Source organism: Miscanthus floridulus, chromosome 19, assembly GCF_019320115.1.
Source record: "Miscanthus floridulus cultivar M001 chromosome 19, ASM1932011v1, whole genome shotgun sequence".
Taxonomy (NCBI): domain Eukaryota; kingdom Viridiplantae; phylum Streptophyta; class Magnoliopsida; order Poales; family Poaceae; genus Miscanthus; species Miscanthus floridulus.
Window position 1 is genome coordinate 93729079 of NC_089598.1, and position 71354 is coordinate 93800432.

The 71354-nt window shown below is 47.9% G+C and overlaps 3 protein-coding genes and 2 pseudogenes across 4 annotated transcripts; 2 read left to right on the forward strand and 3 right to left on the reverse strand.

Annotated features, from left to right (window-relative positions):
• The first annotated feature begins 19035 nt into the window (after window positions 1-19035).
• On the forward strand, window positions 19036-20473 carry LOC136526389 (cyanidin 3-O-rutinoside 5-O-glucosyltransferase-like; annotated as a pseudogene).
• A 241-nt stretch (window positions 20474-20714) lies between these two features.
• Window positions 20715-24754, forward strand: LOC136526995 (ALA-interacting subunit 3-like). Of its 2 annotated transcripts, none has more exons than XM_066519589.1 (9): window positions 20715-20867; window positions 20957-21197; window positions 21918-21976; window positions 22084-22158; window positions 22258-22374; window positions 22568-22638; window positions 22873-23173; window positions 23372-23661; window positions 24250-24754. In XM_066519589.1, the coding sequence occupies exons 2-9, from the start codon at window positions 21107-21109 to the stop codon at window positions 24302-24304; spliced, it is 1059 nt and encodes a 352-aa protein (XP_066375686.1). In that variant the 5' UTR covers window positions 20715-20867; window positions 20957-21106; the 3' UTR covers window positions 24305-24754. The 2 variants fall into 2 exon arrangements, with proteins under 2 accessions (XP_066375686.1, XP_066375684.1); XM_066519587.1 differs by having other exon boundaries at window positions 20719-20867; window positions 20939-21197.
• A 175-nt stretch (window positions 24755-24929) lies between these two features.
• Window positions 24930-28580, reverse strand: LOC136526996 (uncharacterized; annotated as a pseudogene).
• Window positions 28581-39878: 11298 nt separating this feature from the next.
• On the reverse strand, window positions 39879-40304 carry LOC136526390 (uncharacterized). The gene has a single exon (XM_066519069.1). The coding sequence runs from the start codon at window positions 40302-40304 to the stop codon at window positions 39879-39881; it is 426 nt and encodes a 141-aa protein (XP_066375166.1).
• Window positions 40305-46504: 6200 nt separating this feature from the next.
• On the reverse strand, window positions 46505-47720 carry LOC136527682 (major pollen allergen Ole e 10-like). Its single transcript, XM_066520475.1, has 3 exons — window positions 47643-47720; window positions 46889-47449; window positions 46505-46622 (listed from the first exon to the last, which is right to left on the reverse strand). The coding sequence occupies exons 1-3, from the start codon at window positions 47707-47709 to the stop codon at window positions 46591-46593; spliced, it is 660 nt and encodes a 219-aa protein (XP_066376572.1). The 5' UTR covers window positions 47710-47720; the 3' UTR covers window positions 46505-46590.
• Window positions 47721-71354: the final 23634 nt, after the last annotated feature.

Genomic DNA, 71354 nt, shown 5'->3' on the forward strand with positions numbered 1-71354 from the left:
GGCCAAGAAAACTCTATGCATTGGATCAGCGTCTTGGACTAGATCAGCTATATTCTTTTCAAACATTGGCAGGACATCACTTAGCTGGTTTCTGGTCTCTTCTGGCAAGGTTTCCTTGGAGGAAGTGGCTGATGAACTAATTTCATCTTCCTTAAAATACTCCTCAAGATTGAAAGAGTAACTCAGGGCTAGAAGATTGAGTGCCTATATATAAAGAAATCTTGATTAAGAGGCTTAAATTAGTTTATAACAAATGGATGGCAAAAAGGATACAATACCTTCTCTGCAGTAGCCTCTATCTGAAAAGAAGGAACAACTGATGATGCACCAATAACATCTAGTTGAATCGGCTCTGAGCTTTTAACATTGGTATCTACAATGTCAAATTTTAGTTCATAATTATTACAGAAGAATAAAGGGGGGTTTAACTACCTTACCATCAGTTGCATGCTGAGTTGGGGAATCAACAGGATCACATTCGATGCTGGCAGGATCCTTAAGTGGACTGTCAGGCTCATACTTTTGCATGGGTGTTTCCTCAGGAAGTATCTGGCATGGTAAAAAGCCAGATAAGGAATGGGAGCCTAATAGATCAAAAGTTAAAGAAAATGCTCTGACAAGCATCAAGGATAAAACTCACATTTTCTACTGATATGGAAGCATCGGTTATTTCAACCAAAATTGGCTCCTCTTGAGGATCAACCGATTGGGGTTTAGTTGGTGCTGAATCAAATGCCTAGGATAGTAGTCCTGCACCTAGAGCAGGTTGGGACGCAATGCTCGATAGCTGTGAAAGAACAGGATTAGCAGTTGAATAACATTTTTAAGAAGAAGATAAATTATTTACCTGAGCAGCTGATGGTCTCATTCTGTGGAGTCTCTTCCTAGTAGTAGTTTTCTGGGTTGTTCCTTGAGCTGCCTGGCGCTTTGAAGATTGATATGTCACGATAGTGGAGGCAGCATGAGTTTTCATCAACTTCTTTAGTGAGGGTGCAGCCAATCCCATTCTTGAAACTAGACATGGTGGTTGGTAATCTATAGGACGCCCCTTCCTATCCAAGCTTGGAGGATCAAATTTAGCATCCTGAAAAGGGTCGGTTAGAATAGTTGGCAAAAGAATTCATCGGACAATCTGCTTAAAAGAAATGGCGGGTTACCTCACTATCAGAAGCAAATTCCCCGTCCAAAGATATGCACAAAGAATGAACCAACCCACAGAAGAGGTAGGAGCACCATTCTTGCCACTAGGAGTCAAAAAGAGTGGAAGAGAAGCTGACCCTGATCCAGTCATGCAAGCAAAGGGAAGGAAGATCTTATCCTGGTTTAAAAACTCTAGAGGCTTCCAGTACTTCACCAATGTCTTCTCTTGGCTTCAGTATGTCCTTGAAGAAAAGTTGAGGAGGCAATTGGCCGAGACCAAACTGACGGGCTACAAATGAAGGGTTGTAAAATTCATAAGTTGGGAGGTTGCCTAGAACAAAGGAGCCTATAGCCATTTTGCCACGACCATGATGAAATTCGGCTGGAAGAACATAGGGTTTGATAAAGGAGTTAAAGATCGCAGCTGCTGGCTCGTCCAAACAGCTTGATTCAAATCAAAATTTGAATGGGAAGATTAGTTCATTGTTCTCATCTCCATCATAAGGTAGCTAAATCAGGACATCTGCACCAAACCCTCTATAAATTTTTTTGAAGAGATGATCAACATCAAAATCAATTACTATGGTCGATGCAGCCTTGCCGTAGCTCGTGCACTAGCAGGTTCTTCCTTCTTCACCCTTATATTCCTCATCAAAATTAGAGGAATGAAAGCTTAGGTTTTTGAGATCAGGCCTTGCAATCTTGTGCATATACAGATTAAGCCACAGTTATATCAACCACCAAGGGCTACTGATAGTATGCACTGGTTTATTCTTCAGTAATTAGGCAGCCACCTAGTACATCATATGATAAGTAGCTCCTAGCAGATACTTTCCAAGAGGGATATCCTTGCCTAATACTAGGTGCTCCGCCATGAGTTTGTGATTGTAGGTTGGACCACAAGATGACCCGTAGAAAATGAACCTTTCCAGCCACATGTTTAAGAAGGCCATGTATTCCCTTTCACTGACAACTGATCCATCTCCAACATGGTTCAGAATGTAACAAGCCCATCCTATACAATCTGCTATTTTGGCTAATTCTTGGAGCCAGCACTCAAGTATTCATAAGGCTACATTGATCTAGTGATTCTAAGGTCGGTCAATATGTAGACATCGACTAGGGTGATGGTCATTGGGTTGTGACCAAACACAAAGGCGTTTAGGGTGGTAGACCAGAAATAAGATGCAGCAATCAGAAGTGAGTCATTCCTCTCCATCCCAGACAATGAAAGAGTCAAGCATTGATTTAGATCATAAAGTTTCCAATCTCCACCCTTCCTCTTGGACACCCTACGAAACCATCTCTCCATCCCTTGGGCATTTTGGGCTAATTTCTAAAGGGAGTCTTAGTGTTCTAAGAAGATAAATCTACTATAGACTATTTTAAGGGGATCTGGTTGGTTTCTTGATGGATGAAATTGGATGGATCAAGATCACCCATAGGCCCAAGAAAATAGACATTAGAAGCAACAGCTGATGGAATCAAGATTTCGTTCCTCATTTCCTAGGAATCGGACAAAATAAGTTTGGAAAGAAAAGAAATACAAGGTGGTGACCAATGCTTGGAGAGTAAAACTTGGAGGCATACCTCAGGGATGTAGTCGATGGTCGCCATTATAGCCAAAATAAGTTTGAATCTGACGAAGATCGCTTGGATGATGGCTTGATAGAACAAAGGATTTGCTAGGGTTTGAGGCCTTGGCGATGACGGCGTTGGCTATTAAAGTTTGCTCAAGGAAAAGGAAAAAGGGGAAAAGGCTGAGTGAATTGGAAGAGGTACTATTGGGACATTATATAGGACTCAGCCTGGGAAGTTAGGACTCGTGCGTATATCACAGAGCAAAATGGTTGCGGCGTGGTAAACAGATAAATAGGAATTTTTGGAACAAAATCACTTTTATTTCAAAATTGGGGGCATGTGTTTACACCAAAATTTGGAGAGAAAAGCGTGGGCACTCAAAACTTCCAAAATCATGTCAATCAAGGAATCAATTGCATAAGGATCGATATCAGCTGATTCAGATATGACTCTGGAGTTAGATCTCTTTGGATGACGTCAGCAAATAGCGATGATGAGCTATGGTTGGCGCCTAAAAACTACATATCAGACTCTACAAAAAGGGAAAGATTAGGGTCCAAGTTATCTTAAATTAGGAATGTTTTCTTCTATGCCAAAGATTGTAATGAGTCATGCTCGAGTAGGATTCATGTTTAGGCTCTAGGTATAAATATCAAACCCGGCTATTGTAAAGGACACAATCAATCAAATACAAGTTAGGAATAGGAGTAGAGTAGATCTCAGTGAGTTCTTCAGCAAGTACGGCTGCATCGATTTAGTCGACCTCCACTTCTTATCTGTAAGTACCGTCATGGCTTATACTTCTGTTCGTACAGCTACATCGATCCGGTTGACCTCCACTACAACTCTGGTATAAGCTAGTTATTGACTCTTGTCTAGTTCAAATACGGCTGCATCGATCCGGTTGACCTCCACTGCTCGAACTAGATTAAGGTCAAGTTATCGGCTCTATCTAAGGGTGGTGTTCCTTCAGATAGATTCATTAAGTTACCGATATTGCTTATTGCTTTCATTATTTATTTATTTACAGCAATATCACTTCACCCGATTGGGATTGATCTAGATCAGTCTTATATCCTTCAAAACCCATCATTTGTTAATCTAAATTTGATTTAATCTGCATCTTAAAGGATGAGTTATGTTTTATCGGCCATTTTATGTTAATCTTGATCATGCATAGTGTGCGGTTAAGGCATGTTTTGTCTTGAGTAGATTTGTTGACTAGCGAAAACCGTTCCATGGCCTGTTATCACGGCATGTGTGATTTTGCCTCACACCCCACTGTTAGCACTATGGAGTGGGGATCGTTATTTGGTAGATCTATTCCTGATAGGGCATGACCTTAACTGTGCGCTATGCCTGAATCGGCTCTTTTAGCCGATATCGAGTGCTTTCACGAACAGTTCACGTCACGAGACTATTGAAGTAAAGATAGGTTAAAAGATGTGTTAGCCCCATGATCTTATTATTGTATTACGGCCTGTATGATTCTGCCTCATGCTCCACTGATATTAGTAATAAGTTAGGGTCATCGAATCTATTGTTGTTTCTACGGCCTGTATGATTCTGCCTTATGCCCCACTGGTCATAGCGATAGATGAGATCTAATATGTTCATTAGATGTATCTTTATTAAATGATTAAATGATGATGAGTTGTTTCATTTATACAAAAGAGATTCGGTTACTTGCAGTCATTGGCTTAGCACAAACTAATCATTGTTGACATCCTCTTGCCATTGACTTATGTTAGTTTAAATAACGAGATCTATCTTGAGCGATAACCGATTTATCTTCCATAATTCCATGAGATTTAATTGATTTATGTTTATGAGTATGCTAGAATCGACTATTTAGTTGATTTCATTCCATATTGGCTCTTAGAGCCGCACATTCGGGACTGTCTGGCAATATCGGCATGTTCCGCCTTAAATTACTGATTAGCTTTCTCTCTTTGTCAATTGTAGGATCAAATTGACTGGCACATCTCGGGAGGAGTGTGTAGGATAGACCATCCCTGCACTAAAGCTAGGTGGATCTCTAGCTCCATCGAGCGGACCCTTTTGGCTTGCTCGTGTGCCCTCGGCATGGGACAAAATTTCATGCTGACACGCACCTAGGTCACCAGTGCTGCCTGTGCCTCCATCGCCCATACCTGCACCTTGCCCTAGCCGCGCCTGCCTCACCCCGCCGCACTGTCGCACCGCCGTGCCCGTGCTAGCACTGCCTCATCACGCTCACGCCCGCACGACCTCATCGTGCCCATGCCCACACTACCTTGCCACGCCACCGCCATGATTTGCCCTCATTGCAACCGCTCACCAGCGCTACTGCCAACACCTCCATAGCCGCGCCTATGCCTCCACATCGCCATCGCGCTCCACACTGTGCACCAGCGCCATCACCTACCTTGCCAACGCCCGTGGCTACGCCTGCATTGCTCCGTCGCACCTCCTTGGCCGTCGTACGGCTTCACCGCCAAACCCTAACCCTCGACTTACATTGCTGATTCCGGTGGTGCCCCATGGTCCTTTCCTTTGCTGATTGGTTGTTGGTTCATCAGATTTCATTAGGTAGCAAGCCATCGCTTTTAATTTCTTATCTACTACTTGCTTCTTAGGGTTTCACACCACTAGATGAATATAGTGATTATTTATATTTACTATCTATTCCATCGTGCAGCAAGTCGATGCTCTTATGGTTGATTTGGCAGTTGTTAGTAAACTCGAGGCCAAGCCCACGAGTACAGATTTAGGCCAAGCCTCACGAGTGTCAGTCGGCTATTGTTTCCTGTCAGTGGCAGTAATTCTAGTATAATTCAGCAATGTCACATTGCAAGAATGTAGGAGGTGGTCCCAGTGATGAGGATCCAAGGCCTTTGCCTCGTCTGACTGCTTAGGAAAAAGGAAAGGCGAAAAAGACTATTACAAAGAAGAAGTAGAAGTTCGCTGAGGTGGAGACAGAGAGGGCAGCAGTAGTGGTAGCCACCATAGAGCGTGTAGAGAGAGATGGAGCTCGCAGTGGTGTTCACATAGGCGACTAGTTGTCACCCGCTCAGAGGGCCACCGTCGAGAGGATGGAGGCCAGTCTTGGTAGTCCACCTAGGACTATCATGCTTAGAGGACGACATGTCTCTTTAGAGGAGAGTAAGCCTTAGGGGGAGCTAGAGCAGCAGCCATAGTCAGTAGAGCAGATAGAGGGTACTCAGTAGGCAGAGTAGGTTGAGGAGGCAGAGCAGGCAACACAGCCACAACCTCGATGCTCTAGTCGCACACGCACTCAGGTGTCACCGAGGCCTGAGAAAAAGAGGTGGGGCTCTTGTCCACCTCGCAGACCATAGGGTCTGCCTCTAGTGGTTCACCTTGACCTTAGGGCAGCCATAGCCAAATAGGTGTAGTAGCTCCACTTTGTCTAGTTTGAGGATTGGTTTCTGTCAAGGCAGGATGATCATGCATCAGAGAACTTCTATACTATGTTGTAGGAGGATTTCTATAATGCTTATCTTAATAGTGGAGTTGCCTTCAGATCTTAGAGAGTCTACTCTATAGAATCTCTAGTTGCAGCTGTAGGCGAGCAGATCCATCCTCACCTTTCCTATCTACCAGGCTTGATAGATCTTCTTGGATGTACTGGCCGTTATATTCCATCATGGGTCCGTGAGTTCTACTCCTCACTTTGGATTGACCCGAGGCACAGATTCATTCACTTTGCATTCAGAGGTCATGACTACAGGCTCCAGAGCTTGAGGGTCAAAGAGATACTGAGGATTCTAGAGTCACCCATTCGCCTTCATGAGGTATGCTATGGACAGACAGAGCCTTCGAGATGCCCTCACTATGGACTTGTGCCACCCACAGATATTGTCAGACCTTGCTTCACAGAGCCTTTTGGCAAGGGGTCGAGTGGGACACCACGTGACCTTACTCCTATAGCTCGGCTTCTTGATGCTATTATGAGGAGGATTTTGCTTCTGAGGATGGGTTACCATGAGGGCCTGACACGTATTTAGCTATGGCTAGTATATCACCTAGTGTCTCAGTCAGTCTTTGATATTTGGGATGTGATACTTTCAGAAATGGAGGATACACTAGCAGAGAGCTTCAGAGGTCACCGTCATCTGCCTTATGCTCATTGGATCACTTTCCTAATCTGAAAGGCAGTTACACAAAAGTCTTCTGAGACTATGGTAGAGTACATAGGTACTACTACTAAGTTTTCATCATATGACATGACCCAGGTGCTACGCCACAGTCATGCGAGGACACCTCGCCAGCTGAGCCGTTGCCCAGAGGTACCAGAGATGGCAGCCCAGCAGGATGAGATTATCAGGGGCATTGCAGCGATAGAGGAGGAGCAGCTTGATGCTTAGCAGGAGGATGTGGTTGAGAGCTACCGGAGCGATAGCTCTGATGATGATTATCAGTCGATACCACAGATGGCACCTTGACCACACGACAGAGAGTCTAGTGGCTATAGCTCTGCTCCACCACAGCCACCGTAGACAGATCCAACTCTTCTAGTAGTACTTGAGCGAATAAGATAGGACCAGGCATGCCAGGCACAAGAGACCGCAGCTGCACTTGCTTAGGTTTAGGCTCAGCAGGATGAGTTTCAGAGGTAGTAGCAGCAACTTATGATTCAGTAGCAGTTACTTGGCTTCATGCAGCATGTATTCAATGCTATTGGAGTTTCTCCTCAATAGTCTACACCTCAGATAGGCTAGCCTACTACCACCACTCTAGTGACTCTAGTTTTATAGCCCAGTGGGCTTCAGAATCAGGGACCACCAGCTACTCAATTTGCTTCACCTACAGAGCAAGTGTCCTAGTGGTTTGCTTCACCAGTGACTGCTCAGGGTCCTCACTTCACTCCTATTATTACAGGCTTCACTCCAACTCAAAGTTCTTCAGTGTTAGTGATGGACACCCTAGTCTTCAAGAGTCTTGGTGCTACCTTCAGTGAGCTTACAGGGCAGCCTATACCTCTAGAGTTATGAGTCCTTGTCCCTACCATAGTTGCACCAGTTACCGGGACTACCAAGACGATCCCTTCGTCTATTGCATCATTAGTGATAGCGGCAGATGAGGCTCCACTTCCTACAATGATACTTCTAGAGTCATAGGCCATGTCAGCTACTGAGCAGACCTTGATCACTTTACCTTCACTTCTAGCTATAGAGGGTCAAACCGCTTAGAGTTCAGGGTCAGAGGATGCTGCTGCTTAGTTCTAGATTTCTCAACGCACCTCAGCGCCTAACTCGTCTGCTTCTGTCCCGCTGTCCGACCCTTAGGTTTTGGTGCTTGAGACCAAAGGGGGAGAGGGAGGAAGTATGTTAGATTTAGGGGGAGTATTAGATCTAGGGGGAGCGTGTGAGATAGTCTCAATATGATTCTTTTGGTCTTTTGTGTGTGATACTTCATGCATTCATGTTTACTTTCATGCATTATATTATATACATTTGTTGGTGAGACTTATGTGACATGTGTGCTCTCTATATTGATTTATACATATGTCATGTCATTTGGTAATGCTCATTTTCTTTGCTTCCGCGTTTTACACCGATTCAAATGAGCTTTACTTCATGTACTCATGCTTATTTCATATCTTTTGAGTACACCATGTTGGCTTGAATCATATAAGCATGTATAACCCCTTTGCTCTTATTATCAAAAGCTTATATGAACCAGGCATATTGAAAACCTCACTCATCTCTTCTACATACTCGAGGTCGTATTGTCATCAATCACCAAAAAGGGGGAGATTAAAAGCATCTAAGCCCCTAGTTGGGTTTCGGTGATTAATGACGACACAAAATTACTATGACTAACGTGTGTTTTGCAAAGGCAATTTGAGTTAGGTCATGGTAATGGTAATTGATTGGGCAATCATGGTTGTCATGCCCCTGACGATGGAAATCATTTTGGTTTTCAAAGGATGGACGATAAGGTTAAGGACGAGCTAGTTCTAAGTGTCGTTTGGTGTTGGAGAGACACTTAGAGTAGTTTAGGACTTTATTTTTCCTTTGGTCGTACTATTAAGGGGGTATGGACTACTTGCTTGACCTAGGTAAGTCAAGTGGGTTAGGTGTGGTGGACACTTGTCAAACATAGCACTAGGTAGCTTAGGAATAGCCCTAAGATCAATTGGAGCAAACTTCATTCACATAGGATTTCGAGTTGGAAGTGAATGGAGGGTCAAATGATTGATCGGATGCTGGTTTGATTGTGACTGGACGCTGGAGGGTGAGCCCGGTTAGTTCATCTGATTAATTGAAGATGTTTGGTACTGACCGAACGCTGAGTGAAAGTGGACCGGACGTTGGGTGCCTATGTTCGGTCAACTCTAGAGAGGTTCTAGAGGATTTTCTTGATCGGACGCTGGTCAAGATCAGGTAACTGACCAGACGCTAAATAGTGAAGTGATCGAACTCTAGGTGCCAGCGTCTGATTAACATCAGTAAGGTTCCGGAGAGCGTTTTTCTTGATTGGACGCATCCGGTCAGTGCTGATCGGACGCAGGTTAGAGTCTGGTCAGAGCTTAATGGCTCTTTGTGGGTATAACTGACCGAAGCATCCAGTCACCCTGACCGGAGTGTCCGGTCACCCTGACCGGAGCGTCCGGTCACCCCGTAGAATGCTGACTCAGCCTCCAAATGTTATGCTTTGAATGAGGGGTATAAATATTTACTCCACTTATCCAAGGGAGGTCGCTTGTCCATTTGTTCAGCTGAGAAACACCTTGAGAGTGCAAGGGAGAGCAAGAGCCAAGTGAGGTGGTTGAAATTTAAGAATCCAAGATTAAGGTCCTCATTAGTGCAAGGAGAGTAGCAAGTGTGCATCCACCCTTCTCATTAGGCTTGTCATAGTCAAGTGAGAGTTTGTGCTTGTTACTCTTGGTGATCGCCATCACCTAGAGGGCTTAGTGGTGATTGGGAGTTTGGTGATCATCTGGTGGAGCTTATGGATGACCCAACTTAAGTTGTGAGCGGTTGTGGGTGATTCACCACGATGGAGTGTCGAAGAATCAACCCATAGAGAGCACTTGATTCTTGCGTGGATTAAGGGGAGCTACACCCTTACCCGGGTGCTCCAACAAGGACTAGTGGGGAGTGGTGACTCTACGATACCTTGGGAAAACATCGCCGCATTCATTTCCCTCTCCTTACTTTGAGCATTTATATTTGAGCAATTTATTTCTTGTCTTTACATTTCTAGAATTGCCATGCTAGAGTAGGATTGGAACCTAGGGTGCAAAACTTTTATGCGGTAGAATAATAGAAGCACATTCTAGGCACAAGGGGTGAAGTGGGCTAAGTATTGGGTTTAATTATTGCTAAAATTTAGAATTATCCCAATTCACCCCCCTCCCTCTTGGGCATCTTGATCCTTTCACCCTCCACTTCTAGGTCTTTAGTTTACCTCCGATAGTCCTTTAGCCAAGTGTTCATGTCCTTGATTGTAATACCCTAGTGTTAAGCATGGCATTTGACACTTGCATTTCATGAGCACAAACATCACCAAGCATTCATGAACATGAGCATATGAAATTTCATCTCATTCTTATACATTATCGCATGAAATGTTGATTATATATATATGCTTATGCTTCTAATAATGTATGACCAATGTATGAAATGGTTGTAAGGTCACAATAATACCTTAGATACATCTAGGATGGCAAATGGAACAACTTTTGTATTCATGACATGAACCAATTTTACTTCTAAGTGTTGGGTTACCTTGGAATGCCATTTTCATGATGCTAGTTTGACCAAAGTTGAACAATAGCTTAGAGTGTTTGTATGGCTGTGTGACCTAAATAAAAGTTGTAGTTCACATCAAGGGTAACAAACTTTATTTAAGGGTCATGAGCTAAATCAGTGCCTCATATAGTCAAATAGAGCTCACAATTTTCAACTTAATGTTGTTTGTAACTTAGAATTTTTTTGTCTTCAAGCTATTTTTAGTTTTAATGTAGCCTATTTTGGAGCCTTATGGTTTGAAAACCATTATGATTATACAAAACTCCTTTAATCAATCTTGTAGTATTCATGTAGCTCTACACTTTGTATTAATGAAGTTTTCACTAATTCGCCACGGTGTGGGAAATTTGGAGGTTTGAAAATCGACCGTCAGACGGACTGAATCTGCCCTTGCCGATTCAAATTGCCAGTCGTCGTGGCTGACTGCGCCCAGGCCGCTCGTGCCATGTGGCGGCAGTCCGCCAGCACCGGCCCGCCCTACCACACCAAAAGGGAGAGCCCTTGGCTCTCCACTCACCCACGCGCTCGCTCTCGCTCTCGCTTTCTCTCTCGCCCACGCGCATCTCTAGAGTGGAGCAGCACTGCAGCAACATCGCCGCCGTGCCTCCACCGTGCTCAAGCACTGCCACTGTAGCACCACCGCTCAATGACTCATGCCCACAGCTCCGCCATCACCTCCACCACCTCACTAACCTGCCATTGCCCTAGCTTGAACCAAGCTAAAGGCCTATGGTCTATCACCGTCACCACCATAACCGCTGTGCGCCGCTGAGCTTGAAGGTCGCCCATGGCTAGCCCTATCCACCGTAGCTCCTACCTTCTTCTCCACTGTTCCATCATCGTCTTAGGTCGTAGGTGCTCGTGCTGTAGCCTAGTTCACCATTACCGCCGCCGTCTCACGGGAACGTGCGACTACACTACACGCACCCGCCATGGTCGTGAGCTCCAGCTCATTGCGGTCGAGCTTAGCTAGACCCCGTCGTTCCCCTCTAGCACGTGTTTCTGCACCTCCACTAACCCTAGCACCATCACCGAAGATGGAGACTCATCACCCATCACCGGCTCTCTAGAACAGCGACACCACCATCGTGCTCTGTGCTCCGCTACGCCGCCATGCACGCGGCCAAGCTTCACCGCTGCTCCACCATCGCCCTAACCTAACCCTAGAGCTCCACTAGGACCTACTGATGTTGTAGTCGCGCTCGCCTGGATATGCCATCACCGAAGACTTCGAGTCTGCCACCGCGCACCGCTGCGTGAGCCACCATGCTCGTCGACGAGGTCGCTCCGGTGATCCATCGAGCCAGCCAAGGGTACAAATGGGTGCACAAGATTGTGGGGAGCACAACGTCGATGACACTACCGCCGGTGACCTTGCTGTCGATGAGTTTGTCGCCGATCAACAACGCACTCTGCTCTGATTCCACTGACGAGTGGGGCCAAGTTGACCATGGGACCCGCATGTCAGCACCTGAGGGTGTATAGATCGGGTGTACCTAGCATTTAGGGTTTAGTTGGTTTTTGAATTATTTTCATAGATTTGAATAAAAATTTCAAAAATTCATATCTGGAGCTAGGAGTATCCAAATGGGGTGAACCAAATTTTTTTGGATTTATCTTAAAGTGTACTATTTGATAAAAATATGAAATATACTATTTAGGGTATTTTTATGGAGAATTAAATTGAGCAAGATAAGTGCTTTTAAATTAGGTTATATCTTGTAAAATGCATAACTTGAGCTAGGAAGATGATAAAATTGTGATTCCAATTTTGCTCGTCTTGTGTTTACATGCTCTAGCTAGGAAAAATACTAAACCTATAGTAGGCATACTTGAAATATGGTCTTCATATTTAATCCTAATTAATTGCTAGTTTCTAGTGAAATTAAATAGGGTAAAAATACATAACATATGATCATGCAAATTTTTATACAATATTCTTATGCTAGGAGAACAGTAATAAAAATATTAAATATGTTGCTTGACATTTTTCACTGTGCTAAACTATTTTTGCTAAACCAAGCATATGTAGCTTATCATTTTTGTAGAGGTGGCTATACTTATACAAATGGCACGAAAATGGTACAATAGAGTATTAGGGTCATTTTTAGGCTACTGTAATTTCCTCAAAATTTATTGAGCACTAGAAATATTTATCATTTAAATCACCTTATTATATAAGGAAAATGATAAATGAATATAAATAAATTAGTTCGGCTTAACCATGATGTTTTCTATGACTCTTATGATGCATATGATCTGCTTGTGATATTAGTTAGGCTTAGAAGTAATTGGTTATAGGTAGCTAGTTAATTATTGCTTTATAATTCAACTAGATGGTTACATATATAGTTTCTGTTGTGGTGGTAAATCCATGATGATAACGATCTTTTCTATGAAACTTGTTAATAAAAAAGTTATAGATAACTTACTTATCTACCTTGTGTTAATTTTTCAAAGTCATAGTCCTTATGGTTTGAGAATTTTAGCTGTTAGAAGTCTGCTGTCAGAAATACTTGTTCTCTGGATAGATCTAAAAGATGGAATTGTTTGGCCTAGATAACTACTAAATCACCTTAAGATGATTAAAAGAAAGTTCTAGTAAATTTTATAAGCTTTCTAGAAAGTCCATAACCATATTATTTAGATGTGTATAACTCTAGTTATGGTCAAAACATTTGGCTGCTGTCTTACAGTCTAGAAAATTGCTTAGATGAGAATTTGTTTAATTGCAAGAGAAGAGATATACACCTACTCAGTAAAAGAAAATTTATCTTGTTATCACCTTAATGTAATGTTGTTGATAACACTTATGAGGATGCATTTCATCACACCATATCATATCATGCATGTCAGTATATATGCATTCGTGATATCTTATTTCATGCTCATGCATATAGGATCATCCGAGGGGATCACTTTATTGGAATTCAACAAAAAAGAAGAGGAACATCAGGAGGCACCTCAGCCCATAGCTCTAGAAGGCAAGGAGCAAACTCTTGAGGACCTACCTAAGTGCTCAAATCATTGGTCAACTTCTTTTGTTAAAGGCAAGCCCGGGAGCATTTTAAGTCTCTCATGTTTTACAAAATATCACTTGAGTCCTAGCAGCTGGCTTTCTCAAAGGATGTACAGGGAGCTAGATGTGAGCCCAAGGGTAGGGCAGTCCTGATCGTCCTAGCAGCTGGTTGTCCCTGGTTGTGCGGTGCTGATCGATCCCATGAAATGTGTACCTGAGTTATACCAAAGGTGACCGTTTATCTGGTCTGCCTGGGTTTATGTTAGGAATAAATTCCTAGCTGGTTGAAATCGAATCGAATTGTCGTCTCTCCCAGACAGTAAAAAACTTGGCTAGCTTCAACTTCGTAGTAACTGGATTATGGAATGATGGTTATGGTGAACTAGGAACTTTTATACCGGCTATGGTTACTACTATATGCTACTAAATGATATACCACATGTTTGGCATATGTTAGTTGCTAATCTAGAGATGAATAGCTATATTTAACTTGATGACCGAATTATAAATGTATAACTGAATTAGTAGCTTTTCATGCAAAATGTTATCTAGCTAGCTCCACTTATAAAGCCTTGCATGATCCTTGGAGTCACTTTCTTTTTGGTTTATGACAAGTAAGTCTAGTTGAGTACCTTCTCATACTTAGGGTTTATTTCTTACTTATTGTAGATGGTACAGTTTATCATGGCTACTGTAAGAACTGCTTCTATCCCACTATAGACTAGGAGTAGGGCCCTAGGCAAGGCGTCTCTCGTTAATTCCCTCTATCATGCTTTTGTGGCTGTGATCATGGACTGGCACTATATTGGAACAATGATGTGAGGTGTTGGTTTTTAAACTTAATTGCTTCCGCTACTATTTTATTTGAACATGGTTTGTAATAACTCTTAATCATACTCTGATGTATGACGTTGTATTTATGAACTGATATAACATGTGACATGTCTATTGAATCATGTACGATCTTGGTTGTATGTTGATGGTTAATCAGGACCCTTCGTGGTACTCAATGAAATACCAGGTCTATATGGGCTCAAGTATGATAGTGTGACCGCTTGCGGACTGTCATTGTACTTGTGCTCTAATAAATTAGACGGTTCTGCTACATTAATCCTATCGTCTAGATATTTGGCATCATCCACCTTCAATAACATTCGCCATCTGTGTAGGTAGGTACCAATTTTGTGAGAAACTCATTAGAGACTATAGAATCTTTCTTTCAATCCCCTGTCTTATTCTTTCTAACATTCCATAATTCTCACATGATAATTGAAAACATCAAAAACTTAATATGATAATTCTTTCCTCCCAAGGGATCTAATAATTAAAAACATCTTGCAAACTGTCGAGAGTATCATATCTCAACCTAAGGCCTCTTTAAAAACGGAGGGAGTAGGCCATGGGCGGCGCGGTAGAAAAGGTGGGAGCGGCTGCGCGTGGTGGCTTGTAGCTCCACGGGCCATCGAGTGCCCGACACTGTCGTGCTATCGGCTCAACCCAGTTGGAGCCACCCCCAACCCCACACGCACATAGTCTTTAGCCGTGGCTAACGAACAAAGGTGGAAGATGACTCGCATGGGCAATTTGGTCTATTCACCACCCTTTCTCTCTCACAAACCACGAAAATATTTTAATGGTGCAGTGTCTAGCAGCAAAGAATCACGATCTCATAATGGTACTGGGTATATTTTGGAGTTGGTGGTGTCTAGCAGCATATTAGATGTTTGTGCGGTGTCCCTGAGCAAAATTTGCCTAAAAACAAAATAAGATAGATTCAGCTATATGGCATTGAAAGAGTATATGATCCCACATAGGCAACAATTCTTGCTACACTTCCATTTTCTTTTCTTCAAATTAACCCCTATTTGCAACCTATCATGTGTGGCCAACCAAACAAACAACTTTAGCTTGGTTGGGATTCTACTTTTCCATAACTTAGATATCATCCCATTAGTCACACTTCTAAATGTCAACCTTCTATACATTTATTTAGTAGAATAGTTCCTAGACGGCAAAATTGGCTCGGGACACTGAAAATTGACCACCCTTTGCTGCGGGATATCCAAAATGGAGCGATTTACTGGAGGACACTCTGATTCTTAGCAAATTTACCAGTGGGCACTTCGTCTAATAAAATATTAATTTTTGGCTTTCGTGGAGAGAGAAGCATGGTAAAATATCCTTTTTGCCCCTAGATCTTTCTTCTACCTTGGTCTCCTTCCTCTTGCCATGGCCATGACCAGCGGCGGATCTGCTAGGGGGGCTAGGGGCTCGAGCCCTCCCTACCATGGCTGAGCCTATGGAGCCCCCCTCAGCCCCCTAAATTTTTTTGCCATTGGAGGATGGAAAGGATAAGCTTGAGCGTTGAACTGAGGTTGAAGACGATGCTGAAGCGTTGAGCTAAGCTTGATGTCTTTGTACCCGTGTGAACTTAAGCCCCCTAGATTTTCATCATAGATGGGACATGGCCCTGTGGGCGCTAGCGCAGCCTGGCAGCTTGCTGTCCCAGAGCGTGGCATCGAGGAGCAGGTTGTCGAGCGTTCCCAGGACTGCATCCAGGATCCGACGCCGTCCATGAGCCGTGGGCATCGAGGATGGTGGCACCTACGTGGGCATGTGCGTCACCAAGTCTGTCGCCGAGCATCGCCCGCTCTCTTCCGCGTTTAGAGCTCCGTGGACCGCCGTTCCTGCTTCCGCTTGGCCTCCATCCCCATCTTCGTGGGCTCCTCACGCTGGTGGCATCCGTAGTCGAGTTCGCCTCTCCAACGCCTGGTGGACAGAGAGGTCGCTCCTCAGGAGCGAGCCGCTCTGCCCTGACTGAGCTGCACCCGCGGGCGCGGTCATGGTGGTGGTGTGCTCGCGGTACACGGCCATGGTCTAGGCAGCCATAGGGCTGCGGCCCCGCTGCTATGCAGCAGCACGCGCACGGGGACCCACACACACGCACCGCGACGCCATTCGCGCAGACCCATGCCGAGGCTAGCTCATAATTGATCCCACCGATCCGCGCCGAGCTCGCGCCTCTGCTCCGCTTGGCCTACGGTGGGGCCCATGCGCCACCGCCCTTGTCTGGCCTCGCCGCGCTATGCACAGGTGCTGGTGCTCCCTCATGCTCTACGGCTTCCCCGCCACGGCGATGCTGGTGTGCGGTGGGGGAGGAAGGGCAGGATGAAGAGCAGGGGAGGTGCGAGCTCACTGTGATGGGCCTGCGTCGCTGCTGCTAGAGAGCAGTGTGAGAGGGAGAGGGGACAAAGAAAGAGCAAAAATAACATTCCACCACTGTTCTCTCTCCTCAACCGGTAGAAATAAATAAAATAAGGGGTGCGGTGTCCAGCGGCATAATTGTCAGCAACGAAGGTGTGTTCTAGCAAATGGCTCCATTTTAGATGTCCACCAACAAACGACCTTCACTTTCGATGTGTACTAGCCAATTTTTCCTTCCTAGATTTATCCAGTAACCATACAAAAATATCCTTCTCTTTATTAGGTCGAAACTCTTTCTAAGAGCATCTATAAGAGTACTTTATTAAGACTTACTCTCTAAATTATTATTTGGCAAGACATTTGAATAAAAATCAATCTCTATATCTTTTCACACTCCAACAACTCTCTATATCTTGTGTGTACTCTAGAGAGCCAATCCCGCTCTTACCTATTGGAGAATATTTTTCACCAAAATCTCTATTCCCACCAATAAAGAAGAATATAAAGAAGCTCTTCGAGTTGCTTTAAGGTGATGTTTGGTTAAAACTTTATAAATGCAAACGTTAATGGAATTGATACAATTGTGATGGATCAAGATCGTATGGGTTTGACAGACCAAGATCCTAAGGGTTCCCCGTAGGGCCGACTACTCGGCAAGGAGATGGGTCAGCCCACGGTCTGCTAGGAAGGCATGGAACAAGGTGGCGTGTCTTCCAAGGCAAGAAAGACCGACCTAGTCAGATTTACAAAAAGTCTATCTTTGTAATAGGATTATACCTCTTCTATTGTAACCGACTAGGACAAAAATTATGTACCTGCCCTTTGGACTATATAAAGAGAGGCAGGGGCACCCCTTTGTAACATCATCATACTTAGCAATGCAACGCAAGGCAGCACGCTAAACTGGATGTAGGGTATTACGATATCCAGCGGCCTAAACCTTCATAAATCATTGTCTCATGTTAACCATCAAGTTCAGTTTACACTGAAGCCCAACCAATCCTCACTTAGCAAGGTTGCCAGTCACCAAACACCGACATGTCGTGATCTAAATAAATGTAACAAAAAAACTATGATTGTTTGGTTCGTATTAATAATGGAAAGGGAAACTGGTCGTCCTCCTCCTTTTCTCCTCGCTCTGCCTTATGATATTCGCTTCGGCACTCCCTCTCCTTAGTGCTACCCCCTCAAACTCTAACCATAGGGATGAGGCATCCCGACACGCCACCACCTCATGTCGATCTCCTGTGCTCATCTCGCGTCTTCCTTCTTCATCCGTTCCTTGCTATCGATAGCGCAAGCTCGAGCTTTGACCATGGCCATGCCTAACCATGGGGAAGTGGCATCCCAACCCACTACTGCAGCCCCTACTGATCGATTTATGCATCGGCCGCCCACGCCTCTGCTCACCATGACCACACGGCTTGTCGCTCCCATGCTCGATGCCCTCATGGTCGGGTGCCCCCCTCAGCTGGCGCCCCAGTCCTGCTGCGCCTAGTAGACCTTGAGGACGGTGCCCCGTTAAGCTTCGACACCGGGATCGGATGATAAGAAGGAGCACAATGAGCAACGAGAAGCGTGCGGTAACGGGATCTGTTTTGCCTCCTCATGTATTCTTATCAACTTTTAACTAAGCTGAGATCCGATTCCACGTTATCGCTTTACATTGTGCTAGAACCAAATATAAACAACACAATCAACTTGTGTTGTAATCAAATCACCAAGCAAAATGAACGAACCAAACAGCACCTAAGATATCAATTAGGGCCTGTTTGGGTTAAGCCAAAGAGATACAAAACCATATGGTTTAGAAATTAGAGGTTATGAGCGGAGTTTTTAAAACTTCAAAAAGACTACAGTTTTTACAAAACTATGGTTTTAGAAACTACAAAGTTTATTGTATCCAAACACCCAACAATTTTAAAAAACCAAAGTATTTTCGGAAAGGTACGCAAACATGGCCTTAATCTCTCACATTCCGCCGTATCCTCATTTTGCAGTAAAAAAAATCCACACCGTGAAATCGTACGAGAATGCACATACTGAAAATCCACGGTATCTTCTAGTCTTCTAGAAGAAGAAATCGAGCGTACAACTTGGGCGGTCCCCTCCCCCGCCCCCCGGCTCGACACAAAGTCATGAACCCAACCCAGCCCAACCACCTCGCAAGTGAGCGCCTCTCTCCTGTCTCCTCCACCCCTGTTGGTCAGAACTCCGAAATTAAAGAGCTTTTTGGAATTCGGCCATCATGGAAAGTGGGCTTCGGTGATTTGCCATCCCACAACGGCGCTTCACCAGCTTGCCATTATGAAACACGACTCACTCGCTAGAATGCCATCCGGTGAGTTTAGAACCCTTTTCTTCCTCTTTTGCCCCTGCCCCTTTCACCGGAGCTCGTCACTTGATTCTGTGCCGGCCAGATCGAGGCCGACGACGACAATTCAGGAGCACTTCCTGTTTGTGACCGATCCGATGCAGAGCCACATCGACCCGGCGTGGCGGCTGGCGGTGCGCGTCGCGGCGGCGATGCCCAACGCGCGTGTCACCTTCTCCACCGCCGTCAGCGGCCACCTCCACATGTTCCCACACCCGACGTCCCCCGACGGCGAGGTCGTCCAGGGCATCGTCTCGTTCATCCCCTACTCAGACGGCTTCGACAGCGGGTTCAACCCTAACAAGCACGGCCAAGGCGTCAGCGCGTACAGGGAGCGCGCGCGAGAAGTTGGGTCCGAGACGCTCGCCTCCATCGTCGCCCGCCTCGCTAGGCGGGGGCACCCCATGATGTGCGTCGTGTACACCGCGCTCATTGGGTGGGTCCCGCGGTCGTGCGGGCGCACGACGTCCCCACGGCGCTGTACTGGGTCAAGCTGGCCACGGTGTTCGCCATGTACTACCACTACTTCCACGGCCACGGCGCGCTCCTGCACGAGCGACGTCGCGGACCCTCACGCCGCCGTCCGCCTATCGGGCCTCCCGCCGCTTAAGGCCGACGTGATCCCGTCCTTCACGTCCATGGCCTCACCGAGGAGCCGCAACTACCTGACGCTCGACATGTTGCGCGACATCTTCCTGGCGCTGGACAAGCACAGGCCCACGGCGGTGCTTGTGGACACGTTCAACGTGCTGGAGCCCGAGGCGTTGCGCGCGGTGCCGGGGTTCAACCTCATCGCCGTGGGCCTAGTGGTGGTGGACGAACTATGCAGGCCATGTGTGGAGCTATTCCAGCCCAATGACGCCACCGCGTACATGGACTGGCTGGACACGAAGCCGGCGCGCTCTGTGGTGTTCGTGTCCTTCGGCAGCATCCTCTCGTTGAGCAAGTGGCAGGACGAGGAGTTGAGGCGTGGCCTAGAGGCCACCGGCCGGGCGTACCTCCTGGTGGGCGCAAGGGCAACACCGGTGGTGGTGGGAGTGATAGCGGGCAGGGGAAGGGGATGGTGGTGGAGTGGTGCAACCAGACGAAGGTCCTGTCGCACGGCGCCATCAGGTGCTCCGTCACGCACTGCTGGTGGGACTCGACACTGGAGAGCATCACGGGCGACGTGCCGATGGTGGCCGTGCCGAGGTGGGCGGACCAGCCCACCGTGGTAGCACTAGTGGAGGCGTCTGCGTGCGTGGGCGTGGGCGTGCGTGCGTGGGGCGTGGTGAGCTCCAGCGGTGCGTCAAGATGGTCATGGGAAGCACGGGCAGTGCTTCGGCAGTGAGGGCGCGAGCAGAGTGCTGGGGCCAACGCGCCAAAGAGGCGGCCGCCGTCGGGGGGACGTCGTAGAAGAATCGCCGTGCTCAGAGAAGATGAGCGCTAGTTGAAGAAGAGCGCTCATTCAATTTTGCGACGCCTCCGTTCCGTCCGAGCAGCATCCTGTGAAACAAAAAGAAAAAGGGCAGGGGCAGAAAAGAAAGAAAAGAGTCTCAAAGCTCTCCAATGGCATTTTGACATGATGACCATGTTTTATAACGGTGATCCGACGAAACCCGTTATGAAATGGCATTTTAACAAAAGCCCACTTTCAATTCAAGAAGCCCGAAATCAAATCACTGCTCCCCCAGCTTCCTTTACCTTCGCAGCAAGCAAGCCTCCCGATCGGCGCTGCTCCGGCGCGGGGAAGCGTCGACGCCGGCTCGACACGAAGTCACGAACCCAACCCAGCCCAACCACCTCGCAAGTGAGCGCCTCCCTCCCGTCTCCTCCACCCCTGCTGGTCAGAACTCCGAAATCAAATCACTGCTCCCCCAGCTTCCTTTACCTTCGCAGCAAGCAAGCCTCCCCGATCGGCGCTGCTCCGGCGCGGGGAAGCGTCCTCTCGCAGCGGCCGGGAAGACCAGTTCACGCCGCCAGTCCCGCCGGCGGCTTCCGTGAGGTGCCCTTGGCTCCTGGGGCGGCGGGCTCGTGGCGGCCGGCGAGATGAACAGCCACGCGGCCGGAACAAGCAACGGCGGATCCGGGGATGCAGCCGCCGGGGGCGCGGCCAGGAGGAACACCAGGATGCCCAAGTGTGAGATCTCGCGCCGAATCTATCCCTTGTGCTTCCCGTATTGGCGGTTCTCTCGTTTCGTTCAGGCTAAGGGACGGCGCGATAATATATGCTGGGGCTAGTGGTTTGGTGTTAATCTGGCCCCCTTTGGGTTTGGAGATGCTGCTAGCTTATGCTCTCTTTTGGCGTTGATATTTTTGTTGCCATGTTGTTAATCGTGGGAGCTTGCGTATTAGTGACTGTAGCCAGTTCGATCCGGAAGAAAAAACGTAGATTAGTTGGCACACGATGGTGTTATTTACATACTGATTGTGGCTAGTTCAGTTCAGTACTAAAATAGTCAATCTAGTTATTTCAGTGCATGATAGTTTCATTTTCTTATTGATTATAGGTAGTTCAATCCAGAAGAGAAACCGTCAATCCATGTGCTACATGATGGTATTACTTCGTTAGTGATATCCTGTCATATTAAGTCCAGAAGAAAACCTGTCAATCTAGTTGGTACACAACAGTATAAGCTTCTTAGTGATATAGCTAGTTCAATAAAGATGAAAAAGCGTCAAACTAGCTTTGGAATGATGGTATTGTTTACATTACACATGTTTGGACTTTGGACACTGGGTATCAATGACATTATGAGGTCAGAAATTGTGATCACCTGTTAGATAAATGCAAAGCCTGTGATGTGACTTGCATCTGCGGATCCCAAATCTATTCTTACTCAGAAATTCTTATGTACAGATTCCAAGTTCACACAGCAAGAGCTGCCGGCTTGCAAGCCGATTCTTACTCCAAAATGGGTAGGCTTACTGGCTGTGGAGATTATGACGCTACTGGTTGTGGAGATTTAGAAAACTAACATCGGAGAAGCTCACAGATGTTTCGATCTTTGACTTATGTTTTGTAGGTTGTCTCTGTTTTCTTCATCGTCGGGGTCATCTTTGTTCCCATTGGTGTTGTTTCACTGCTAGCTGCAAGAGATGTATGCTGCCTTTTGTCTTGTGGCTTCTGTCTTAAGATAGATGTTGTGGGTTGTGGTAGTCTCATCTTTTTTCTATTTATACATGTTGACTGATTGCAGGTTGTTGAGATTATTGATCGGTATGATGAGGCATGTGTGCCAGGCAACATGACTGATAACAAGCTTGCTTACATCCAGAATGAAACCATATCCAAAGAGTGCATAAGGAATCTTACGGTAATAAGCTTAGACTTTCATGGGCATTGATTTACCGTTTGAAATACTAAGGCATAGAAGAAGCAAAAGTGCAATTAAATATAATTTTTAAAATGATTATAAAGTTGGAACAAACATGCAGTCCACAGCATACATCTTCTATCAGATTTATCACAATTTTCTTTGCTGAAGCATTGAATTAATTTCTTTCCAGGTTACAAAGCATATGAAGCAGCCTATTTTTGTGTATTATGAACTCGATAACTTCTACCAGAACCATAGGAGGTATGCTGTTTTTAAGATTTGCTGACAAATTGACAATCATTTGAATCTTTATCCCTTGGCACAAATTGACAGCTATCACTTTCCTGATGTTTATGAATTATCATTTGCAATCGTTATGCTATTTTAATTGGAAAACATGATACAACAACTTAACTGCTAACTTGGATATCTTACCGCCAAAGAAAAAGTGAACAGTCTTGCATTGGAGATTTACCATGCGCTTCCCTGATTCAGGTATGTAAAGAGCCGCAACGATGCGCAGCTAAGAGATGCTAGTAAAGCTAACCAGACATCCGCTTGTGAACCTGAGAAGACCACAGCTAATGGGCAACCAATTGTTCCTTGCGGCCTCATTGCTTGGAGCTTGTTTAATGATACATATAATTTCACTCGTGGTAATGAGAACTTGACAGTGGACAAGAAAGACATCTCCTGGAAGAGTGATAGGGAGCATAAATTTGGTAAAGATGTCTATCCGAGCAACTTCCAGAATGGTGCACTTAAAGGTGGAGCAACACTTAACCCAAAGATCCCGGTATGTGAACTTTTATTCTGCACCATCATATTGTGGCATATGCTTGTATAGGGAGACTATTGTTCATTTAGTATACATCTGCAACATCATAATTTCTGCTATTGTCCATTGATTTCTTGTTCATGTGGATAAATAAAAGCTGTATGGATAAGGAATATCTGTGGCAGCTATTCATGTCAGTTGAATGTTATGTGACAGTTGAGTGAGCAAGAGGACCTCATCGTTTGGATGCGGACTGCAGCACTTCCTACGTTCAGAAAGTTATATGGAAGAATACACTTTGACCTCAAGGAGAATGACACAATAACGGTGAGATTGAATAACAACTACAATACATATAGCTTCGGCGGCAAGAAAAAGCTGGTCCTCTCCACTGCAACCTGGCTTGGAGGGAAGAACGATTTTCTTGGCTTTGCATACCTTATAGTTGGTGGGCTCTGCATTTTCCTGGCATTTGCATTCACCTTGCTGTACTTCGTAAAACCAAGGTTAGTGACTTTTTACTGTGTTGCAATCACTTGGAAATTAGCTGTGTGCTGGATTTAGTCTGTGAACCCGCTATATATATGCATATGCTATCCACTGTGATAGCCATACTGTGATGTGATGCTTGCTGTTAAGTAATCTGGGTTTAGCCTATCAAGTTTATAGAAAACCTGTAGTCAGGTATTCTGATTATGCCTGGTGCAGCCCATCTTTTATGTCAATTACTGGTTGAGGTGGCCTTCAGGCTTTAGGCTGTATGAGTACATTTCATGTCACACTACTTTGGTCCTGTTGTTGAAAGTACTTACATAGGTGCATCTTCTATAAATTTTGGTGGACTAGAACCAGACAATCCACTGTTCTGTTTTACTTTGCTGGTTTTGGTCCTTCACACTGCTATTTTGCTTATCATGGTACATTGTGTTGAGTATGTTATGCACTGTGGACTGTGGCCTGGCATGATCAAGGCTTGTACCATAAGAATGATTGTTTTAGGACTTTCTGTGCTTGTTAAAGCATCTGTCTATCATTATTTTTCATTGACACCCTACACGAGTGGAAATGCTAATCCAGTCTGTGGCCTTCGGCAGGAAACTGGGAGACCACAACTACTTATCCTGGAACAGACACCCTGCAGGACGCTAAGATGTCTTTGGAGCGCCAAGTGTCCGTACTACTTGAAGTGTAACTTGTATGAAATGAATTGATCTGAACCAGAAATCTCGTTGGTCATAAGCAAGTATGGTTCAGGCTACAACTTCACATTTTTTACAAAGGGATCTAGGTGGCTACGTGATTTTGTTTCTTGTGTTCTTTAGAGCTGCATGTAGCAGTGATCATGAGAATACCTATAGATCTCTAATGGCTTGCTTCGTGGTACGAGCACTCTAAACGGTTTCCTCTAATAGTTTACTATGTGATGTTCATGCATCGGCTACCGAAGATCTGTTATCAGTCAACGGTGCGTGGGTAACGATTGACGTAGGTTGATTGTAATATCCACAGTGGGGAATAGTACCAACTTCTGTACAAATTGATCACTGTCTGATGTTTGTTTGTCTACTACGATTTTATAGTATACGAGTGTGTGCTCTTATCTACATTTGGGTTGGAAGTACAGCCTGCACGGTCAAAATGCCCTTCTACATGTTATAAGAATCGAAAGCATAATCTACAACACTGGAGACGCATATGCGAAATTCGTTTTCACTTCTTTATTGCTCCACAGGTGGACAATGGAAAGCATGACTAGAATACTTTGAGACGCATGTTCGGAGTTCATTTTCACTTCCTTTATTGCTCCACGCAGGTGAAGACAACTCGAAATCTTCTTGGCAACATGGCTCGTGACACTCAAATAATGTTCAGCCCCAGATGCCGCAAGCATAAGGGTAGCTCAAGCTAATTACAGTAACCTAGTCGAGAACAGTCACCTACCTCCCATCCATCAGCACAAGTTTCTTTTGGATATTCAGTCCATAGCTAGATAATAGAGTATAAAGGAACACTCATAGAATTATTGCACGGTTAAGCCCCCAATTTTAGCTTTTCAGACATTCTGTTCGGCACTCGTGCTGCCACTGTTCCTCATTCTGATTCTTGGTGAGCCACTCTTGAGTGGCAACCAGGTCGGGGAGCACCGTTGCGCCTGACTGCCTCCAGCTCTTGGCGTCGGCAGTCTTGAACCGGTCCAGGAGCAGCGCATGCATCCCGATGCTCCTAGCGGGGGTGTAGTCCTTCCGCATGCTGTCACCTATGTGGAGCGCTTCTTCTGGAGCGACGTTTCCTGCCATCTCCAACGCTATCTTGTAAATTCTTGGGTCTGGCTTCTCGACGCCAACCATGCCTGAGAACACCCCGAAGTCCCATTCGGACCCCTAGTTACAAACCAAGACATGCATTAGTATTTAGTAGACTACTGCATTCATACCACAAAGAAAGCAGATTATTATAGAAGCATGTAACTGTGATGTGTGATCCAGTGGATATTGCACCTGATTCAACCCTAAAGCTGGCAAGATTACATCTTTGTAGCGGTACTCTGCATCGCTGACAACACCAACAGTGAGTCCCTTTTCCCGCGCCCACCGCATGAAGGGCTGTGCATCAGGGAACGCTGAGTATGGCGCAGAGGAGCCAAAAGCAGAATAAATGCGCCTGAAGATTTTCTCAAATGTCTCCTCATCATAATCATAGCCAGCCTGCAGTTTGTGATAGATTATAGACCAACTGAATCACTAGGCCCTCTCAACATTAAGAAGACACACCACTAATCCAGACAAGCTTCAGATTTGTAAATTGGTCTTACCTTAACGAATGAATTCTTAACACATGTCCTCCACCATTCAATGTTCGGCATCTTAGCTGCAAATCCAAAACAAGGGTACTGTCTTGCCATCTCAGTGTATGCAAGCTTGAAGCCCTCATGCATGCGGTTGTAGTCAGGACATGGCATCCCAACAGACTTAGCTGCCATACAGTAGTAATCCCCAAGGTGTCCTTTGTAAGCAATCAGTGTACCAGTAACATCCACGGTGATCAAGCGTAACTTTGAAAGTAGAGACATGCTTGGCAGTGATCTGAACTGTGGTCTTTGTATACAATCTACCTGCACGGTCACATAGTGAAAATTAGGACCAGACCAACCATTTTTTGCAGAACCAGCACAACAGGCATTACAAAAATATAGCATCAATGTTACAAAATTAATTTTATATATAGCTGAGCGGCAGCGCCTGAGCTCATATATCATAGGCATGGAAGGTGCACTCAGAAATTAACTTTGCAATGAGATGCTCCTCCCTCCCTCCCAACTATTCCCTCTGTTCACAGAAAGATACAATTCTCACTTTTCGATAGTCAAATGATTTGAAATTTGACCAAAGTTATATTAAAAAAGTACTAACAATTATGGTACAAAATAAGTACCATTAGATTAGTTATGAAATATATTCGTAGTAAACCTAGTTGGAGACATAAGCGGTACTACTATTCACTATAAACTTGTTAAACTAGTTTGACCTACACAAATCTCATAGTTGCATCCTTTTGTGGATGGAGGGAGTAATACCCAAGACCTTTTTTTCCATAGTGAACCAATGCTTTTTTGCAATGGATGACACATTCAATTTAAGTCAAAAGGGCCAATCGCTTTACAAAAATGAGTGCTGCAGAACACAAAAGTACCGCTCTACCAGCTGAATGGCAAGAATTATACCATATTGCCCCCTTAGGAACAAAGGAAAAGCACACAAATTTTGGAGGATTGTAATCCTATAGGAAACTTTCCTATATGTCGATTTGGAAGAAAGGACTAAACCCTGTGAAATTCCTTTGGATTACTATGAGATGCATTAAACCATATGCAGGAAAACTAGAATGAGGTTGGACCTCATGGAAACTTTCCTTTGTGTCTCAGTCTCATGGAATTCCTGTATTTTTTTCCCTGAAAAACGTCTAGATAACATGACAAATGGGGAATAGAAAGGAAAAATAAACGTGCTGGGCAATCATTTTGTCAAACCATCAGGATGTACTGATGTGGCATCTAGGATGAATGTACAGTAATAACTTCCACAGCAAAGTCAAACTACATGGAACATTTCCTCCTTACATTGGAAATAATATAGTGAAACAAATTCAGCAGTGACCGCCGAGCAAAGCATCCCTGATCTCAGCAACAAGGCAGGAAGGTAGTAAGAATGAATATTCCGTTTCTACCAAGAAACACTCCAAACCCCTTGTAACTCCTAATTTTCAACATTTCTCTGTCATCGATTATTACTAACACCTCCAGGCCATCTAACCTATCCTGGTTGAAATCCCCATTCATTTTATTTCGCAAGAAAAGTAAGCGTAGTATAAGGCCATCACCGACCTCCTTGCTTAATAATAACAAACAAATAGCAAATCTCAACCAGAAAGTGGCAGGGACAAATCCAAAATGCTCCATTACCTAGAAAACGATCGATGATTGAACCTCCAGTCGCGGTAATGCCTGCAAGAAACAGAAGAAACACGAGATCCGGTCAGGCAACCAACAGAGGTTCACCTCGCAAGATCCTATCTTTCTGCGCAAGAACACGGCAAGAGCCAACAAACGGATACGCCATAGATGAGAGATCGGTACCTCCCAACCACGGCAGCTGTCCAACCGGAACGGGAGAAAAGTTGCGGCCTTGGGGCCTGAGATATCAAGAAACCGGCTGAACCTGTGGGCTCCTCCCAGTTCCTTGCCTATGAGGTCCAGGTTTTGATGTTTGGGAGGTGGGATTTCGATTGGTTTTTCGGTGGTATAAGTACTGGGAGTGGGGAGTGGAAATCTGTGGAATTGGGAATGGGATACCGGCGGTGATGGTCCATGATTTTGGTTCATCGGATTTCAAGCATACTTTAATGGCACCTGGGGCAGAAAGCAGCCGATAGGTACGCGTGTCCCACTGTTGTACTAGTTGTACTAGTAGTAGTGAAAAGTTTGCAAGGGATAGGCGTGCCATGTCACGAATAGACCAAAGACTGTTTTCTTCCATGTCAACAACAGAAGTGCATCTTCAGTGGGCGACTCGTGGTCTGACGTTTGCTGGAGAAATCGAATCACCTCGAGGAAGGGAGAAGAAGAAGAACCGATGCATATCTGAGAGTGGATTCGTGGTGACAGAAAATGGAGCAACCCCACTTACCGGAGGGCTTGCCGCACCGCACCGTCGTTGCGGCCGCGCGGTCGGCAAGTGCGACGGTGCGAGCTCGATGGAGTAGGTAGAGCCGAGGACACGTAGTAGGCAGAGCAGGCCAAGGATCTTGGGGGCGGCCGGCGAGCGGAGGAACCGACGAGGGGCTCTGCAGTTCGAGCGCTAGGCGGCTGGCCCAGGCGGCGCAGCCCCGCGCGGAGTGCCTGCTTGTGTAGCGGGGAAAAGAAGCCGGGATTGGGGAAGAACGGGAGGGCGACTGATCATTTTTATATATTTTTTTTATTTATTATATGCTTTTGTGTCTAATGCCTCCAAAAAGTATGATAGTATCGCTTCTTTAGAAGTTAAATAATTCACATTTAATTAGGTTTATAAAAATAGTACCAATATTTATACTTCTAAATATATTCTATGGTTGATCTAACAACACTTGCTATGCATCAAAGATATTGTTCCTTCATACTAAAATTTAAGTTACTTTGATCTTACATTAATGTTAATCCCTCGTCTAAAAAATATCAAAATATGGCTTCTCGAGAAGCCAAATAATAAAAGTTTAATTAGGCTTATAGAATAGATTTAAACATATTTATTGCATAAATATATTCTATAATCAATCTAACTATACTTATTATATATCAAAAGTGTTGTTCCCTCCGTACTAAATTGCAAGTATTTTGGTTTTACATAAATTTTACTTATATTTAGACATAATGTATATCTAGAGCATAGAAAAAAAAACTATGTATCTATAAAAGTTAAAATGACTTATAATTTAAAACAGGGAGAATGATATTTTTTATATATTTAGTCAAATTTAAAATTGTTTGACTACTCAAAAGCAAGGTTTTCATTTTTCTTACGAAGAGTATTGTTTAGGTCCATACCGGCTAGTCTAGCATTAGGAGATTGTAGGCTCTTTCTAGCCAAATCTTACCCTTGTTTTGTTCGGTAGAGGTCTATGTTTCTACTTCCTATTTGAGAAGATCTTCACGTCTTCCAAATATGTGGTTTGATTTACAATTTTCATGAAAAATCTACTATAAGACACGTTGCAAGCCGTTAGGATCTTTAATTTGCTTCTTTCGTCATTCACTATGAATATAGTATATTAAAGTAAAGAAGAACATAAAGGTATGAAATACAGAAATAGGTGAACTTTTTTATTATCTGAATATTGATAATTACTCTCTCCGTCCTAAATTGTATGTCATTTTGGCTTTCCTAATATATAGTTTTTGTATTGTAATATATATAGACATAATGTATATCAGAGTGTGTAGCAAAAACTATGTACCTATAAAAGCCAAAACAATTTAAAATTTGAAATAGAGGGAGCACATTGTTGAGCTCCTACGTACAAGGCCCTAGAATTTGGTAAGAGCTCACATAGATGAAAGTCATGTTTGGATTTTGGTAAAATGACAATATTTATGGACCAATGGTTTACAAAAGGTTAGGTGAATAGCCCACAAGCAAGACTTGAGCTACATGAGGCCATAAAAGGAGAGATGGCATGATCACATGATGCAAAAGCTCAACAAGAAGAAAGATGGGATGCATTGTGTCGGGTACCATAGAACCGGGTACCTCGAGCAAACATCAAAGGGTCACTTAAATCCCATCAGAAAGCAAAGCTAGAAGCTAAGCCGTAGGCTCCTCACCGGCCACGCCCGAGCCTACCAGGCTCTCCGCCCCGCCTCGAGCCTCGCACAGGAGGTCTCGGCGTCCTGACGCAATCTCCGCCTTGCGCGAGGCCTTTCACGGAAGGCCTCGGCAGGGAGTGCAATCTCCGCCTCGCGCGAGGCCTCTCGCGGAGGGCCTCGGCAAGGAGTCCGATCTCCGTCTCGCGCGATGCCTCATTCTCCGTATCGCTCGAGGCCGGTTCATCCATAGCCCGTCGCCCCCGCCTCGACCGACCCTCCCGACAACACGTCATGTCCCATTAATACGTCAACCACTCCCGCAATCTCAGCCGGACGATGGCTCGACACCGCGGAATGGCCGACGGGACCTGAGGTCGCATCAGCGCCATACCGGCTGGGACAGGGCAAGGCGGGGATTACCGGCCACTGTGTTCTGACGCTGTGCCCACGATCAGCGCCCACACTACACTGTGCCTCGCGGTCCCCGCCTCGAAAACAACATTGCACGGACAAATTGGCCCGGGTCATCACCGCCTCCAAGCCAGCGCACCAGATCAGCCGCCCTCTCGGGGCCTCGGCACTATGCACCAAGGTCTCGGTTATCTCGGGGTTCGTGTCCGCCGAGACCCCCCTACTGCGGTGCAGCCTCGGCACCGATCGAGCCTCGGTCTCGCGCATAGCCAGTCCACAGCGGCTCGCACGTTCACCGCTGCACCCACTCCGAGGCAGTCCCGGGGCTCTCACGACGCACAGGATCAGATGTGACCCGCACGCCGCCCCAGTATTCCAAGAACGGACCACTCCGATGACCACGCCGCCACAGGAACCGGCTATAGGGCTCGGACACGCCACCTCTATTCGCACGACGCCGTATAGTTAGCACATGTACTATCCTTGTCCTCCCTTCAACTATAAAAGGAAAGGACCTGGGCCATTTAGAAGAAAAAACGGGGAAGAACACCTGGTAACACACACACACGCACACATCCCAGCCGCCTGAGAGCAACGTCTCAAGCAGCCCACACGACACCTTGCCGAGACCTGGGACTAGCTCCCTCTCTCACCATGCTTGTAACCCCCTACTACTAGCACTCCGGTGCAAGGAATACAAGATCGATCTCTCAGACTGGATGTAGGGCATCAATTGCCTGAACCAGTATAAACCTTGTGTCTCTTTGCATCACCATCCGGGATTAGGGGCACGCAGTTCAAATTCACTAGTCGGTTGAGGACCCCCCGGTCCGAAACACCGACAGTTGGCGCGCCAGGTAGGGGTTCCTGCGTGTCAGTTTTGTCATCCCAGCAAGTTCCGGATGGCAGACCCCGTACGACCATTGCGTCTCAGCACGGTGGTTTGGTTTGGGAGCCTAGAGTTCATGTCTCTAGGGCATGAGTACGACATGGTACTTCTCACTCCACGAGCCCCACCAACCGACGACGAAGTCACGCACCGGCAGCCCAGGCGCAGGCGGCGCCCAGGCGGCCGCTCTCGCCGCGCTCGCCAGGCACGACGTGAGCAAGATCACCCCGACGCTATGCGAATCTAGGGCGACACGCCGCTCCCCGCCGATATCCTATGACCAGCTGTTGGTGCAAGGTCCCTGGTCGGGGACCTGTCTAGCCTGAGCTTGGACAAGGGAAAAATGCCGGTGGAACGTGGCAACGCCCAGTCATCGAGCTCCGCTCCACCACCCCCTGAGAACTCGACTCCGGTGGAGCAAAGCCCGGCGGCGGCACCATCCCCATACCCCTTTGGGTTGAGAAATGCCGCCACCTCTTATGCTTACGCTTACACTGCCGCTCACGAGGATGCCTTGGGACGCCGCCAGCGCTTCCCTCTCGACCTGGACGCCCACGCTGACTCCTCAGAGGAGGACGAGGCGTGGCCCGAAATGGATTTCTCTGGACTCCATGACCCTGGAGCTATGCGTCGTTTCCTGGCCGCAAGCGACTACTGCTTCGGCTACTCCGACTCCGACGACAAGGGCACCTACGACCCCACTCGCGAGTGTTTTCACGTCGGGCTCGGGATGCCGAGGGCGGGCGAGGAGGACGAGGGGGCGGGCAGCCGTTCCCCGCTTCGCCCAGGTACAGGCGCTGCCACACCTCCGCGCATTGTCCTGCCGGCCGCATGAAACGAGAACCCCGCTCTTGCGCGACCTCAACGCCCAGACCTGGAACAACTCCGTGAACTCCAAGCCAAGGTCGAACAAGACCGACTTCGTCTATAGCAGCTTCGAGACTCTCTCGAACAGGAGCAGCGAGGCCGCGGCGAAGGCGGAGGAGCCCGACGGAGGGCCCGCGATGTGCATCACCGCATCCACGACGATGAAGGGAGTGAGCAACCCCTAGTCTTCAATCGCGCTAGCCAGAACGTCGCGGCTGCGGCAATGCTGGTCCGCGTAATGCCCGAGCCTTCTACCACGGAGGGGCGGCGGGTCCACGGCGAGCTCCGAGATCTCCTGGAGACCGCCGCGGTACAGCGGGCCGAAAGTTCCGCCTCCCGACGGCACAGGGGTGCCTCGAACTTGCCCGTAGCCCCGCCTCGGCAGGATAGGGAAGCCTCGGGTCGTCCCGAGCCCGCTCGAGCACCGATAACCCACAGGGTCCCCATGCTTCTTGACTGCCTCGGCAATCGACGTGAGGTGCAGGGAGACCATGAGGTGGTCGGCCGACGACGACGCCACGACAGTGAGGGGCCCGCCCGAGGCTACCATCCGCATCGAGGCGGCCGTTATGACAGCGAGGAAGACCGCAGTCCCTCTCCTGAACCACCTGGCCCTCGGGTCTTCAGTAGAGCCATCTGCAACGCTCAGTTCCTAGCCCGGTTTCGCCAGCCGACCAACCTCACAAAATATAGCGGCGAGACCAACCCCGAGCTCTGGCTCGCCGATTACCGCCTAGCTTATCAGCTAGGCAGCGCGGACGATGATCTGCTCATCATCCGCAACCTCCCCCTGCTCTTGTCAGACTCAGCGCGAGCCTGGCTTGAGCATCTTCCTTCCTCTTAGATCCACGACTGGCGTGACTTGGTTTAGATCTTCATCGGGAATTTCCAAGGCACATACGTGCGCCTCGGAAACTCCTGGGACCTTAAGAGTTGTCGCTAGAAACCAGACGAGTCTCTCCGAGACTTCATCCGGCACTTCTCGAAATAATGCACTGAGTTGCCCAGCGTCGGCGACTCAGAGATTGTCCAGGCTTTTCTCTCTAGCACCACCTGCCGAGATTTGGTCTGAGAACTAGGCCGAAACATGCCGCGCTCGCCCGCCGCGCTCCTCGACATCACCACCAACTTCGCTTCAGGCGAGGAGGCTGTAGGGGCCATCTTCCCCATGAACGACGCCAAGGGGAAATGGAGGGATGAGGCCGCCGAGGCCTCGGCTCCCTGCCTCCCCAAAAGAAAGAAGAAGGATCGCCAGGGGAAGCGGGCCATCCTCGAGGCCGATATGGTCGCGGCCGTAGAACGCAAGAATCCCCGAGGCCCCAGGGGTCCCAGACCTTTCAACGACATGCTTAAGAAACCCTACCCTTCCCACCAAGGCTCGGTCAAGCACGCCCTCGAGGATTGCTCCATGTTGCGGCGTTACTACGCCAGGCTCGGGCCCCCCGACGACGACGCCAAGCAGAAGGGCACCGGCGACCGGGACGATGACAAGGACGATGGGTTCCCTGAGGTACACAACACCTTCATGATCTTCAGTGGACCCTCGACGTGCCTTACAGCGCGGCAGCGAAAGAAGGAACGCCGAGAGGTCTTCTCGATCAAGGTGGCCACTCCCTGGTACCTCGACTGGTCTCGAGAGGCGATCACCTTTGATCGAGACGACCACCCCGACCATGTTCTAAATCCCGGGCACTACCCACTCGTTGTCGACCCCATCATCGGCAACACCCGACTCTCCAAGGTGTTGATGGACGGAGGCAGCGGCCTCAATATCCTATACGCCAACACCCTAGAGCTTCTGGAGATCGACCGATCGAGGCTCCGAGGCGACGTCGCACCCTTCCACGGCATCGTGCCAGGGAAACGCACGCGACCCCTCGGGCGCATTGACCTTCCCGTCTACTTTGGCACCCCCTCCAACTACCGCAAGGAAGTCCTTACCTTTGAGGTGGTCGGATTCAGAGGAACCTACCACGCCATCCTAGGGCGGCCGTGCTACGCCAAGTTCATGGCAGTTCCCAATTATACCTACCTCAAGCTCAAGATGCCAGGCCCCAGCGGTATCATCACGATTGAGTCCACGTACGAACATGCATACGACTGTGACGTCGAGTGCATCGAGTACACCGAGGCTCTCACCGAGGCCGAGACCCTCATCGCCAACCTTGACCAATTCAGTGGTGAGGCACCTGACTCCAAGCGTCGCGCAGGGACGTTCGAGCCCGCGGAGGCCATCAAGCTTGTCCTGGTCAACCCCACCTACCCCGACGACCGGGCGCTGAGGATCAGCGCCACCCTCGACATCAAATAGGAAGCCGTGCTCGTCGACTTCCTCCGCGCGAATGCCGACATATTCGCGTGGAGTCCCTCGGACATGCCGGGCATACTGAGGGAAGTCACCGAGCATGCCTTGGACATCTGGGCCGGCTCTAGGCCGGCGAAGCAACGCCTGTGCTGCTTCGACGAGGAAAAGCGTAGGGCCATCGGTGAGGAGGTGCAGAAACTTTTGGCGGTCGGGTTCATCAAGGAAGTGTCCCACCCGGAGTGGTTGGCTAACCCCGTGTTAGTTAGGAAGAAAAATGGGAAATGGAGGATTTGTGTAGACTATACCGGTTTGAACAAAGCCTGTCCAAAAGTCCCCTTCCCATTACCCTGAATCGATCAGATTGTTGACTCCACTGCGGGGTGCGAGACCCTGTCTTTCCTCGATGCGTATTCTGGTTACCATCAGATCAAGATGAAAGAGTCTGACCAGCTTGTGACTTCTTTCATCACCCCATTCGGCATGTACTGCTATGTGACTATGCCTTTCGGCCTCAAAAACGCAGGGGCCACATACCAGCGGTGCATGACCCAGGTCTTTGGCGACCACATTGGGCGAACCGTCGAGTCCTATGTGGACGACAACGTGGTCAAAACCAGAAAGGTCGATGATCTCATCGACGACTTAAAGATAGCCTTCAAATGCCTTAGAGAGAAGGGCATCAAGCTCAATCCCGAGAAGTGTGTGTTCGGGGTCCCCCGAGGCATGCTCTTGGGATTCATAGTCTCGGAACGCGGCATCGAAGCCAACCCAGAGAAGGTCTCGGCCATAACCAGCATAGGACCAATCAGAGACCTCAAGGGAGTACAGAGGGTCATGGGATGCCTTGCGGCCCTGAGCCGCTTCATCTCGTGCCTCGGCGAAAAAGGCTTGCCTCTGTATCGACTCTTGAGAAAATCCAAGCGTTTTTCTTGGACCCCTGAGGCCGAAGAAGCCCTCGACAGACTCAAAGCGCTGCTCACAAGTCCTCCCATCCTGGTACCCCTAGCCAGAGATGAGGCCCTCCTGCTCTACGTCACCGCGATGACCCAAGTGGTCAGCGCTGCCGTAGTAGTAGAAAGGCAGGAAGAGGGGCATGCTCTACCCACCCAACAACCTGTTTACTTCATCAGCGAAGTACTCTCCGAGACCAAAATGCATTACCCCCACATCTAGAAGCTGGTCTATGCCATAGTCCTAGCCTGGCGCACGCTGCATCACTACTTCGAGTCTCACCTAGTGACCGTGGTATCATCTTTCCCCTTGGGAGAGATAGTCCATAACCGGGAGGCCTCAGGCAGGATAGCCAAGTGGGCCATCGAGTTTATGGGGGAAACCTTGACTTTTGTGCCTTGGAAAGCAATTAAGTCTCAGGTCTTGGCCAATTTTGTGGCTGAGTGGACCGACACCCAATTACCACCTACCCAAGTCCAGACAGAATGCTGGACCATGTACTTCGATGGGTCTCTGATGAAGACCGGGGTAGGCGCGGGACTCCTCTTCATCTCGCCCCTCGGAGTACACATGCGCTACATGGTGCGGCTCCACTTCGCCGCCTCCAACAACGTGGCCGAGTACGAGGCCCTCGTCAACGGCTTGTAAGTCGCCATTGAACTTGGGGTACGACGTCTCGACGTCCGGGGCGACTCGCAGCTCGTCGTCGATCAAGTCATGAAGGAGTCAAATTGCCTTGACCCCAAAATGGAGGCTTACTCCAAGTTGGTGCGTCGCCTAGAAGATAGGTTCGACGGTCTCGAACAGAACCACATCGCGTGGAAGTACAACAAGGCCACCAACGAACTAGCAAAGATAGCCTCGGCACGGGCTCTGGTCCCCCCGAACGTATTTGCTAGAGACCTCCACAAACCTTCCATTGACTACACCTTGGTAACGGAGGAGGGCCCACCTGTGGAAACCACGGCGAGGCTTGATGCCCCCTCTACTGCTGGGACCCCCTCGACCGAACCCGAGGTCATGGAAGTCAACACCGAGCCTCCGTAGACCAACCAGGACATGGATTGGCGAATCCCGTTCCTCGATTGGCTCGATCGGGGGGAGCTTCCTTGCGACAGGACCGAAGCCCGATGGCTCGCACGCTGAGCCAAGACTTACGTTCTCTGCAATGACGAATTGTACAGGCGAAGTCCCTCCGGTGTCCTCCAACGATGTATCACTACCGAGGCGGGTCGAGCCCTACTTTGGGACTCGCACGCAGGCGCCTGTGGGCACCATATGGCGCCTCGGACGCTCGTAGGTAATGCTTTCCGCCAAGGGTTCTACTGGTCGATGGCGGTCGCCGATGCCACCAAGCTAGTACGCTCCTGCGAAGGATGTCAGTACTATGCTCGACAAACACATCTCCCGGCCCTGGCCCTTCAAACCATCCCCATCACATGGCCGTTTGCCGTATGGGGGCTCGACATGGTCGGGCCTCTGCAAAAAGCCCCCGGAGGCTACACCTATCTACTGGTATCAATCGACAAGTTCTCCAAATGGATCGAGGCTCGGCTGATCAATCGAATGAAATCTGAGCAGGCAGTGCTATTCTTCACTAACATTATCCACAGGTTTGGGGTCCCTAATACCATCATCACCGACAACGGGACACAGTTCACCGGCAAAAAGTTCCTGACATTTTGCGACGACCACCACATCCACGTGGCTTGATCGGCCGTAGGACACCCTAGGACCAATGGCCAAGTAGAACGTGCCAACGGCATGATCCTACAAGGCCTCAAGCCAAGAATTTACAACCGATTGAAAAAGTTTGGCAACAAATGGCTCGCCGAACTCCCATCGGTCATCTGGAGCCTGAGGAACACTCCAAGCCGAGCCACGGGGTTCACGCCTTTCTTCCTGGTCTATGGGGCCGAGGCCATCCTCCTCACTGACTTAGAATATGGTTCCCCAAGGCTACAAGCCTATAACGAACGAAGTGACCGCACCACCCGAGAGGATGCCCTCGATCAACTGGAGGAAGCCCGAGACGTCGCGCTACTACACTCGGCTAAATACCAGTAGAGCCTACGGCGCTATCAGGCCTGGTGCATTCGAGGCCGAGACTTGAAGGTAGGCGACCTGGTGTTGAGGCTAGCACAGAGCAACAAGGGCCGCCATAAGCTGACCTCGCCATGGGAAGGACCATACATCATCGCCCAAGTGCTGAAGCCCGGGACCTACAAGCTAGCCAACGAGAAGGGCGAAATCTTCACCAACGCTTGGAACATAGAACAGCTACGTCGCTTCTATCCCTAGATTTCCAAGCATTGTATATGTTGTTTCTCGGAATACAATTAAAAAGCGTCTCTTTAGTTGGTCTATTTTTTCGAGAAACCCCCCATCGTGGGTCTCGGCAATACAATAGCACGGTAAGGGAGACTCGGCTCTGCCTCGGCAGAACCAAGCCTCCCTCGGGGGCTAGATGGGGGACTCCCCCTAAGTCCCATGCACCATTCTTTAGTCGTTTTTCGAGAAAATTCCTACGCCAAGTCTCTAGCATGCTCGGACGAATCGGTGGTAAAAACCCCTCGGACCAAAGTCTGTTTCCTAAGCAAGAGGCCGGCAGAGTCGTGAGACGGCCTACGCCTCCAGGCTATGGCACTCCCTCACTACCTCTCGCCCAAGGGACGGCTTAGGCCCCAAGAGGTGTTTTGCAAACGAAATCTGATCAGGAGCAACAAGAGGGCAGAGGCTCGGAAACACGAGAAAAACAACTAAGAAACACAAATACTTCAAAAAGAAAGGCCTCGACGGCCACAAGCGTTACGATACAAAAATAATTTCTACTCTATTTATTACATGGCCCCTGGGGCCTAGGTCAAGGCTCAAGGTCTCCAGCATCGGCAGATGGTAGGGGAGGGACTACCTCCTCTTCGAAGAGCGTCGCCAGCGCCGTACCAGGGCCTTCCGCCGCCTCCATCAGCTTCGTGACCGCCGCGTCGGCCTCCTCGTCATCATCAGGCAGGACATAGCCATCACTGATGGCCGAGAGGTCGACGCCAACATAGTGAGAGGAGATGACAGCCAACGCGCGCTTGACACCCGTGTGCAGCGCTCCTCAAAGTCGCTCGCACATCTGGCTGCTCAGCGTGATCAAACGGCTCCCAAGGGAGCTGCCTGACTGAACCCCCTCGACCTCCAAGGCCTCGCAGGTGGAAAGGGTAGCACGTTTCAGCGCCTTGTGCTCCCCGATCTCGGTCTCGAGCACCGTATGCACTGCGCTGGAAGCCTCGGCCACCCGAGTAACCTCTGACTCTGCACCACGGAAAACAGAATGAGGTCGAGCGAGGGAAAAAACAACCTAAACTAGGGGCAGAAGCCCATGGAACTCACCCTTGGCCTTCTGCTCCCAGTGTCGGGTCTCGATCTGACAGGCCTCGGCTTTCTCCTTCCAGCGCAGGGCCTCGGCCCAGAAAGCCTTGGCCTTCTCCTTCAGGCGCTGGGCCTCGACCCGAGAAGCCTCGGCCGCCCTGGAAGCTTCACTCCCCAGCTCTACGTCACACAAGGAAGTTAGGGAGCAAACATAAGGGAAAGAAAACAAAACAAGGGGACTAAAACTCACCCTCGGCTATCCCCCTCCAAACCACAGCCTCGGTTCGCGAGGCCTCGGCCGCTGCAAGGGCCTCATCCAAAGCGCCCTTCGTCAGCCGGTGCGCATTCTATTCCACCCCTAGCTGCCCCGTGAGAGCCGCGGCCGAGGCCGTGGCTTCAACGGCTCGAGCCCGGAAGGCATCCCGATCGCTGGCCGCACGGGTGAGCTCCTCCTCCAACTCCTTGACCCGCGCCGCCAGAGGGGTGAGCTGCTCTTGGGCCGTGGCTGCCTCGATCTTCGCATCGGCACAACGAAGGCAGAGATCCTCTACCTCTGTGCTCCGTGCCGATAGGAGCTCGTTGGCGCCGGCAAGAAGGCCCTTCTGCCGCTGAAGCTAGTCCCAGACGCCCCTCTCCTGCCGGAGAAAGACCGACTTCCCAAGGGACCATGTCTCGAGCTCCTGGGGAAGTAGAACGGGGGTTGTTGATTGCAACAAAACTCAAAAAAAGACAACGTCACGCGAGAAAAGAAAACGCGAACCTGGGCGACTCCGGGTAGGTCGTCGGCCACCACGGACAGCGCCGTCCGTAGCGACTGCTCCGCCAGCTGGCGGTATTGCTCGAAGGTGCCCCAGCGCCCGCCCTCGGCTGCGTCCTCAAGGGCAAATAGAGGCTCCCCCTCAGGGTCGTCCCGGCTCCGCCACAGTACCCGCGGGTGATCCCACCCACGAGGCTCGGGTTGTGCCCGCACGAGGGCCGAGCTTCCCTCGCCCAAGATCGGAGCCAGCTGTTCCATGGCGCCGGTCTCCTCGGCGTCGACCACCTCCCGCGCCCGGGAAGTATCATCGGAGGAGATCGGATAGACCTCCGCCTCCCGGGCGCTCTCTCATAACAACAGCGGGCCCTGAACCAAGGGTGCCACCAAGGCCTCCGCCGCCTTCATCTCCGCCTCTTGGGCAGATGGCCTCGCCGCCATCACGTTGGCCTCAGCGATCTCGAGGGCTTCGGCCTCCGCAATTATGGCCTCGACGGTCTCGGGGGCTCTGGCCTCCGCCACCGTAGCCTCGGTGGTCGTAGAAACACCGACCACGGCCACTGCGGTCTTGAGCGCCCCAGCCTCCGTCGCCTCAGCCTCAGAGACGCCGGGGGCCTCGGCAACCAAGGGCACGCCGGCCCCATCCGACTCGTGAGCCTCGCCCTCGTGGAGCGGAAGCGCCCCCACCCCCGTCTGTGTTGGGGTCACCTCGGCGGCCCCTCCCTGGGCGGCCGGCTCCTTCGGGTCGGCCCTCACCGACGCCGCGCCGCGTTGCATAGCGGCTTGTGCCTCTGCCACCCAGTGCGCGGAGGAGCCGGGGCTCGCCTTGAGCGCCTTAAGGGGCGCCAAGGAAAGCTCGTCCGCAGGCCGCTTCCGACTAAGGAAAAATAACCTACAGGGTCAGCGCGAGACCAAAAGGCGAACGGAAGGCACTATGACCCTGCCAAAAATACACCTACCTTGAACGGGGCGGTAACCGCTTCGCCACGGCAAACCTCGTCCGCAAAGGCGGAGGCGGCGGCAGAGGCAGCACCTCTGTGTCCATCGGCGCCGGCCGGTCCTCAAAGGACCCCGGCGCCCTGTCGGTCCTCTGCGGGGGCGGTAGCGTCGCCTCCACCGCCACTTGTTCCACCATCGCCGTTGAGCCCACTGGGCTGACAGCGCGTTTGCCCAACGCTCGTGCCCTGGGCGTGTCGGCCTCGGCCCCGGAGCAGGCAATCGCCAACCCCGGGTCCGCTTCTCCTCCTCCTCCCATGAGTGCCAGGCCGCTTACCGACGCCCCGGGCACCACCTCCACTACGTCAGGGAGATGGTCCAGATGACCTCACCCTACCTCGCCATCATCATCCCCATCCGAGGCCTCTGTCGACAGCGACGGCGATGGGGACTCCTCCAATGGGAGACCATCCTTCCTTTGTTGACGCCGGCGCTTATCCAGCTCCTCGCGCGCGAGGATTTGCTTTGTGCGCTTCGCCACCTTGGCGTCTTTCTGTTTTTTCTGCGCGTCGGCGTGCGCGCAGTTGATCGCCCGCCGCCTCGCGTCCTCGGGAACGGGCGGCAGAGAGGAACGCACGTCCCTCATCCCCTATAAGAACGACGGACGCGCATAAGGGAACAAGGGGTAAGGGGAGACTGAGGAGGCTCGGAGGTTACAGCGGCACACGACTTACCAGCGAGAGGAACCCCCATGACGGCCGCATCGCGATAGGGGTCAAGTTGCCGCCCCTCAGCTTCGCCTCTACCGTCTCCCCCACCCGACAAATAATTTCCTCGTCGGAAAGGGCGGAGGAGGACATCCGGATGCCCTCATTGGGCTCGCCCGGCTTCATCTCGAATAGCCGCCGCCGCCGAGCCATCAGCGGCAGCACCCTTCGACGGTGGAAGGCGGCCACGACCACAGCCACGGTAAGACCATGGCCCCGCAGCCTCGCTAACCCCTCTAGAAGCGGCTGCAGCTTGGGCTGGTCGTCCTTCAGGACGCCGTACTTCCATCTCTCCGGGCAGCTCCCCACAATCCGCCCAGTGTAAGGGGGAAGTCCTCCATCATCGTTACGAAGGTAGAACCAGCTCGTGTACCACCGGCGGTTGGAGGACGTGAGCTGGGCCGGGATGTAGAGGTGCTGACGGTCCTAGCGCACTTGGAGAGTGCAGCCACTGGCCCTCGTCGCCTTCCTCGTACCCGACGTGCCCATCGGCTTGGTGGTGTGCCCCGCCCGGAATAGGTGGAGCCACAACTCCCAATGGGGAGCAATCCCCAAATACCCCTCGCAGACGGCAACGAAGATAGCCACCTGAGCGATGGAGTTGGGATTGAAGTTGTGGAGCTCCACGCCATAGTAGTGCGAGAGCGCCCGCATGAACTGATCCACCGGGACGCTGAGGCCGCGCTCGTGAAAGGAGACGAGGCTCACGACATAGCCGTCGTGAGGCCTTGGCTTTGGCTCGCCGTACGGAGCAATCCACTCTGGCCTGGTGGGATCCGTCACCGGGCAAAGGAGTCCACCGTCGACAAGCGACTGGAGCACCTCCTCAGTAACATCCGACGGATGCCAAGGGTCCGCCTCGACGACGACGATGTCGCCGGCCATGAGTGCGATGGAGGGATCGGATGCGGCGGTGAGTTTTTCTCTCTCTCCCACGCTCTCGCTTTCTCCCTAGTCTCGCTCTTCTCCCCTCTTCTTCATGGCACCCGCTGCTCTAGCGATGGCTCGATGGAGGCAGAGCTAATGCAGGCAAGGTAAGGTGAGGAGGGGCGAGACTCTTCAAGTATTTATGCAGGGGGAAGGTGAAACAAACGGGCGACAAAATCGGAGAAGTTTCCCCCCGATCCGACACAGTTAACCACGAGCTGATTTCGCCGGCCCATGCGCCCACGTCTTTCTCATTCAATGCGAGAACAGTTACGTCCCATCCACCACGTCACGCTCGGCCACTACGGCAGCAGGCGTCATTTCGCCTCCCCAGGAAACCACCTCAAAAGGCGTGCCACCCGTTGCCGAGCCAATGGGGAAGATATTCCCCCCCCGGCCTATTCCTTTCATACGAAGGAACCAGGCTCTGAGCCTATTACGGTCCAGGGGTTCGAAGGCTGGGCCCCAAAAGGTTTCGACAACCGCCCTAGGATAACAGAGTCAGGGACGACCGTGGGCGAGCCTATACGGGGCCGAGGCCCAAGCAAGCGAAACACTTGGGACGCCCAAAGTCGTGTCCGAGACCGGCAGGGAAGTCTCTGAATGGGATCCCACCATAGGGAGGCACCGAGCCACCGAGGCCCAGCGAACGGCCTCGGCACCCACTGGAGAAACCCTCTGGTACTCTTGGAGTGTGTCTCTGGACCGCTAGTCGTCCCCTAGCGAATGGGGCACGGGCCTCCACTCGGACTCACCCGATAATAGCTCACCGGAAGTGCCACCGCTCGTACCCACCGAGGGTAGCGAGGCACATTCCACCCCTCCTTCCGAGCAAAAAGGAAGCATGAGGGTCATACAAAAAGTCAGGGGAACCCCCGACGGCCTTCTCGCCCTATGCAGAGGCTAAGGGGCTCCTCCTGCAACCTTGCCGAGACCCAGCGACCCTGGCTCGCACTCAAAGGGGCTCGGCAAAACAAACCCTCCTTCCGAGCGAAAAGGAAGCATGAGGGTCGTACAAAAAGTCAGGGGAGCTCCTGACGGCCCTCTCGCCCTGTGCAGAGGCTAGGGAGCTCTTCCTACTGATATGCCGAGATCCCGCAACCCGAGCTCGTGCCCAAAGGGGCCTCGGCAAACAAACCCTCACGCGCGAGGGGCGTATAAAAAGCCAGGGAAGCTCCCGACGGCCCTCTCGCTCCGTGTAGAGGCTAGGGGCTCTTCCTGCAACCATGCCAAGACCCAGCGGCTCTGGCTCGCACTCGAATGGGCTCGACAAACAAACCCTCCGTCCGAACAAAAAGGACATGAGAGAGTCGAATAAAAAAGCCAGGGGACCCCTGATCGCCCTCGTGCTCCGGGCGGAGGTTTAGGGGCTCTTCCTGCGCCCAAGACAAAGACAGGTGATCTAAGTTCGTGCTAGAAGTTTCATTACAAATACGATAAAGGGCACCGAGCCCGTTACGGTCCAGGGGTTCAAAGGCTGGGCCCTCAGAGGTTTCGACAGCCGCCCCAGGGCAACAGAGTCAGGGACGACTTTGGGGCGAGCCTACGAATGGCCGAGGCCCGAGCGAACAATCACTCGGGGCATCCTAAGTCGTGTCCGAGACCGGCAGGGAAGTCTCCGAATGGGATCCCACCGTAGGGAGGCACCGAGCCACCGAGGCCCAGCGAACGGCCTCGGCACCCACTAGAGAAACCCTCCGGTACTCTTGGAGTGTGTCTCTGGACCGCTAGCCGTCCCCTAGCGAACGGGGCATGGGCCTCCACTCGGACTCACCCGATAATAGCTCACCGAAAGTGCCCACGCTCGTGCCCATCGAGGGTAGCCTGGCATATTCCACCCCTCCTTCCGAGCAAAAAGGAAGCGCGAGGACGTACCAAAAGCCAGGGGGACCCCTGACGGACCTCTCGCTCCGTGCGGAGGCTAGAGGGCTTTTCCTGCATCCTCACCGAGACCCCCACGACCCGAATTTGCACTTGTGGGCTCGACAAATACGATAAAAACTCCTCACTCAAACGCGAAACGAAAAAAGCCCCTGGAGGAGTAACTCCACTCCTCCAGGGCCTCGGGGGCTACACCCAGCAGGTGCGCTCGCGCGCACCCACCGAAACCTCAAGAAACAAAACCCAATTCCTACGGGAGAGGCTATAAACCAAGCCTCGGCAAACCCCCAGGAGAGTGCACGCACTCCTCCGGGGGCTCGGGGGCTACTGTCGGGTACCATAGAACCGGGTACCTCGAGCAAACATCAAAAGGGTCACTTAAATTCCATCAGAAAGCAAAGCTAGAAGCTAAGCCGTAGGCTCCTCACCGGCCACACCCGAGCCTACCAGGCTCTCCGCCCCGCCTCGAGCCTCGCACAGGAGGTCTCAGCGTCCTGACGCAATCTCCGCCTCGCGTGAGGCCTTTCACGGAAGGCCTCAGCAGGGAGTGCAATCTCCGCCTCGCGCGAGGCCTCTCGCGGAGGGCCTCGGCAAGGAGTCCGATCTCCGTCTCGCGCGAGGCCTCATTCTCCGTATCGCTCGAGGCCGGTTCGTCCATAGCCCGTCGCCCCCCGCCTCGACCGACCCTCCTGACAACACGTCATGTCCCATTAATATGTCAACCACTCCCGCAATCTCAGCCGGACGATGGCTCGACACCACGGAATGGCCGACGGGACCTGAGGTCGCATCAGCGCCATACCGGCTGGGACAGGGCAAGGCGGGGATTACCGGCCGCTGTGTTCTGACGCTGTGCCCACGATCAGTGCCCACACTACACTGTGTCCCGCGATCCCCGCCTCGAAAACAACATTGCACGGACAAATTGGCCCGGGTCATCACCGCCTCCAAGCCAGCGCACCAGATCAGCTGCCCTCTCGGGGCCTCGGCACTGTGCACCAAGGTCTCGGCTATCTCGGGGTTCGTGTCCGCCGAGACCCCCCTACTGCGGTGCAGCCTCGGCACCGACCGAGCCTTGATCTCGCGCACAGCCAGTCCACAGCGGCTCGCACGTTCACCGCTGCACCCACTCCGAGGCAGTCTCGGGGCTCTCACGATGCACAGGATCAGATGTGACCCGCACGCCGCCCCAGTATTCCAAGAACGGACCACTCCGACGACCACGCCGCCACAGGAACCGGCTACAGGGCTCGGACACGCCACCTCTGTTCGCACGACGCCATATAGTTAGCACATGTACTGTCCTTGTCCTCCCTTCAACTATAAAAGGAAAGAACCTGGGCCATTTAGAAGAAAAAAACGGGGAAGAACACCTGGTAACACACACACGCACACATCCCAGCCGCCTGAGAGCAACGTCTCAAGCAGCCCACACGACACCTTGCCGAGACCTGGGACTAGCTCCCTCTCTCACCATGCTTGTAACCCCCTACTACTAGTACTCCGGTGCAAGAAATACAAGATCGATCTCTCAGACTGGACGTAGGGCATCAATTGCCTGAACCAGTATAAACCTTGTGTCTCTTTGCATCACCATCCGGGATTAGGGGCACGCAGTTCAAATTCACTAGTCGGTTGAGGACCCCCTGTCCGAAACACCGACACATTGCCTTCTAAGTATATAATAATATGGATAAGAAGGTAGTAATTCTACCATTTAATTAATAAGAATACAGGGATACTATATACCTTATAACCTATAATTATGCTTACTATTGAAATACAATTTCTGCTGTCCACTAGTCCGTCGTCCCTCACTCCCACCTTCTCTCTTGTACTCCTATCGAGGAGAACTGCTTTCACTCCTATCATGGCTAGACTGCATCCTTCTTTAACAGAGCATTGATTATAGTTTGGAGCTACAAATTTGGCAATTTTCTTTAACAAACCTCAATTGGAATATAAAGAAAACCTATTGCACTTTCAAACCTAATACATTGGATTAAAGACTAGCATCTATATTTGACTCTCACGGCTAGCAAAAGAGAAATCGTTGAAGTTTGTTAAAGAAAATTGACAATTTTGTATGTACTGTCTGTCTTGGGGATTATGTGTAATTATTGGCTGAAAATATGTACTTATTAATTATTACCAAAACAACCGTTTAGATAACATGGATTTACTTGAAAATATGAAATAATTGTGTATCCTTTGCAATATAAAACGAAAAGGCCATTCTGGTTCCAGGGAGGAAACATTCATTATTCGAGTTCCTTCAACAAATATTTTTGTGCTCCAAAGCACAAACGACACACTAAATTCATTGTTGCTCAATATTTGCAACTTTACCATGATGACATGACATTAATCCAGTGCCTTTCATCTTATACAAAACATCATAAATACAAAGCAAACATTTATGCCTATGATATTACAGGTAGCGGAGGTAGGACTATATTAATAGGAAGAATATGACGTCAAACGCTGACGACAGATGAGTGATTTATTTGCACAGAAGTGTATCCAAAATATCTCCGACGGAATCCGTACATTCACATGTAAATGTACTGACAACCATCATAACCTGCAGGACAATACAAAACAACAATAAAATAAGAAATTTGATTCATACTAGTATGTTTTGAATAAAATGTTTTTTTTAAAAAAAATTGCTCCTTGCCAAAAAAAGGCCTGGCCCATGCGTTATTCAGTTCAGGCCCACTTGAATACGCACTTCATGGGCCCAGACGGTTCACGGGCCTCGACCCATTCGTCCGGACATGTTTCAAATTCGCAACAGTGCAATGACACTCAAGCTGTTCCTGATGGGAATGAGCGAGAGGGGCTTACTCGGGTCTCTGGTGACGAGCATGGCGGCGCCGCCGAAGTCGCATGTCCCGCCGGCGACTCTGGTGCGCTGCCAGTAGCTGTTAAACGCGTAGGAGGCGTGCGCCATCAGCGTGTCCGGCAGGTAGCACGGCCCGCCTGGCGCCGCCATGCTGCAGTCCGCGCCCGACCCGCACGCGTAGTCCATCGCCGCCTGCACGACCGCGCTCGCCGCCGCCGGGTTCGCGACGCACCACAGCCCCGGACGCGCACGCCCTGGCGGGGGCGCCGGGAACGCCACAGGCGGCAGAAAAAGCGGCGCCGGCTGGCTAATACTGCCCGGCGCGATGGACGGCGGGCCGGCAGGCGGGGACGCGCCGGGCGCGCTCGCCACCACCGGCGGCAGCGGGGCCGGCAAGGCAGGCTTTGCGGGGGGAGGGTACACGCAGTACGGCGGCGACGGAGGAACGTTGGCTGCTGGTGCTGGAGCTCCGCCGATCACGTCCTTGTATGGTGGCAACGACGGCGAGTTCACGATGTTGGGGTGCGAGTAATCCCTTGTCCTTGTCGAAGCATCCGCCCAATCTGTTGCCCATGAATTGCATGGGGACAAAGAAAATGAGAAACTAACAAGCATTCTTGTCACCATGAGAAACTATTGTATGATCGTGGACAATGCAGAACGAGATTTCGGCTCAGATTGAAACGCGTCAAAATTGCGAATGGACAATGCAATGCAAATAATGTGCACTTGTAGAGTGGAGCAGTTTACTGTTACCATATTGCATAAAGATGATGGGTGCTAGGATGAAGATGAAGCAGTTGTTGATCATGCTTAACCCCATGAGTTTGCCAAAAATTGTAAACGTGGGCTCCTGACGACAACGGAGGATGCATGGGAGAGTGTTATAGTGCTGGAAATTGATGGTGGACCAGGCGAACAGTATGAATTGGGAAGGCAAAGGGGAGGCAAGCAAGAATTCACCAGCTGCAAAGCTGCATGTGACTGAATTTTTTAATACTCCGGATGCGCATCAGTTGCAAATGTTTAGCTCTTTTCGCTGTTGATTTCGGCGCCTGCAGGGCTTGGATTATATTCCCCGGCCTTTTCTCCAGGCGAAGTTTTGGCACCTGTGCTTGCGTGGTCAAAGAGAAATTCAAGAAGCGGGAAATAAGAAAAGGAGAAAAGGGAAAAGCAGGGGAGAGACTTTGATCTTGCATGAGCTGTACTGGTCTTTTCTGTTGCTTTGGTTCCACTCCAGCAGAGACAACTGGCTGATCAGTGCCTGTTTAAGTGTATATTACCCACTCCGTGCCTGTTTAAGTTGTTTTTTTTAAGTATAACTGGATGTGTAAAAAAATATTAGCAACATTTATATTTCCAGATAAATTTATTATGAAAAATGATTCAAGGGTCTATCTATTGATAATACTAATTATGCAATATAATATTAATATTTTCTTGTATATATTTAATTAAATTTAGAAATATTTTATTTCTCGGAAAGCGAGAACGATATTTATTTTTGGGACGGAGAGGGTACATATTGTTCATGTGTGCACCTCTGGCTAATCCAAAAACAACTTCCAATAGAGTGATAATAGGGCTGGCCCAATACTTCAGTGATTATTGGAGGAGATACTTTAGCAGGTTACTAATAGCCCTTTCCAAATACGTATGGTCAAGAGCAGCTACACTCAACCCATGAACTTCAATTGTTTTGCGATTACAACGTACAACTCAGACACTCACAACGCACGAACACTCACGTCTATGAACGCACGCATGCAAACTCTACCCCTATGAGTATCTTCGAAGACTGGGTCAGCAAATCCTTGAGATATATTGATGAAGTCACCACAGGTGCTCGCCGTCGAAGGAAACATTGCCTACCATTGAAAGCATAAACGCCGTTAAATCCTAGAAAATTCGCTCCCACGGGGAGTTGAACCCAGCACCCGATGTTCTATTGAGAACTTCGATCTTAACCTAGGTACACAGGTTCATTTTTGACCCTGCCTTATAAAAACCTCTAGCAAGTAGCTCACCATGTTCTTCGACATCGGTCCAGAAACATGTGACTATGGTCCCACATGTTACTCCCTCTGTTCTTTTTTACATGTCATGTTAGTTTTGTTCTAAGTCAAATATCACTATCTTTGACCATCTTTTCAAAAAAATCTTTATAGTTTCACAACATATGAATTATATATTATGAAAATATTTGTTAGAGTGAATCTAGAAACATAAATCTTATATCATGAACTTATATTTTTTTTGAAATTGTTAGTCAAAATTATAAATGTTTGACTTAGGACAAAGCCAATACGACATGTAATAAAAAATGAAGAGGGCACATGTTACTTTTTCTTTTTTTCCTCCTTCCCTTCGCTCCCATTCTCCATGCACCTCCCCTTCCCGTTCCAATCCTATAACCTACCACCAGTCGACACTGTTTTGATGGTGCACGTCTCTGTCCTCTTAGACCACCCCATCCTAATGTGATTGTTATCCCACTCTACACACCTGCTCTGCTAATAGAGCCTCCTCGTCAAGCTCGCACCGACATGTAGCCTCGTCATAACAGTGCTTGAGTCAAGAGCTCCCACAACATGGATGCCTAGGTGGCTTGGACCACTGATGATGCCTATGGCGAGCCAAGTGGTGCCATGTTGGGGAAGAAGAGAGTAGAAGAGATGGTCGAGGTGAAGCTCGTGGGGGACAACCATCACTACACGAAATATGGGGATCTATGAAGACATGTTTACATCATAAATTCTAAAAAAATCATCATAATAGTGGAACTTATGACATTTGTGTGACAAAAAATTATAGATGGTCGGCTAGAGCGGAGGCCCCCACGATGCCTTCTCTGCACTGCTAGACAATGATGGAGTGACAAGCGGACTGGCCCCCATGTCGTGCGTTCTAGCTATTCTCTATCGACTTATCGGACTGATAGGTCGTTGTGTGCCTTGTCTTATATGTTGGCATTGCAATGTTTAAGTCTGCCCCTAGAATGGTGTACGAATTTTCCCCATAGATTATGAGGCAACCTTGTAACGATCATAGGGATGTGTTAGAGATAGGAGTACCTGAGTAGAGTTCCAATAGTTCCAAGGGTTATATCCAAGAACGAAAGCTTGCGCTTCGAAATATCTGAGGTGAAATGTTTGCTACATGAAGCCAAGTAGGCCTATTGTATTCTATGGCATGACTATTTTGTTATAAGTTCCTTAAAGTGCATCATTTGTTTTGAGTAGGTTTTGGATTAACTAGGTGGAGTAGTCCATCAGATGTATGAAAGCATCTAGGCCCCTAGTTGGGTTTCGGTGATTAATGACAATACAAGATTACTATGACTAACGTGTGTTTTGCAGAGGCAATTAAGTTAGGTCATGGTAATGGAGATCAATTGGGCAATCAAGGTGGTCATGCCCCTACGATGGAAATCATTTCGGTTTTCAAAGGATGGACGACAAGGTTAAGGATAACTAGTTCTAAGTGTCGATTGGAGTTGTAGAGACACTTAGAGTAGTTTAGGACTTTGTTTTTCCTTTGGCCATACTATTAAGGGGGGTATGGACGGGTAGCTTGACCTAGATGAGTCTAGTGAGTTAGGTGTGGTGCACACTTGTTAAAACTAGCACTAGGTAGCTCTACAACAGCCCTATGATCCTTTGGAGCAAACTTTATTCACATATGATCGAGAGTTGGAAGTGAATGGAGGGTCAAATGCTGACCGGACGCTGGCTCCGGTGCGACCGGACGCTGGCCGCAGGGTCCGGTCAGTTCATTGGATCAAGGAGATTGCGTCTGGCGCGACCGGACGCTGAGTGGTCAAGTGACCGGACGCTGAGAGGCAGCGTTCGGTCGACTCCAGTAAGGTTCCAGAAGAGTGAATCTGCGACCAGACGCGTCCGGTCAATACTGATCGGACCCTAAGGATACATCATCTGGTCAAGTACAGTAAGCATCCAGTGAGGGAAAAATGGTGTAGGACACGTGGACGCCTAAGAGGGGGGTGAATTAGGAAACTCAAAATTCTAACTCCAAACTATGGCCTCTTTTTCTACCTCTAGCAAAACATATGCAAAAGATAATCTATCTAGATGTGCAACTACAATTTTGCTAGTGTGTTGCTATCTCTACCGCAAATGATAATAATATGATCAATGTAAATGTGGAAGCTTAAAGAGTAAGGTAGAGATATGCAAACTCCCGTCGACGACTCCGGTATTTTTACCGAGGTATCGAGAAGCGCGCAAGCTTCCCCCTAGTCCTCGTTGGAGCCCCTCGCAAGGAATCCCTCGCAAGGGCCAAGCTCCTGGTAGGGTAACTCTGTGGATAGCCTCAGGCCTTCCCCACGCGCGAGTGGGTCTCCGATGTGCCTTCCGGCAAGCCTCTCCCGGATGCTCCCCGCCGTCTTCACTATCAAGCTTTCAGCCGAAACGCCGCGGGTCTTGTTCCCTTCGGTACACGGTGGCGGCTGCACCACAAGCACGGTTGGTGCGATCTCGCAAGACTTCAAGCCCCTCCGATGTACAACTCTTGTGCTCGCAAGCACGAGGTGGCAAGAGGTATGCAAACCTCACTAAACACTAGGCATACACCTAGAGCAAGCGCATAAGCGGTGGTCTAATCAACCTAAGCACTTCGCAAAGCACCTACGCTAATCACCTGATGAAACACTAAGCACTTAGCAAGTGGAGATCACTAAAATGGTGTATCAACACCCTTGGTATGTTTCCTCAGCTCCACACTACTCAAATGGCCGGTTGGGGGTTGTATTTATAAGCCCCACTGAGAAAGTAGCCGTTGGGGTCGAACTCCCGCAATTCTGCTACTGACCGGACGCTGAGATCGTCCTGACCGGACGCGTCCGATCGTCCCGACCATTGCAGCCGCGAACTACCGATCGGACGCTGCCAGCGTCCGGTCGCCTGCCACCGGATGCGTCCGGTCGCAGTTTCGCGCGCCTGGAACCTCTTTGTACTTGATCGGACGCTGCGTTTCTACGTCCGGTCGGTTGCCGCCAGTGTCCGGTCCTCGCGTCTGGTTGCCTGTCTACCGAGCCACCGGTCCAGCGTCCGGTCGCGCTTCTAGCGTCCGGTCCAGCGTCCGGTCGCCTCTACGAGCTCGTTTCTTTGCGATCTTGCGTACGGCTTGGTTCCTATCTTCATGCTTGGTCTTTGCTTGATATCTTGGGTCTTTTCTTGTGCTCCTAAGGTCTTTCTTAAGGTGTTGATCATCGGATCATCACGTCGCCTTCGTCCAAGTCATGTCTTGCACCCTATTGAACTACAAAATAAACACTTGCAAATTCATTAGTCCAATTTGGTTGTGTTGGTCATCAAACACCAAAATCCAAAGTAAATGGGCCAAGGGTCCATTTTCCTTACAATCTCCCCCTTTTTGGTGATTGATGCCAACATGACCAAAGCAAGCAAATAAATATAATTTGGAAGTTAAAAACTACCTACTTGCTAGGTTGCAATGCAAAGGGCAAGGTTATATGATACTAATTGACAGATACCAATTAAAACTTTACTTAAAAGCATGTCTTGCACTTGCAAATGTCCCCATGTGATATTATGGATTAAAGCCTATCTAAAAAAAATTCTCCCATTACTTAGACTCATCCATAATTCACTTTCCTCCCTTTCTCGGACCATTACCACTTGTAGACATCAACTTGATGCTTGCCTTTGATCCTTCAAATTCTCCCCCTTTGGCATCAAACACCGAAAAGGAAGACATTAGTAGCACAAGGGAGGGTCAAATTTCATGATCCTTTATATAAAGAGTGAAATGGATCACAAAATTTGACTCTCACATTATATAGACTAAGCTCCCCCTAAAAGTCTGCATACATATGGTGGAAAGCAAAGCATATGCATAATTAGCAATTTATTGCACAAGAGAGTTTAACCTATATAATGCATGGAGAAAGCATATAAAAAAGAAATGTAATCAACATGATGATGCCAATTGAAGAATGACGCTTAACTCCGAGGACTCCAATTTCCTTACAATGAGACTACTACACATGTGATAGGTTTGAAAAGTTGATACCATTTAAAAAGTGTTAGTCTCAAAGCATCCAAGTTGTAGAAATACTCCCCCTAAATATGTGCACACAAATATAGAATACATTGTAGAAATCATGCACATTGATTTTAGAATAAAAAAATACCACTTGAAAGATGACATCTCATGAATGTGAGAATCATTTTCAAAAAGATATCCGGGAGAGATTATCTACAATTTGGACTTTGGCACATATTAGATGAACAAAAGTAAGACAAGCTATGTGTCGTGCTTGTAAGCAATTTTAAACCATGTAGGTTTGCTTCAAGGGTTGAAAAATGAGACCGAGCAATCCTACCATAAGATATACCTAGTGTATGCATGATAAAAGATATAAGCATGCAAAAGCAAACCTAGGCATGAAAAGTAACTAGATGCTTAAAGATACCAATTGTAGGAAAAACTAATTGCAAGATGTACCAATTTAAAAGCAATAACATCTAGTTACCTAACATGGGAAGGGGAATTTGGGTCCATAGTATTCACTAACCCACTTGGCAATGATTTTGTCCATCATGATGCACCCCATGAAATGCACCCATACTTTGCCAAGTCTCCAAATTCCCCGTGGTCTGACGGACTTCTTACTTCCATTTCGGGATCCAAACCTTCTTGGTGCTCTTCATGTTGGAAATGATTTCCTTTGGCACCCAAAAGCGTTTGATCCCATTGTTGGCTTGCTTGTTCACCTTGATGGCCACTACCTTGTCATTTTTCTTCTTCTTCAAGAGATAAGGTGTGGAGGCCTTCTTGTCCACCTTGTTGGTGTAGGTGTTGGAGAGCTTGCTTGTTTGCTTTTTCTCCTTCTTCTTTGCTCCTCCCCCATTCTTCACCTTGCATTCATAGGACTTGTGGCCTTCTTTGTGGCACACGTAGCAAACCACGATTTGTCCTTCATCAAGCTTCTTCACTCCCTTGATGGTGTTATCTTGATGAAGTTGGGTTTGCTTTGATTTGCCTTTCACTTGAGTCAAGTCCTTGGTGAGGCGAGCTACTTCTTGCTTGAGTTGCTCATTTTCTTTTGCAACCTCTTGTGTGCATGTATCTACAATCACTTTCTCAACACAAGCTTGGTTGCACAATGGTGAGTTAAAACATAAATCATTGCAAGAGGTAGATGCATCCTTTTTAATTATGTCATTTCTTTTAGATGCCTTGGTGGGGGTATTTTTGACGGCCTCAAGATTAGCAACTTTATTTGTTAGCTCATCACAATGTTTGCACATGATTTCCATTTTAGCAAGCAAACTTTGATAATCATTTTGTGAGCTAGCTAACTTTTCTTTTAATTTTTCATTTTTCTTTTCAAGTTGCTTATCATTAATTGTGCATGCACTTGTTGTTGCACTAGCCTCAAGTTGCTCAATTTTAGTAGATAGTTCAACATTGAGATTTGCAAAGTTTTCATATTGTTCAAGCAAATTCTTGTATGCTTCTTGTGAACTACCTAGCTCTTCTTTTAAAGTTTTGAGCTTCTTTTGTTGACTAGTGCAAACTTTAGCATATTTAAGATTTTGTTGCACAATTGTATTGTAAGAAGGCAAATCATCATCACTATCACTCTCACTAGAGGATGAGCTTTTGTTACCTCGTGCCATAAGGCACACACGAGAAGAGCTTGATGATGAGTGCTTGTGACCTCACCTCTTGTGATGGTTTTCTTCTTCACTTGAAGAATCATCCCATGACCTTATTGTTGTGAGGGCTTTGTTCTTTCACGCCTTCTTCTTTGTCTTGGGTGTGGGCTTATTTGGACAAACTTCCACAAAGTGCCCCATCTCGCCGCATCCGTAGCATCCTCTCTTTCTTTGCTCATTTCTTTGATTGGTGAAAATGAGATCTTGAATTTGGATGGGCACACCCTTGACATTGAGCCTTTGGATCATCTTCTCCACCTTGTTGATTAATTTGATTGATTCTTCATCAAGGTCAGAGGTGGAGGAGGAAGATTGATCATCATCACTTGATTCTTGTTCATCATCATCATCATCCTCATCTTCTTCTTCTTCACTTGAGGAGCTTGAGCTTGAGCTTGACTCAACTTTCTTGCCCTTCATCTTTTTCTTTTCACTACAAGCGAGAGCTTTGCCTTTGCTTGATGAAGATGCTTCTCCTTGACCCATCTTACGTGACATTTCAAATGCCACTAGCTTGCCAATGACAATGCCCGGGGTCATGGTGCTCAAGTTCTCCATGTTGTGAAGGATGGTGATGATGCTTGCATATTTCTTTTGTGGTAGAACGGAGATGATCTTCCTCACGATGTCCGCATCATCTAGCTTTAATAATCCTATTGAATGGAGCTCATTGATAATTAGATTCAATTGAGAATACATATCACGAACAAGCTCATCATCATTCATAGCAAAGGAATCATAATTTTGTTTAGCTAGACAATGTTTTTGCTCACGGACATTACTTGTACCGTCATGGAGCTCTTGAAGTTTTAACCAAATTTCATGTGCCGTATTTAAGGTGAACACTTGGTTAAACACATCCATGCTAAATGATTCAAACAAGCAATTCTTAGCTCTAGCATTAAAATGCATTTCTTTTTCATCACTCTTTGTGGGTTTTCAGGATTCTTGATGGGTTTCATCCTGTCACGAGTGACTCTCCATACACCCAAATCAACCGCCAGAAGGTGGCAAGCCATTCTAGCTTTATAGTATGGGAAGTTAGTGCCGTCAAATTATGGAGGCCTAGTGGTATCCATCCCAACCATTCTACAATAGCGTCGGCTCAACGACGGTTAAGCCAAAGGTCCAAATATGAGCCAACCGGCTCTGATACCACTTGTAGGACATGTGGATGCCTAAGAGGGGGGGGTGAATTAGGAAACTCAAAATTCTAACTCCAAACTATGGCCTCTTTTTCTACCTCTAGCAAAACCTATGCAAAAGATAATCTATCTAGATGTGCAACTATGATTTTGCTAGTGCGTTGCTATCTCTACCGCAAATGATAATAATATGATCAATGTAAATGTGGAAGCTTAAAGAGTAAGGTAGAGATATGCAAACTCCCGTCGACGACTCTGGTATTTTTACTGAGGTATCGAGAAGCGCGCAAGCTTCCCCCTAGTCCTCGTTGGAGCCCCTCACAAGGAATCCCTCGCAAGGGCCAAGCTCCCGGTTGGGTAACTCCATGGATAGCCTCGGGCCTTCCCCACGCGCGAGTGGGTCTCCGATGTGCCTTCCGGCAAGCCTCTCCCGGATGCTCCCCGCCGTCTTCACTATCAAGCTTTCGGCCGAAACGCCGCGGGCCTTGTTCCCTTCGGTACACGGTGGCGGCCGCACCACAAGCACGGTTGGTGCGATGTCGCAAGACTTCAAGCCCCTCCGATGTACAACTCTTGTGCTTGCAAGCACGGGGTGGCAAGAGGTATGCAAACCTCACTAAACACTAGGCATACACCTAGAGCAAGCGCATAAGCGGTGGTCTAATCAACCTAAGCACTTCGCAAAGCACCTACGCTAATCACCTGATGAAACACTAAGCACTTAGCAAGTGGAGATCACTAAAATGGTGTATCAACACCCTTGGTATGTTTCCTCAGCTCCACACTACTCAAATGGCCGGTTGGGGGTTGTATTTATAAGCCCCACTGAGAAAGTAGCCTTTGGGGTCAAACTCCCGCAATTCTGCTACTGACCGGACGCTGAGATCGTCCTGATCAGACGCGTCCGGTCGTCCCAACCATTGCAGCCGCGAACTACCGATCGGACGCTGCCAGCGTCCGGTCGCCTGCCACCAGACGCGTCTAGTCGTAGTTTCACGCGCCTGGAACCTCTCTGTACTCGATCAGACGCTGCGTTTCTGCGTCCGGTCGGTTGCCGCCAGCGTCCGGTCCTCGCGTCCGGTCGCCTATCTGCTGAGCCACCGGTCCAGCGTCCGGTCGCGCTTCCAGCGTCCGGTCCAGCGTCCGGTCGCCTCTGTGAGCTCGTTTCTTCACGATCTTGCGTACGGCTTGGTTCCTATCTTCATGCTTGGTCTTTGCTTGATATCTTGGGTCTTTTCTTATGCTCCTAAGGTCTTTCTTAAGGTGTTGATCATCGGATCATCACGTCGCCTTCGTCCAAGTCATGTCTTGCACCCTATTGAACTACAAAATAAACACTTGCAAATTCATTAGTCCAATTTGGTTGTGTTGGTCATCAAACACCAAAATCCAAAGTAAATGGGCCAAGGGTCCATTTTCCTTACAAATGGGACCGGACGTGTCCGGTCAGTGGTGACCGTACCCTGCTAGCGTCTGGTCAACACTTAAATACTGGTATGCAGGTTGAACTGACCGAAGCATCCGGTCAACATGACCGGAGCGTCCGGTCACCCCGCAGAGGCACATAACGGTTCGTTTTTTAGGCTGCCTTATAAATAGAAGCTCCACTCGTGCATGGAGGCACTTTTGCTTATTCCAATAGCTGAGAAACATGTTTGTGAGTGCCAAGAAGAGCAAGATCCTAGTGAGGTGATTGAGATTTGAGAATCCAAGAGAGTAGCCTCATTAGTGAATCAAAAGTAGCAAAGTGTGCATCCGCCGTTCTCATTAGGCTTCACGTGGTCAAGTGAGAGTTCGTGCTTGTTACTCTTGGTGATCGTCATCACCTAGATGGCTTGGTGGTGATTAGGAGCTTGGTGATCACCCGGCGGAGCTTGTGGGTGACCCAACTCAAGTTGTGAGCGGTTGTGGGTGATTCACCATGATGGAGTGTCGAAGAATCAACCCATAGAGAGCACTTGATCCTTGCGTGGATCAAGGGGGAGCTACACCCTTGCGCGGGTGCTCCAACGAGGACTAGTGGGGAGTGGCGACTCTCCGATACTTCGGCAAAACATCGCCGCGTTCCTCTCTCTCCATTTACTTTGAGCAATTACTTTGAGCATTTACTTTGAGCAATTCAATACTTGTTTTTACATTCATAGAATTGCCATGCTAGAGTAAGTTTGGAACATAAGTTGCAAGTCCTTTGTGCATTAGATTGATAGAAACACTTTTCTAGGCACAAGGGGTTAATTGGGCTAACCATAGGATTTAATTATTACAAGAAAATTTAGAATTAACCCAATTCATCCCCCCTCTTGGGCATCTTGATCCTTTCAATTGGTATCGGAGCCTTGTGCTCACGTTTTTAAGCTTAATCGCTTTGAGCAAGATGTCTCACGGGGATGGACATCCTCCTATCTTTGAGGGAGATGACTTTCCATATTGGAAAATTCACATGGAGGCGTACTTAGAAGCTCTAGACGTTGGTATACTTAGAGATGCCTCACAAGGCTTCCTAAAATCTCGGGATGCTACTAACTTACAAGGCGATAAGGTTAATTATGAAAAGTGGAATGCAAAGGCTCGAAACACCATCTTTAGAGGCCTTTGCAAAGATGTGTTCAACCGCGTAAGGAACCACAAAGACGCCCATGCACTATGGTCGGACGTTTGTGAGCTCTATGAGGGAACCAAGAGTGAGCGTGAGGAACGCTATCATCTTGTAATTAAAAAGCTAAATTCATTTGAGATGCTTCCCAAAGAATGTGCTAATGAGATGTATTCACGTTTAAATGTTCTTGTAGAGGAAGTTAATGGGCTTGGACTTACTCAAATGTCACCATCCGATGTTGTGAGAAAGATCTTGAGTGTCCTCCCCATTGACAAATATGGGCATATTGTGACCATGCTACATCAAGGCGATCTTTCCGCCGCTACACCGACACAAATCTTGGGAAAGATCAATGCTCATGAGATGTACATGCACATCACGCCACAAGATGGCTCATCCTCTACCAAGAAGAAAGAGAAGGACTTAGCATTCAAAGCTAGCCAAGATAAGGGCAAAGCAAGACTTGAGTATGAGAGCTCAAGTGATGAAGAAGATGAAGATGAAAATCTTGCTCTCATGGTGAGGAAAGCCACCAAGATGCTAAAGAAGCTAAACAAGAGTGGCATAAAGTTCGACGGCAAGAAGAAGAAGTTCTTCACAAGCTCTAGAAGAAAGCCAATCTCCAAAATGGATTGCTTCAATTGTGGTGAACTTGGTCATCTAGCACATCAATGCACCAAGCCCAAGAAAGACAAGTTCAAAAACAAGAACAAGGGCAAGAAAGATGACTCAAGTAACGAAGATGAAGATGAGAAGAAGAAGAACAAGCCATACAAGAAGAGAGATGGTAAAAAGAGTGACTTCCACAAGAAGAAGAAGAGTGGAAAGGCCTACATCGTCGGTGATTGGCTCATGGACATTGATTCATCTAGTGGATCATCCGATGAGGATAGTGAAGATGAGAAGGTGGCCGCCATTGCTATTGATCCTTCATCTTCACCGCCACCATCGCCATCATCCTCTACACACCTATGCCTTATGGCCAAGGGTGAACGCAAGGTAACTAATAATGATGATAGTAGTGATGATGAGCAAACTAGTGATGATGATAGTGATAGCGATGATGATTCACCTTCATATGATGATCTTGTCAAAATACTAAGAAAATACACTAAGATCATTAGAAAGAGTAGAGCTAAAAATGAAAAGCTTGATGCTAAAAATGATTCACTCTTAGCTAAATGCGATACATTGGAAAAGGCTAATGTTGAGCTTAAAGAAACAAATGATGCTATATCATCCAAACTCAAGGAGCTCAAATCTTCTAAGAAAGAGCTTAAAGATAAACATGATAAACTTGAGTGGGTGCACAATGAGCTCATCACTAGCCACAACAATCTAAAAGATGGATACACTACTCTTAAGATCAATCATGATACTCTTGTTATTGCTCAAGAATTTTTACCAAATGAGCCACATGATGCTACTAACCATGTTGTTAAGATTGATATAGCTACATCATGTGATGATTTAATTGATGAGAGCATTGAGCAAGGATCTAGTGGCAAAGGCAAGCAAGTGGTTGAGTGCAATGACTATGATGAGTATGTCAAGCTCAAGAGTGATAATGAGAAGCTCAAGAAAGATCTTGAAGAGATTAAAAGCCACAACGCCATTGTGCTAGAAACTCTTGATCATCATGAAGAGTTGATCCTTGAGAATGAGAAGCTCAAAGAAGAAAATAAGAAGCTCAAGGAAGAGAAGAAAGATGATGCTCTAAAGGAAGAAAATAAGAAGCTCAAGTTGGAGAAAGAGCATCTCAAGATTGGGTTGAGCAAGTTTGCTAGAGGCAAGCACCTCCAAAGTGAGCTACTCATGAACACTGTCATGAAGATGGATAGAAGTGGCATTGGATATGTGGCAAGTGTAGAGAAGAAGAAGGCTCAAGTTCAACAACAACAATCAAAGCCAAAGCCAAAGCTAAAGAGATGTTTTGAGTGTAGACAAGAAGGCCACTTTGCTCATGAGTGCCAAACTCCACCGCCACAACCCTTGCCCAAGCATGCTAGATCATTTGCCTTCAATGCTCACTACATGCTTAGAAAGGATTCTAGTGGAAAGATAAAAGTCATGTTCTTAGGACCCCCTAACTAGAATAGGCCTAAGAAGATTTGGGTGGCTAAGTCACTTGTTGAGAAGGTGAAGGGCCCTCAACAAGTTTGGGTTCCTAAAGCTTGAATCTCTTGTGTGTAGGTGAACTACAAGACTAGTGGAAGTCATTAGGTTGTTGATAGTGGTTGCACTCAACATATGACCGGTGATCCTCGTATGTTCACCTCACTAAATGAAGAGGTAGATGGACAAGAGAAAATAACATTTAGAGATAACTCAAAGGGCAAGGTTAAAGGATTGGGCAAAGTGACAATATCAAATGATCATTCCATCTCCAATGTGCTTTATGTTGCTTCATTGAGTTTCAACTTGCTATCCGTTGGACAATTGTGTGATCTTGGCTTCCAATGCTTGTTCACCGAGAAGGAGGTTGTTGTATCCTAGGTAGATGATAATCAAGTGATATTCAATGGATTTAGATACAACAACTTATATCTAGTGGACTTCACCTCTGAAGATACAAATTTGAAAACTTGCATATTCACCAAAACAACACTTGGGTGGCTATGGCATAGAAGACTTGCTCATGTTGGGATGAGCTCACTCAAGAAGCTTATGAAGAATGACTTGGTGAGAGGGTTGAAGGATGTGAAGTTTGAAAAGGACAAGCTTTGTAGTGCATGTCAAGCCGGTAAGCAAGTTGCAAATACTCATCCAACCAAAGCTTTCATGTCAACCACAAGAGTGCTAAAACTCCTTCATATGGATTTATTTGGACCAACAACATACAAGAGTTTGGGAGAAAATCTTTATTATCTTGTGATTGTTGATGACTATTCAAGGTATACATGGGTATTCTTTCTTCATGACAAATTTGAAGTTGCATCTTGCTTCAAGAAGTTTGCCAAGGAGCACAAAATGAATTTGAAGTGAAGCTCAAGAAGATAAGAAGTGACAATGGAAAAGAATTTGACAACACAAATATTGAAGCTTATTGTGATGAAGTTGGGATCAAGCATGAAGTCTCCGCAACTTATACTCCTCAACAAAATGGTGTAGTTGAGAGAAAGAACCGGACTTTGATCACTCTTGCAAGGACAATGCTAGATGAGCACAACACCCCCGAAGCTCTATGGGCGGAAGTAATCAACACCACATGCTATGCATTAAACTGCCTATTCCTTCAAAAGTTTCTTGGCAAGACACCTTATGAGTTGCTCAATGGGAAAAAGCCGGACGTCTCCTTCTTTAGGGTGTTTGGTTGCAAATGCTACATCTACAAGAAGCGACAACACCTAGGAAAGTTCCAAAGACGTTGTGATATTAGTTTTCTTGTTGGTTACTCATCAAAGTCCAAAGCATATAGAGTATTTAATCATGCCACCGGCTTGGTTGAAGAAACATATGATGTGGAATTTGATGAATCTAACGGCTCACAAGGAGCACATGAGAATCTTGATGATGTAGGTGATGAACCATTAAGGGAGGCTATGAAGAATATTTTGGTGGGAGACATCAAGCCAAAAGATGATGAAGATGATGTACAAGTCATTGATCAACCTTCTTCATCAAGTATGCCACAAGATGGTGAAAAAGATGGGAGAGTAGAAAATAAAGATACTCATGTCTCCCATGAGCAAATGGTGGTACAAGCACAAGATGTTGTTGCTCCACAACCTCCTCCTCAAGTGGTCAATAGAAGAAATACACCTCTCCTACAAGATCATCCACAAGATCTCATCATAGGGAGTCCATCAAATGGTATAATGACTTGATCTCCAAAACTTGCTCCATTTATTGCTCATCACTCTTTTGTCTCTTGCTATGTGCCTACCAAGGTAGAAGAAGCTCTTAAAGATTCGGATTGGATCAATGCCATGCATGAAGAGTTGAACAACTTCACTTGCAATAAAGTTTGGACTCTTGAAGAGCGACCAAAAGGTGCAAGAGTCATTGGAACAAAGTGGGTGTTCCGTAACAAGCAAGATGATCAAGGTGTCGTTGTGAGGAACAAGGCAAGACTAGTTGCAAAGGGGTTCTCCCAAGTTGAAGGTTTGGATTTTGGAGAGACCTTTGCACCGGTTGCAAGATTAGAAGCCACCCGTATCCTACTTGCATATGCATCACATCATGAAATGAAACTATATCAAATGGATGTGAAAAGTGCAGTTTTAAATGACTTTATTAATGAACTAGTCTATGTTGATCAACCTCCTAGGTTTGAAGACTCTAGATATCCTAATCATGTTTATAGGTTGTCCAAGGCACTATATGGGCTTAAGCAAGCCCCAAGAGCTTGGTATGAGCGTCTTCAGGACTTCCTCATTGAGAAGGGCTTCACCATTGGGAAGGTCGACACCACACTATTCACCAAGAAGCTTGATGGGCATATCTTCATTTGTCAAGTATATGTTGATGATATCATCTTTGGATCATCAAATGAAGACTCATGCAAAGAATTTGGTGAATTGATGTCAAAGGAGTTTGGAATGTCAATGATTGGTGAGCTTACATTCTTTCTTGGTTTTCAAGTCAAGCAAATGAAAGAAGGCATCTTCATCTCTCAAGATAAATACACAAAAGATCTTCTCAAGAGATTCAAGATAGATGAATATAAGCCAATCAAGACACCAATGCCTACCAATGGACATCTCGACCTAGATGAGGGAGATAACCCGGTTGACTAAACTCTCTACCGTTTCATGATTGGTAGCTTGTTATATTTAACCGCATCTAGACCCGACATCATGTTTAGTGTGTGTATGTGTGCTAGATTTCAAGCTAATCCTAAGAAAACACATTTAATTACCTTAAAAAGAATCCTTAGGTATCTTAAGCACACACCAAGCATTGGTCTTTGGTATCCCAAAGGAGCTATATTTGAATTAGTTGGCTATTCCGATTTGAATTATGCCGATTGCAAAGTTGATAGAAAAAGCACATCCAGAGGGTGCCATTTGCTTGGTAGATCACTTGTGTCTTGGTCCTCCAAGAAGCAAAATAGTGTGGCTTTGTCGACCGCCAAAGCGGAATACATTGCCGTAGGTGCTTGTTGTGCACAAATATTATACATGAAACAAACTTTGCTAGACTATGGTGTAGTTCTAGAAAAGGTACCTCTTTTGTGCGACAATGAAAGTGTGGTAAAACTTGCAAATAATCCGGTTCAACACTCTCACACCAAGCACATAGATATCCGCCATCACTTTCTAAGAGATCATGTTGCTAAAAATGATATATCACTAGAAGGTTTAAGAACCGAAGATCAATTAGCGGATATCTTCACTAAACCGCTAGATGAGGCTACATTTTGTAGATTGCGGAATGAGCTCAATGTACTTGATTTTAGTAACTTCACTAAAAGATGAGCTTGTGTTGTCCCTTGCATTCATTGTAATATACAACATGTTTAATTTTTGGTAATGCATATAGGGCTTGTCTAACATGGTTAAGATAACCGCTGAAAAGCGTGTGAAGAAGCTTAACCTTGGATCAAACTTGACAAGCAACTAGATTTACTTACAAGTATTGCATATGCATGAATGTCGTTTTGTCGTTTTGTTCCATTTGCCGTTTTATTGCCTATTTTCATAAAAAGAATTATAGCCTAAGGCAAAATATTTTGAAAAACTTGAGGTTTTGAGAGAGGTCACTCACATCAGTCCCAATTGGTGTTTATTTGGATCTTATTCAAGTTGGGACTTGATTGGGAACAGGCAGCACAAAGGATCATTGAAGATTTGCTGGAAAAGAGTGACCGAACGCTGCACCGGACTCTGAAGTCCAGCGTCCGGTCAGTTCACAGGAGGTGAACTTGCTGCGAAGGAGTGATCGGACTCTGCCTTTTTGGGTCCGATCAGAAGACGTCTCAGCGTCTGGTCGTTTGGAGAAGAATCAGGCTGAGTTGACCGGACTTTGGCTGCGTCCGGTCAGTGTCCAACGGACACGTCCGGTCAGTAGATATCGTGCGGCTTCAGGTCTCTTTCCTGTTTTCCTTTTCTGACTCATGGGGGCCACCCTATTTAATCAAAGCACCGGCGATTTCTTTTGACCTAATCCACCGCCGACATCGCCGCGCCCCCATCGTCCCGTGTCACCGCATCCACGCGCCTCCAGCGACTTCCCACGCCGCCGAGCTCCGCACGCCTCAGCCCGCGCTGCGCTCCCCGCACCGCCGCGCGTGCCCTAGTCCCCACGCCAGCATAAGCTCTACCCGTGCGCCTCCGTTCCAGCGCCGTCGTGGTCTCGCCCTAACCTGTGCTGTGCTTCTCCCGAGCCATGGCCTACGCCACCGTGGTCCAAAGCCGACCTTCTACCGTCCAGCGCTGGTAAGGCCCTGCTCGTGCCCGTGCATCCTCCTTGCAACTCGCCTATGACCTAGCTATTCATCACTGCGCCAATTTCACAGGGCCGTCGATTCACTGCTCACCGCCAACCCTAACCCTAGATTCGGTGGTTCCCCGCGTGTCACTTATCTTTTCATCGGATCACCGTTTTGTCAGGTAGCAAGCCAACCGTCTCAATTTCATACCTAAATTGCTTGCTCTCATAGGATTTCGCATCTATTAGATATATCGTATTTACTTGTATATCCTTCTATTCCATCGTGCAGCGAGTCGGTGCCATTGAGGTGTCAGTGGCAATTGATAGTCAACTCGGAGCCAAGCTCGCGAGTATGGATCGAGGCCAAGCCTCGAAAGTGTCAGTGGACAGTTGATCTTGTCAGCGACAGTGGTTCTAGTCAGATCAGATGGCTCGCACCAAGAATGTTGGTGGTGGTCCAGGAGATGATGATCGGAGGCCTTCGCCTCGCCTGCCTACAGGTCCTAAAGGTAAGGCGACGAAGAAGACTGCATCAAAGAAGCGCAAGTACCCTGATGTAGAGACAGCGAGAGCAGCAGCAGTTGCTGAGGCCGCAGAGCGTGCCGAGAGAGGAGGTGCCCGGAGTGGAGTTGTCATTGCAGATCATCTGTCACTAGAGGCATAGGGCAGACTTAAGCAGATTGAGCATCTTCATGGTAGTCCATCTGGGACTATCATGATGGTAGGATGACATCTTCCTATTATGGATCCTCAGCCTCAGGGGGAGTCATAGCAGGAGTCACAGCAGCAGCCCCCACCAGCAGAGCCTCAGCTAGCTTAGGAGACACAGGAGGGACAACAGTCACAATAGCCTCAGGAGGGTGAGGAGGGCCAGCAGGCCAAGGAGGCCGAGGAGACCGAGCAGGCACCCCAGCCACAGCTACATCGCTCTAGTTGTACCCATGTTCCAGTCTCACCGAGGCCGCCGACACAGCGGAGGGGATCTTGTCCACCGTCTAGACCATAGGGTCCACCTCTAGTGACCCACCTTGACTTGAGGGCCGCCACGGCCAAACAGGTTCAGCAGCTTCGCTTCGTGGAGTTTGATGTGTGGTTTCCACCCAGGAGGGATGAGAGAGCAATAGAGGGTTTCTACACGCCACTGCAGGAGGACTTCTATAATACCTATCTAAACAGTGGAGCAGTCTTCAGATCTCAGAGAGTCTGCAATATAGAGGCTATAGTCGCAGTAGCTGGAGAGCACATTCACCCCTACCTTGCATATCTACCGGGGCTGATAGATCTGATTGGCTGGACAGGATTGTATGTACCATCTTGGGTTCAGCAGTTCTATGCTTTGCTCTACATTGATCCGCATCATAACTTTATACACTTTGCATTCAGAGGCAGAGACTACAGGATGATGAGTTAGAGGGCCAGGGAGATACTGAGGCTACAAAAGCAGCTTGTCAGGTTACATGAGGTATGTTATGGACAGCAAGAGCCTCCCAGGCATCCTCATGGTGGTTTGGTGCCCCCTACAGATCTTGTGCGCCATTGCTTCAAGGAGCCCTTTGGTGAGGGGTCAAGGAGGAACCCCAGTGACCTTACTCCTACAGCTAGAGTGCTAGAGGCTATCATAAGGAGGACACTACTTCCTAGGATGGGATACAGAGAGGGTTTGACTCGCCTCCAGCTTTGGCTCCTCAACGCCCTAATGCAGCAGACAGTGTTTGATATTTGGGACCTCCTTCTATCAGAGATGGAGGATACTATAGTTGAGGGCTTCAAGGGTCACAGGTAGCTTCCATATGCACATTGGATCACATTCCTTATTCTTAAGGCTGTGCAAGTTAGGACACCAGAGATGGCTGTAGAGTACAGAGGTGCCACCACAGAGTTTCCAGCTTATAACATGGCACAGAGGATCAAGCATAGCACACCACAGGCACCCACTCAGCCTCGTCGTCGTCCAGATGTACCAGAGTCCGCAGCTCAGTAGGACAAGATTATTAGAGGCGTAGCCGCTACTGAGGAGGAGCAGCTTGAGGCTTAGGAGGAGAGGAGCGAGTCTAGTGACAGTTCGGATGATGACTACCTGCCTATTCCTCATATGCCTCCACGCAGACATGATGCAGAGGCCGACAGTTCTAGCTCCGCTCCACCTGCACCATAGACGGACCCCGCTTTGATTGTTATCCTTGAGCGGATGCAGCAGGATCAGGCTAGATAGGCTTAGGAGACCGCTGCCAACTTTGCATAGTTTCAGGCTCGTCAGGACGAGTTCCAATGACAGCAGCAGGTACTCTAGCAGCAATAGTAGCAGATGCATCAGCAGCAGTTACTCATGCAGCAGCAGCTTTTGGGATTCATGCAGCATGTAGTGACAGCCATTGGGGCCCCATAGCCACAACTCTCGCCCCAGATTGGTCAGCCTACTACCACTATGATGACTCTAGCAGTACAGCCCAGTGGGCTTCAGAGTCAGGGACAGCCTCCAGCTCCATTTGCTTCTCCCACAGTACAGGTGTCCCAGTGGTTATCTTCACCAGTGGTAGCCCCGCAGTTCACACCTTTTCAGATAGGCTTCACACCGGATCAGTCACCCTCGCTATTTGTGACTGACATGTCAGTCTCCAGGAGTCTTGGAGCATCTTTTAGCGAGTTGACAGGGATGCCTACACCACCACATATGTATGCCCCAAGTCCTTCTATAGCAGCTCCCGTCGCCGTGACTACTCAGAGGCTTCCTTCCTCAGTTGCATCCTCAGATCCTATGACAGATATACCAGTATCATCACAGGCAGCACCTGCCCTAGCTCAGACCTAGACCGCTTCAGTGACGCTTCCAGCCACAGAGGGTTAGTCAGTACAAAGCTCAGGGTCAGATGATGATGGCGCCTAGTTCTAGCTTGCTCCTTGTACCTCAGCGCCCGGCTCGTCCGCTGTAGCCCCGCCAACCGACCCTTAGGTTTTGGTGTTTGATGCCAAAGGGAGAGAGGGTTTGAGTATGTAGACTCAGGGGGAGCGTCTTTTAGGGGGAGTCTAGTTAGCTATTAGTCTATTATATACATTTGGAGTTTTATTTGTGTGATACACTATTACTATTATGCATTCGTGTGTTTACTTTCATGCATACTATTATATCTATGTGATAGTGATATCTACGTGATTGTGATATATGACATGTGTGCTCTCTACTTTGAATTCATTGATATGTCATATCACTTGTGTTATGCTCATTTGCTTTTGCTTCCGCGTTTTACTCCGATACAAATGAGCTTTATTACTTGTACTCATGCTTATTTCATATCCTTTGAGTACATTATGTTGGCTTGGGTCATGTAAGCTTGCCTAACTATTTAGTTCTTATTGACAAAAGCTTATATGAACCAAGCATGTCAAAAACCTCACTCTTTCACATACTCGAGGTGGTATTGTCATCAATCACTAAAAAGGGGAAATTGAAAGCATCTAGGCCCCTAGTTGGGTTTCGGTGATTAATGACAATACAAGATTACTATGACTAACGTGTGTTTTGTAGAGGCAATTAAGTTAGGTCATGATAATGGAGATCAATTGGGCAATCAAGGTGGTCATGCCCCTACGATGGAAATCATTTCGGTTTTCAAAGGATGGACGACAAGGTTAAGGATAACTAGTTCTAAGTGTCGATTGGAGTTGGAGAGACACTTAGAGTAGTTTAGGACTTTGTTTTTCCTTTGGCCGTACTATTAAGGAGGGTATGGACGGGTAGCTTGACCTAGATGAGTTAGGTGTGGTGCACACTTGTTAAAACTAGCACTAGGTAGCTCCACAATAGCCCTATGATCCTTTGGAGCAAACTTCATTCACATATGATCGAGAGTTGGAAGTGAATGGAGGGTCAAATGCTGACCGAACGCTGGCTTCGGTGCGACCGGACGCTGGCCATAGGGTCCGGTCTGTTCATTTGATCAAGGAGATTGCGTTTGGCGCGATCGGATGCTGAGTGGTCAAGTGATCGGACGCTGAGAGGCAGCGTCCGGTCGACTCCAGTAAGGTTCCAGAAGAGTGAATCTGCGATCGGACGCGTCCGGTCAATACTGACCCAACCCTGAGGATACAGTGTTCGGTCGAGTACAGTAAGCATCCAGTGAGGGAAAAATGGGACCGGACGCGTTCGGTCAGTGGTGACCGGACCCTGCCAGCGTCCGGTCAACACTTAAACACTGGTGTGTGGGTTGAACTAACCGGAGCATCCGGTCACCCCGCAGAGGCACATAACGGTTCGTTTTTCAGGCTGCCTTATAAATAGAAGCTCCACTCGTGTGTGGAGGCACTTTTGCTCATTCCAATAGCTGAGAAACACGTTTGTGAGTGCCAAGAAGAGCAAGGTCTTAGTGAGGTGATTGAGATTTAAGAATCCAAGAGAGTAGCCTCATTAGTGAATCAAGAGTAGCAAAGTGTGCATCCACCGTTCTCATTAGGCTTCGCGTGGTCAAGTGAGAGTTCGTGCTTGTTACTCTTGGTGATCGCCATCACCTAGACGGCTTGGTGGTGATTGGGAGCTTGGTGATCACCCGGCGGAGCTTGTGGGTGACCCAACTCAAGTTGTGAGTGGGTGTGGGTGATTCACCACGATGGAGTGTCGAAGAATCAACCCGTAGAGAGCACTTGATCCTTGCGCGGATCAAGGGGGAGCTACACCCTTGCACGGGTGCTCCAACGAGGACTAGTGGGGAGTGACGACTCTCCGATACCTCGGCAAAACATCGCCGCGTTCCTCTCTCTCCGTTTACTTTGAGCAATTACTTTGATCATTTACTTTGAGCAATTCAATACTTGTTTTTACATTCATAGAATTGCCATGCTAGAGTAAGTTTGGAACATAGGTTGCAAGTCCTTTGTGAGTTAGATTGATAGAAACACTTTTCTAGGCATAAGGGGTTAATTGGGCTAACCGTAGGATTTAATTATTGCAAGAAAATTTAGAATTAGCCCAATTCACCCCCCATCTTGGGCATCTTGATCCTTTCAATGTACAATAAGAAAGTTGTGGAGAATTTAGGTATATTTCTGCTGTAGAAAACTTAGAATTTTAGCAAAGTATATCTTTAGATATGGACTGTTGAATTTGCTACTATATATGAATGTTCAAAATTGTTAATGGAACATATATTCATGTTTTAGGTGACCTTAATGGTTGAATCTCTAAAGAATTACAACTAAAAAGGTTTTGTTTACCTAAAAATATAGATGTTTCTGCCAAAGTTTCCAAATTTTTGGACAATTGGTCTAGGAGCTATGAATTTTTTCCCTGGCTCCCTGAAAATTTTTAGACAGATTGCATAGTTGTTTTCCGCTGCAATTTGCACCTCATAGCATTTAGAATTAAAATAAAGTAACTGAACAAAAGTTAGGTATGTTTTGTAGATTTCTAAAATGTATTTGTTTTCTGTCATACCTATATTTTAAGTTAAAAGACATGATCAAAAGAAACATCACCACTGCAATTGGCAGAGTGCAGTGTTCCCTATTTTGAGTTTGTTGACGGGTTGGACCATAGGATCACTTTGGTGCTATTTATAGGGTATATTTGATTTAGCTATGAGCTATGGAAAAGTTGTGTTGAGTTGTGAGCTATGAAAAAATTGTTGGGACCTATATGCTGTGAAAACAACTATGAAACCTACCACATATAATTATCTCCCTTGAAACAACTGTAAAATATCTTTATATTTCCACCCATTTGGAAAAGCGGAAAGTTAAAAGCCAAAAGTAGGATCCAAGATGCTAATAAAATTGTATTTACGTGAAAGCAGCTGCTTTTTGAAAAGTAGCTTCTGATTTCACCCACTTGGTTGATGTTCTACTTTTTTTTTAGCTGAAGCACTTTCTAGAAGCTGAACTCACAACCATACTTGTTTTTTTATGTGTGTATTGAGTTTGTGGTTAGTAATCAAGTGATAGTATTTTGGATCGTGCCAAATGAGTTTTCTTGTGCGGTTTCAACATTTGAGGCAACTAGACATAGCAATACATGCTTTGGCATGTTGTTTTTACTACCTCTACCTTTACAATTCAGAACCACACCAACTCCAATTTATTTGATGAGCTTGATCAATATGAAGTTTATTTACTATTGTTTTATGTTCTTTTATGATATATATCATATTGTGGTCGAAGTTGAGATATTATGGTGGGCAATCAAACGACGTCACCGAGGAGAAGACTCACAGTCACGATAAAGGACAAAGCAAATTGCATGGAGCAGCACTTTTGTGATGGAGGCAAACAAATCAGCCGCCCCCTATAAATACACTTCTAGGAGCTAATAAAGCTTACTAAAGTTTAGTCCACCCTATTCACTTATGCTAAAATTTGGTTTACGCTAATGTTTATGCTGAAATGTTATTAGAGAAAAAATATTGTTACATAGCTGAAAAGTAGCTCAAGCGAACAGGGTGATCACATTCACATCAGATGTTTGACACTAATTTGCAGTATTAAAATAAACTAATTACAAAACTGATTGCATAGATTAAGACTAATTCACTACTACACAAATGATTTTGCAAGGTGATGCCAACCGAGATGGTCATAAAATTTGCCCGCCTCTAAAAATCTGGACGATTAATGGAGATGGTCGATTTCATTTACGAAGGCGGTCACGTTTGCGCGCATC

Excerpts from the sequence above, each read along its gene's own strand:
- LOC136526995 (XM_066519589.1), top strand. The coding sequence starts at position 21,107 with ATGAACAGCCACGCGGCCGGAACAAGCAACGGCGGATCCGGGGATGCA. Across the intron at positions 22,639-22,872 it reads TTCTACCAGAACCATAGGAG|GTATGTAAAGAGCCGCAACG; the intron begins GTATGCTGTTTT and ends TCCCTGATTCAG. Across the intron at positions 23,662-24,249 it reads CTGTACTTCGTAAAACCAAG|GAAACTGGGAGACCACAACT; the intron begins GTTAGTGACTTT and ends GGCCTTCGGCAG.
- LOC136526390 (XM_066519069.1), bottom strand. The coding sequence starts at position 40,304 with ATGCAACGCGGCGCGGCGTCGGTGAGGGCCGACCCGAAGGAGCCGGCC.
- LOC136527682 (XM_066520475.1), bottom strand. The coding sequence starts at position 47,709 with ATGGGGTTAAGCATGATCAACAACTGCTTCATCTTCATCCTAGCACCC. Across the intron at positions 47,450-47,642 it reads CATCATCTTTATGCAATATG|ATTGGGCGGATGCTTCGACA; the intron begins GTAACAGTAAAC and ends CATGGGCAACAG. Across the intron at positions 46,623-46,888 it reads GCTCGTCACCAGAGACCCGA|GTTATGATGGTTGTCAGTAC; the intron begins GTAAGCCCCTCT and ends ATTGTCCTGCAG.